This window comes from Setaria viridis, chromosome 1 (assembly GCF_005286985.2).
Source record: "Setaria viridis chromosome 1, Setaria_viridis_v4.0, whole genome shotgun sequence".
Lineage (NCBI taxonomy): Eukaryota > Viridiplantae > Streptophyta > Magnoliopsida > Poales > Poaceae > Setaria > Setaria viridis.
In genome coordinates this window covers 26,572,158-26,642,014 of record NC_048263.2, presented here as the reverse complement: position 1 = coordinate 26,642,014, position 69,857 = coordinate 26,572,158, and the positions used below count along the sequence as shown (strand labels likewise).

The 69,857-nt window shown below is 45.8% G+C and overlaps 8 protein-coding genes and 1 long non-coding RNA gene across 10 annotated transcripts; 5 read left to right on the top strand and 4 right to left on the bottom strand.

Annotated features, from left to right (window-relative positions):
• Positions 1-21,808: 21,808 nt before the first annotated feature.
• Positions 21,809-23,397, bottom strand: LOC117840249 (uncharacterized). The gene is made up of 6 exons (XM_072291388.1): positions 23,159-23,397; positions 22,872-22,959; positions 22,684-22,794; positions 22,506-22,596; positions 22,159-22,262; positions 21,809-21,856 (listed from the first exon to the last, which is right to left on the bottom strand). The coding sequence occupies exons 1-6, from the start codon at positions 23,203-23,205 to the stop codon at positions 21,809-21,811; spliced, it is 489 nt and encodes a 162-aa protein (XP_072147489.1). The 5' UTR covers positions 23,206-23,397.
• A 2,346-nt stretch (positions 23,398-25,743) lies between these two features.
• LOC117844960 (protein PHLOEM UNLOADING MODULATOR) lies at positions 25,744-29,635 on the top strand. Its single transcript, XM_034725824.2, has 4 exons — positions 25,744-26,333; positions 27,623-28,017; positions 28,124-28,317; positions 28,780-29,635. Exons 1-4 carry the CDS (start codon positions 25,798-25,800, stop codon positions 29,173-29,175), a joined length of 1,521 nt encoding a protein of 506 aa, XP_034581715.2. The 5' UTR covers positions 25,744-25,797; the 3' UTR covers positions 29,176-29,635.
• Positions 29,636-30,886: 1,251 nt separating this feature from the next.
• On the top strand, positions 30,887-31,698 carry LOC117857215 (abscisic stress-ripening protein 3). The gene is made up of 2 exons (XM_034739740.2): positions 30,887-31,133; positions 31,252-31,698. The coding sequence occupies exons 1-2, from the start codon at positions 30,966-30,968 to the stop codon at positions 31,405-31,407; spliced, it is 324 nt and encodes a 107-aa protein (XP_034595631.1). The 5' UTR covers positions 30,887-30,965; the 3' UTR covers positions 31,408-31,698.
• A 1,701-nt stretch (positions 31,699-33,399) lies between these two features.
• On the top strand, positions 33,400-35,183 carry LOC117857191 (uncharacterized). The gene is made up of 3 exons (XM_034739710.2): positions 33,400-34,003; positions 34,104-34,565; positions 34,919-35,183. The coding sequence occupies exons 1-3, from the start codon at positions 33,896-33,898 to the stop codon at positions 35,003-35,005; spliced, it is 657 nt and encodes a 218-aa protein (XP_034595601.1). The 5' UTR covers positions 33,400-33,895; the 3' UTR covers positions 35,006-35,183.
• Positions 35,184-38,092: 2,909 nt separating this feature from the next.
• LOC117857224 (uncharacterized) lies at positions 38,093-39,560 on the top strand. Its single transcript, XR_011898091.1, has 2 exons — positions 38,093-39,295; positions 39,386-39,560. It is a non-coding gene; the product is annotated as an uncharacterized lncRNA (long non-coding RNA).
• Positions 39,561-39,842: 282 nt separating this feature from the next.
• Positions 39,843-45,907, bottom strand: LOC117857205 (uncharacterized). Its single transcript, XM_034739729.2, has 3 exons — positions 45,497-45,907; positions 40,744-42,650; positions 39,843-40,351 (listed from the first exon to the last, which is right to left on the bottom strand). Exons 2-3 carry the CDS (start codon positions 40,939-40,941, stop codon positions 40,043-40,045), a joined length of 507 nt encoding a protein of 168 aa, XP_034595620.1. The 5' UTR covers positions 40,942-42,650; positions 45,497-45,907; the 3' UTR covers positions 39,843-40,042.
• LOC117857182 (uncharacterized) lies at positions 42,721-45,501 on the bottom strand. The gene is made up of 2 exons (XM_034739698.2): positions 43,787-45,501; positions 42,721-43,383 (listed from the first exon to the last, which is right to left on the bottom strand). The coding sequence occupies exon 1, from the start codon at positions 45,036-45,038 to the stop codon at positions 43,830-43,832; it is 1,209 nt and encodes a 402-aa protein (XP_034595589.1). The 5' UTR covers positions 45,039-45,501; the 3' UTR covers positions 42,721-43,383; positions 43,787-43,829.
• Positions 45,908-50,978: 5,071 nt separating the features above from the next.
• Positions 50,979-55,877, top strand: LOC117860302 (protein FAR1-RELATED SEQUENCE 5). 2 transcript variants are annotated; one of them, XM_072293323.1, is made up of 4 exons: positions 50,979-51,224; positions 51,723-54,496; positions 54,853-55,010; positions 55,135-55,877. In XM_072293323.1, the coding sequence occupies exons 1-2, from the start codon at positions 51,164-51,166 to the stop codon at positions 53,933-53,935; spliced, it is 2,274 nt and encodes a 757-aa protein (XP_072149424.1). In that variant the 5' UTR covers positions 50,979-51,163; the 3' UTR covers positions 53,936-54,496; positions 54,853-55,010; positions 55,135-55,877. The 2 variants fall into 2 exon arrangements, with proteins under 2 accessions (XP_072149424.1, XP_072149423.1); XM_072293322.1 differs by having other exon boundaries at positions 51,723-55,010.
• Positions 55,878-57,045: 1,168 nt separating this feature from the next.
• LOC117862385 (histone H3.2) lies at positions 57,046-57,811 on the bottom strand. Its single transcript, XM_034745881.2, has one exon. The coding sequence runs from the start codon at positions 57,703-57,705 to the stop codon at positions 57,295-57,297; it is 411 nt and encodes a 136-aa protein (XP_034601772.1). The 5' UTR covers positions 57,706-57,811; the 3' UTR covers positions 57,046-57,294.
• Positions 57,812-69,857: the final 12,046 nt, after the last annotated feature.

Genomic DNA, 69,857 nt, shown 5'->3' with positions numbered 1-69,857 from the left:
TTCGGATTGCATGGCACTCTGCCATTTTTCGGAGTCTGGGTCCATCATTGCTTCTGCATATGTCGCAGGCTCATCATTGTCCAACAATAATATTTCTCGCATTTCGCGGAGCCTTGCTGACCTTCGTGGTTGCGGCGGTGCTTCTCTTTCCATGGATATCTCAACTTGTTCTGCTACGTTAGCATCACTCATTGATTCTTGCCCGATTGGCTCATCTTGAACTTCTTCAAGATGCACTGTCTTTCCACTCTTTTCTCCTTTGAGAAACTCTTTCTCTAGGAAAACTCCGTTCCGAGCGACAAACACTTTGCCTTCTGATCGGTTGTAGAAATAATATCCCAAAGTTTCCTTTGGATATCCCACGAAAATGCACTTATCCGACTTGGGTGTGATCTTGTCCGACTGAAGTCGCTTGACAAACACTTCACATCCCCAAATCTTTAGAAAAGACAAACTAGGAACCTTTCCAGTCCATATCTCATATGGTGTCTTAACTACGGATTTAGATGGTACCCTATTAAGTGTGAAAGCTGTTGTTTCTAGAGCGTATCCCCAAAATGACAACGGTAGGTCCGACTGGCTCATCATTGATCGAACCATGTCTAACAAAGTTCAATTACGTCGCTCGAATACACCGTTTCTCTGAGGTGTTCCAGGCGGCGTAAGTTGTGGAACAATTCCGCAACTCTTAAGATGATTGCTAAACTCGTGGCTCAAATACTCGCCTCCACGATCAGATCGTAAGGCCTTAATTTTCTTGCCACGCTGATTTTCAACTTCATTCTAAAATTCCTTGAACTTTTCAAAGGTTTCAGACTTGTGCCTCATCAAGTAGACATAGCCATATCTACTAAAATAATCAGTGAAAGTTATGAAGTATTGCAATCCTCCTCTAGCCGTCGTGCTCATTGGTCCGCATACATCACTATGTACGAGTTCCAACAAGTCTACTGCTCTCTCAGGAAATCCTGTGAAAGGCGTCTTGGTCATCTTGCCTAGCAAGCAAGCCTCACATGTCTCGTATGATTCAAAATCAAACGAAGTTAGAAGTCCATCAGAATGGAGCTTCTTCATGCGCTTTTCACTTATATGACCCAAACAACAATGCCATAAGTAGGTAGGACTCAAATCATTAGGCCGAGGCCTTTTAGCACTTACATTACAGACAGGTGAACCATCAAGATTTAAAACAAATAATCCATTCACAATGGGTGCAAAAGCCATAAACATATTATTCTTAGAGGTCACACAACCATTGTTTTCACTCGCAAATGAATAACGATCCTTCATCAAGCATGAAGGAGACAAAATGTTTCGACTTAAACTAGGAACAAAATAATAATTATTCAACTCCATAATAAATCCTGACGGGAGGTGGAGTTGCATCGTCCCGACGGTCAACGCAGCAACTCTTGCATTATTGCCCACGCGGAAATCAACTTCTCCTCTTTCCACGCTTCTACTTCTTATCATTCCCTGCATCGAATTGCAAATATGAGCAACCGATCCGGTATCAAATACCCAAGAATTAATAATTGTATCAGCGAGAAATATGTTGTCTATAACATTAACAGCAAGCGTACCTGAGGTAGAAGTACTCTTACTTCCGCCATTCTTCAAGGAAGCTAGGTACTGCTTGCAGTTTCTCTTCCAGTGACCAAGTTCATGACAGTAAAAGCACTCTTTGTCTGGAGCAGGTCCAGGTCCAGCTTTAACCTTGGGCGGTGGGTTTGGCTTGGACGTTCCAGCCTTGCCCTTCTTCTTCCAAGAATTGCCCTTCTTCTTAAACCTAGGCTTGTTCTGTATAGCCATCACATGGCTGGTACTAGTGCTTTTCTTGATGTCAACCTCTGTTGTTTTAAGCATGCCACACAGCTCATTCAAACCCTTCTCCGTCCCATGCATATGGTAGTTCGAGATGAAGTTCCCATAGCTAGGCGGAAGAGACGAAAGAATGAAATCAGTGGCCAACTCTTGGCCCAGTGGGAAGCCTAGCTTCTCCAACCGTTGAGTGTAACCAACCATCTTGATTACGTGTGGTCCTACTGCTGTGCCTTCTGCTAGCTTGCTCTCAACAAAGGCCTTAGACACATTGAACCTTTCAGTCCTGGCCTGTGTTTGGAACATGTCTCTAAGCGCCACGATCATATCGTGCGCCTCATGGTTTGTTTCGAACTGCATTTGCAGCTCGGGTTCCATGCAAGCAAGCATAAGGCAGCTTACTTCGAGGTTAGCATCACATGCTTTCTTGTAAGCATTCTTAGCAGCAGCGGGTGCATCATCAGCAGGTTCTTCTTGTAGTGGGTTGTCTAGAACATCTTCCTTTTTCTCAGCCCTGAGAACAATTCTCAGGTTGCGGATCCAATCCGAGTAATTTGTTCCATTCAACTTGTCCTTCTCAAGGACCGAACGCAAAGCAAACGGTGTAGTGCTGCTAGGTGCCATTTAATCTATAACAAAGTAATGCAAAATACACTAAGACAAATGTATCCATGATAGAGCAAATTACATTAAACTATTTTAACAGAATCTACTCCCACTAAAATCAATATCCGTCTATTGAAACTTAGTGATTCAGGATCCACAACTAACAAGTCTACTAGTGAGCTTTAGCATCACCGCTAGCAAACGAGGTAGATCGGTAAGCAACTTTTGCTAATCATATCACATATGACTCCTATTGTTGGGTGACATCTCTATGTCTCGGCGCCCAACCTTTATACCCCAAGGTCCTTAACCGTTAAGATAACCTTGTTAAGCAAACCAACCCTTATGCGTGTAAGTGTCCGACACAAACCCGTCTAGTCAAGGAAAACTAGTGGCACCCTAATTTCATAGGCCCACCACTAATTGTACAAGACATGGGACGGTGCAAGTTTTAGTTGGGAGGGCATACTAACTTAAAATTTGCGAGGGATCGTTCTACTTCTAACATCACAGCATGCAGAAAGTAAAACATAAACAGAATAGCATTCACACAGCTTGTGACACAGTATGGCCCGTTTTCATATGGTGATCTCCATCTCCATAAAACCTGTTCACCATGGTGATCTCCATCTCCATGTTCCATGTGCGCCATCCTCCTGGTGATGAATCCTCCAAGAACTAGAGCATGCTATTACGCCTAATAGCTAGTAAAGAATCTAGTAATGAAGATTACATAGTTGCTTGGATCATAACAGATTGGTACGCAGACCATTAAATACAATAAAGTGACAACACATATGGCTCCAGCCGTGTTGCCGTACGCGTGACACGCATATCACGAATGAGTTACACACATGCATCACATACACAAGGGGGCCATACTGATCACAAGATACATACATACATCCTGCAAAACAGAGTTAGGCGTCCTAACGTTCCAAACTTCGGAGGCCCGAAACTCCATCTTCCAAGCCGAATTTGGGAAATCTAATCTCGCCGAAAACGGCAAAGCCATTGAAATTCATGTGTAACTTTTTCTGTAGATCAATTTTTGTATAAAAATCGCCCCGATCCGAGATCGTACCGAAAAGTTACGGCTGATTTACCAAAGCATACGCATACGGCAAAATCCCGACCCCGACAGTAGATCCCATCTACTATTGCACATCTAATGCGCCTGGCGTGTGACCCTGGATCTCGATTCGACCAATCATATTGATCTTCGCTCACTGCAACTGGATTTACGTGTATCACTTAACTCCGATGGCGGAAACCGACCGGTAGGAGTATGTCGTTACACTACCATTACAGCAAGGGAACGAGACCAGGACATAGATCAAACAGAAAACTCGCATATCTCCATATGCACACATCCCGAATCCAAAACTAAGCAGCTACGGCTCTTGATACCACTGTTGGGATACGAGGTAGGATACACTAGTGCAAATCAAAATTTCTACCGCGTATTACCAGGAAGAACTGCCGTATAAGGATCACGGGATTACCACTCGACGCACTACTGGTGCGGAAGATGTAGATATGCGTCGATGCAGTGAAGATGATCACGTAGTCGTACGTAGTCGATCAACGTAGTCGTACGTAGTCGATCACGTCCAGCAACTCCTCAGCAGCTCGTCCACGTGCAGCAAGATCGCCTCCGGTACCGCGGCTCGTCGTCGGCTCGTCGTGGCTCGTCGGTGACTCGTCGATGGCTCGTCCAAGTGCTGCAGGCGCAACACCTCCAAGGTATCCACACGTGCAGGGAGGAAGCGTCACAAGCCGGACTGCTAGATCCGTGAGTTGCAACAGGCGAGGGCGTGGGAGGCGCGGCAGGTGTGTTTCGCCAAAAAGGTGTGTACCCTAGGGCGCCCCCACCCCTCTATTTATAGAGGTTCCTGATGGGCCTTTGGATCCGAGGCCCATTAGTACTCCTAAACCTAATCCAACTCGGATCAGATCCGAATTGGGCTTCCAGCACCTTAAGTGTGTGACCCTATGGGTTCGGATACGTATAGTCATGGCCCGAGTACTCCTACTCGGCCCAATAGTCGGTAGCGGCCTCTAGCAAGACGTGCCAACTCCTATACGCACACGAAGATCATATCAGACGAACCATCACAACATAATATACATGCTATTCCCTTTGCCTCACGATATTTGGTCTAGCTTCAAGCCGACCGCTCTTTCTCGATCCTGTGATTTGGAATCCCTTTGTAGGTTAACTCTTAACCGTACGTAGTATGGCCATGCATTTTCGGATCCGATCACTCGAGGGGCCCAGAGATATCACTCTCAATCAGAGAGGGGCAAATCCCATCTTGACTGACCATGTCTCATACCATGCTTCTTGACAAACCCGAAAGCTACCTTTATAACTACCCTGTTACGGCGTAGCGTTTGATAGCCCCTAAGTAAGTCGATCCACATCTAGAATACATGCGACAGTCTCAGGTCTAAGGACAAAGCGTATATGTTGTTTAAAGAGAGAACTACTTCTCGTGTTGGGTCAGTCCTAGCACATGTCTCCACATGTGTCCACATTATTAGTTCAACATCTCCATGTCCATGACTTGTGAAACATAGTCATCAACTAATACATGTGCTAGTCTAATATTCATGTGTGTCCTCACATGAACTCCGACTAGGGACAACTTTAGAATAACCATACAAGTAAAGAGTTTCACATACAATTCACATAATTGCAAATCAATTCAAGTAGCCTTCAATGGATATTCAATGAACACAACATACAAATCATGGATACAAATGGAATATCATCATCTCTATGATTGCCTCTAGGGCATACCTCCAACAGTATGCGAATCAAGAGCCTCGCGGTTATTAGATCCAAGTGCTAGGGAGTAGAAACTGAGGAAATGGCCCAAGCACAGGCACTAGATCCATCCTCGGTCTGGGTAAAGTTCGTGATGATAGAGGAGCACATCTAGGCGCTCATCGACCGAGGTCTTCTGGGACCCAAGGCGTTGCTCAAATGGAAGGCAACCGCCGAGCAGGAGTTTCCCAGTGAGGACAAGACGGAGACGGTGGCCTTCACATCCTTCTTTGAGCGTGGATTTGGGATTCCTTGCGGGGACTTCTTCCATGGATTACTGAACTACTACAAGATTGAGTTGGTACACTTGAAGCCCAACTCCATTCTTGATATCGCAGTTTTTATCCACCTTTGCGCGGCATACTTGGGCATTCCCCCCATTACGATCTGTGGAAATATCTATATCAGTTGAAATCTGTGTTGACCAAGGGGAAGCCACGAGTGATTGGGGGATGTGGATTTTCACTGCGGCCGAAAAGAGGGCAGGAGTACTTCGACCTCGAGTTGAAGGAATCCAACAAGGGGTGGCACAAGGAATGGTTTACGATCACCAATCAGAAGCTCGAGCTCCCACCGCGTACTGGATACGCCCCGATTACTATGCCCGAGTGGTCGAACCAGCCGACCACGGAGGAGATAGTCCAGGTGAAGCAGCTCTTGGAGGAAATCATCAACCTAAAAAGGCATGGGCTCACAGCTGGGGTTGTGAGCATCAACTTCTATCGGAGGTTAATTCAGCCAATCAAGAACAAGGTCCATTTGGCATATGAGTACATAGTACCACTAGATCCAACCCGAGAGGTGCAGCGAAAGGTGACCAAAGAAGAAGTCGTCAACCGAATATGCAAGTTTTTTGGTGGTGTCATCAAGAACAAGTGTTGCCCCAAGGCGTATTCCCTCAAGAGACTAGCTAACGCGGTATGATCTTAACCACATGGATTTGGAGTTCCCATTTTGCTTTTGTGTTGTCTCTAACTAATCTTGTTGATTGACCAGAGTCACGAGTTTAAATTCTTTTGCCTAACGCCACTTCCAGAAGGGGCCGAGCAGCAATGACCCAAGGTCCGCTCAACCACCGAATCCGACCAGCCGCCTGCCACCCTTGATTGGGAGTCAGACTCCTACAGTGGGTCGGATGAGGATGTGCTAGATGAGGTTGGCTGGGCTGAGGACAACGCACCAATTGGACGCTGAACACGACAGGCCGTGAAGAAGCTTCCAGCCTCCAAATCTCAGAAGCCGAGCGACAAGAGGAAGACAGCGGCTAGTAAGAAAGAGAAGGGTGCCCCAAGCACAGCCTCCGCGGGAAGGTCAGCCAGCGAAGCGGACGATGAGTCGAACACGTCGAACCTAGCCACCAAGAAGAAGAAGACCAAGCTTCTTGAGACGACCGCGGCTGACGCGGAGCGGATCAAGGAGACGGTGAAGGCAAAAATCCGCAAGGGGCTGAGTGAAGACATGTTGTCGCTACCACCACCCTTGCATCCCAAGTTCTGGGTGAAGCAGAGCACCATGTAAGTGCAATTTGGTTATGTTATTTGTCTTGTGGTTCTTTTGCTGCCTATCTTGCTTAAGTTGCCTCTCGCACCGACAATACGGAAAGGCTGTGCTAGATGATGAATCTGGTACACAGCCTCCGGAGACCAGGGGGGATCAAGATGGTCGCGCTCGAGAAGAAGTTGTACCAAACCTAGTGCCGCAGCAAGGCGTCATCGGGGATATTACATCTTTGAGTGCGGTTGCTGCAGATGCCGTTGTGGTCAGCTCTGGCACCGAGCGGGTGTCTGGTGAGAGAGCCAGAGCCAAGTCTCACCTGGAAGAGTTGCCCAGGGATGATCCACTGCCGGAGACGTCCTCTGGGGATGAGGAGGAGGTGATCCTGATACTCTAGACTTTGCGAAGACTAACCTTGCTGGGGATGTGGCCGAGGACAAGAAAGATCTTGCCGAGCTGCGGTAGTCATCCTCCAGGATTTCTGAGTTGTTAAGTATGCCGATCAACCCGGAGAACCTATATCTTAAATCTTGTTTCTTTGCAGTGCTCTGATTTGTAGTGTAAACAGAATCTGACCGCGCGTGCTCATAAGAGGGGGGACATGATTCAACAGGTCAAAGAATATCGCCCTAAGGCGTAACAACTTGAGGCCAACCTCAAGAAGGCCAAAGAGGATGTCGCAGAGCAATTGAAGCAAAAAGACCTAGAGCAAGCTGAGCAGAAGCATATCCTTGCTGCACAGTTGAAAGGTACATTGTGCTGACCCGTCGACTCGGTTCTATCCTTGAAGCCTTGGTGCTGATGTGTGCTGGTTTGAATGAGCAGATACCAAAGCGAGGGAGCATAGGCTAAAGCGACACCTCAAAGAATGCAAAACTGCAAATGCTCATCTCCAGCAAGATCACGACGTGGTGGTTCTCCGTGAGTACGCTGTGTCGTAGGAGCTAGCTTACGAGGCTAGCTTGCGCAAAGATACCGACCGCTGCTTAGAAGCTGCAATGCAAAGTCTTCAGCATGACCAACTGGTGATTGCATTGCTGGAGATGGAGCTGGAAGATCTGCGCAATGCGGCCAGCTATGTGATGGACATGGTCCAACCAGAAACTGACCCGATCGCGCTGACGCCAATTCTCGATCGCCTTACGATTGCGCCTGGTCGGCTCAAAGAGCTGCTGAAGGACACCGCGATGGAGTGCGTCAAGAATGTCTTGGCACTGTTGAAGACACACTTCCCACGGATTTCTTTGGAGCGTGCTTGTGCAGGGGTCGCGTCGGACTTTGACGTAGAGAGGCTTCCGGAACTGGCCAAGGAGTTTAATAATGTAGCAGGAAACGTCATTAGGGAGTTGAACCTGTAACATAAAACTTGCGATCTATCAAACTGTATGATAAGACAAGTGATCTAATTGGTTTAACGTATATGGAAAGAAAGGGGTCCATCCCTTCCTTGGTGCATACGACAGAACAGCGTGTAGTTGAGGCCTATAGCCGCTAAGCGCCTAGCCTTGCCTGACCAGCATTCTACTGAGAATCGATCTCAAGCTTGTAGAAGGGGTAAATGCAAGGTTGTCTAGGTTTCACGAGCTAAAATGCCAACCACATGAGTTAGTCGTATTGCCTTGAGAGGGGGAGGAGTAGGATGAGAGACCCGGAGGTCGGCACCTGGGGGAAGCCCCCCGAGCTTGAAAGCGAGTGGTCTGTCGAACAGATCGGACAACCCCTGAGTGTTAGGAATAGCTCGGGCAAGGTGACTAGAAGGAAGTATGTACGCAAAGAACCTCGGAGGTTTTATTCATTCAAAAAATTACTTACCTTCAAAATGGTTCAGTCCATGCTGTTGTTGCTAAAATAATACAATTTCAGTTCACCTGATGCATATACCAATGTTAATGATTTTTTCAGGAGCAAGATAGAGTTTGAGTGGAGCGCACAAGTGATGGGACGGTCAATGTCAAGCCAACATTTGCTACAGTGCTAGACATAGCTTATTACATTTTGATGTGTTCAAACTAGCTAGTGTGAGTCGGATACCTTATGTGTTTCAGTTGTGCGTGTGTTATCAACTAAGTTTGACATTGGATGGTTTCCGTAAGGCTTTGTACGAACAAAGCATATTTTGGATTAAAAGGATGTCTAAATGCTTCTTTCATATATTGTTCGGCATGCAATTATTGTTTGAAGCAAACAAAACGTTGCAATATGGACTACCGACATAATAATTTGACGTTGCAATATATGATATAGCAACAAACAAACGGTGTGGCGAAAAACATCATACCAACAAAATAGTGAGCATGGCAATAGAGTCTCCAAACTGTAGCAACATAATAGTAAGCGTGGCAATAGAGGGTCCAGGTATAGCAACCTATATTGATCGTGGCAATAGAGAGGCAACCTCTAACAACCAAACATTTATTGTGGAAATAGAAGGTTGCACCTATAGCAACCATAATGTTTAGTGTGGCAATAGAGAGGCTACCTCTAGCAACCAAATATTTGCCGTGGCAATAGAGGGTTCCACCTGTAGCAACCACATAGATAGTGTGGCAATAGAGAGGCCAACTGTAGCAACCAAATATTTATCATGGCAATAGAGGGTTCCACCTACAGCAACCACAGAGATAGCGTGGCAATAGAGGGTCTATCTATTGCAATTCTATTGATGTGTGGCAATAAAGTCTATTGCAACACCCATTGTCGTTGCTAGTGCACCTATTGCCACTCTTTGGGTATGTGGCAACAGGTATTTCTGGCAACACCGGGTTGTTTATACTATTGCAACGCCATGATGGTTGTATATACTATAGCTTGCAACACCACATGGTGTTGCAACAACACTCCATTGTGTTGCAATAGGGGAAAACCTATCGCAACACCAAAATGGGTCGTGGTGCAAACTTTAGACCATGGTTACTGTGGCAACGCCTGCCAACGAAATTTTTGTGTTGCAATCTTATCTATTGCAACCATTTTTGGTATATTGCAATACTTTTAGGCCGTTGCATCAGGGGTAAAACCTTATAGTGACTCTTGCAGCCCAAACCTATATAAATCTGTGTCTTGTATCCTCGCTTTTACCTTCAAGTTCCATGTCCAACGATCCCCCACCAACCAATCTACTACCTCGGGACACCCCCTCGGTAGGTTGCCAGGTATAAAACACCGACATCTGGCATGCCAGGTAGGGGTGATTCTCGAGATCATCGGGCGAGCTTGAAGGACCTCATCATCAAAACCAAAAGTCGTTGTCACCTCCAGAAGTCATTGAGCGCGAGAGCAAGTCGGCGCGCGTCATCGGTATCACCGGGACTCATCGAATTCGAAAAGAAGTCTCCACGCGTTGTTCTAGATCAAGGCAAAGGCACGGGAACAAGGCAATTCGGGACTCGTCGATTCCGAATAAAAGTCCATCGTAGAATAGCAGCACTCCGCAACGAATCCATCCATCTCCAAAAGTTGCGGCACCGCACACTGCTGACGTCCAAATACAGGAAGCGGAATTGAGTGTCAGCACATACACCGAGACGGAATAGAGCATCCAGCTGCTGCCCCTGTTCGTATGAAACAAAATTCAACTTGGTTTGTGCTACACGCACACGGAAGACCACCACAAGATTCCAAGATCTTCGCGCCTAACGTACATAGAAGATGTACGCGAGCACTACTGCATCGATGTCTGGCCACATCGACTCGCCGACGACTACTTCGACTACTCATCTCAACTAAAAACTAGTCGAGAATAGGTCTCACACCATCGACAACTAGTCAGAATCGACTCCGACTAGTCGGCTTCGTCAACAACCGTCGTGGCTTAACGATGACCGCCACAACTTCGTCAACAATCGTCCACGAATCAAGCTAAGTCACTATTTTAATTATTTTATATAATTTTTCTAGCTTGTTTTCCACATGCAGGGCAACGCGCTGAGTACTTTTTGTGTACATCTCTCAACGGTAATTACCCTCTAGAGCTACATTTCGCCTATTATTCCTGGGGCATGTTAACCGACAGCCATGGGCTTGGTACACTAAATTACAGAGGCTATAGCCATGGGCTTGATACACCGAATTACGGAGCCTATAGCCACAGGCTTGGTACACCGAATTAGGAGGCTCTGCCACGAAGTTTGGTGCACTGAGTGCTAGAGGCTCACAGCGGCTACACCCTTGTGAGGCACAAATCCTATGCGCGGCAAACACGCACTCTCCTCACCAAAAGACAGAGAAGTCTCAAAGACTACAATATGCGCAATCATGCAGTCTTTTTGTCGCAATGCCGACTACTTATTTTAAATACTTCTCTTAGCAGTTGTTAATCTACTCGAGCAGAACATGCCTCAATTCGTGAAAGCCTTGGATCTTTTGTCATGCCTAAATGCTAGGATGCGAAACAAAGATCTCCACAGCAGCAGTGCCAATACGCGTACACGAGACAAAGATCTCACATGCAGTAGCAATGGCTAAACAGAGAATGAGAGCCTAAATGTAATAGGCTAACTACTCGGGAAAAATATGGCCGAAACAAGAGCATAACACAACATTTACATTCATCACTGAATAAATTTCGGTAGTATCCTCATAATGTATGCATCTCTTTTTCTAGGTCAAGCTTTCGCGACGACTCTCCAAGACGCTCAACGTACCTCCAGTGGCTTAGCTAGCTTCCAAGCTTTGGGGCTAAGCGCCAAATAACTACTCAACGTGGCTTCTACGGCTCACCTGGCTCATAAGCTCGAGGGCTGGGCACCGCAAAACTACTCAAATGATGACTTGTATGACACCGCAAAACTACTCTCGAGACCATCAAATTGATTATTTAATCATTCCAAGGCTCGAGGGCTGATAAACTACACCCAACAGTTGATTTTTTCAAGATAAAGAAAAAGGATTCAAGATTCTGTTGACCCTCAGCCTAATTCTTCGATTCAACCTAAGGCTCGGGGGCTACTCCATATGGAGTGTGACTTTCGCCGCCCTTCATATCACAATCCTAAGATGATGATTACAAAATCAAGACTATCAAGGGCTTGAGCACACCATAGCCTCATGGTAGCTTTGAGGAACTTTGAAGATTCAGCCAGACAAAGTACTTGAGGAGCACTAAACTACTGGCGAGGATCTAAAAAGTACTCGAAGACTGCTACATTCAGCTATGAAACGCTCGAAAGCTTTTCGGGGATAGATCCCTAGTACTCGCAAGGAAGGAAGAAGACAGATTCCTACTAGGATTCACCTGTAATCCTACTAGCACTCATACATTCTAACTGACTAGTAATCCCACCCGCTGGAGTATACAAAGGAGGGCAGGGGTCCCTAGATCGGTAGGCGAAGACCTCCTAGAACCACAACAGAGGACCAAATACGCAACACAAACAACACCCAAGCACAACGCGCAATATACAACACCCCAAATAGGACGTAGGGTATTACGCTACTCTTATGGCTCGAACCTGTATAAAAATTGTGTCTTGTATCCTCGCTTTTACCTTCAAGTTTCAGGTCCGACAATCCCCCACCAACCAATCTACTACCTCGGGATACTCTCGGTAGGTTGCCGGGTATAAAACACTGACACCGGCATCATGCCATCTCCCCCATGCGAGCTTGTCTCTATGTCATCATGGTTATAACAACAGCCCTCCTCTCATATTTATGAGGAAGCTCGGGTTATAGAGTATGACACGAACTCTATCCTATACTACTAAATACAACTCAAGTCCCCTCGTAACCGGACTCGCACAAATATTCGACACAATATCTAACAAACTCCACCTTAGCGAATATTCCACCATTTTGAAGCCGTTATGCATGAACTTCCATGTACACCGAACTTGAGTTGTCACCTTTGACACTCTATGAAGAGCTGCCCGAAGAAACACTGCTATCCCTGCAATTCTCAATTCCGTGACTCCACCTGTAATTGTGCACACTTCTCCTCTATCACCACAATCTCTATCAAGCAAAATTAGATTTATCTCCAACCAAACAACAACTGAATCTAACACCATGCTCAAGCTGACTGCACACATGATACTAAGAACCTCTCAATCACTAGAGTCACATATCAGAATTGCCACATTAGCATTGTTCTTCCATTACCAGCTGCCATGCTACGCCTGACGTCTCACATCGTAGCCTCCTGCAGCCATGACCAACTAGATTACCCCAGTTGCAAGTACAGACACCACAGTCTATAGTTCCTTCTAGTTCAGCCCTTAAAGCTTCTTCGCACCTTTCAATCCATGCTTCAGAAACCCGGATGTACATCTTGAATCAATTTGCACCTTTGCTGATTTGGAAGCACGCAAACTCCTCCCATGCAAACCTACATCCTGAGCTCGCGCCGCGTGTCGCCACACCATAGAGAACAACAACCCATCAGTCGCCACACTCTTATGTTTTCATCGCTAATCATATCATCGCCTCTGGCCGCGGTATGACCAGCTTGTCGACGCTAGTATCTCCACCATGCACCACAGTATGTTCATCCTCCAAGTGAATTGTCCGCCAGCCATCATGAACTGTCCGTCATGTGCCCCGTGAACTGTTTGGCTCGATCTATCCATTAGAGGTAGACCCCAGTAAGCTACTCCACACCTCGATCATGTCAACTTGCTACCTGACTCCGTCATTCCTGAGCACCCACTAAACTGCCATTGAACTCCAATCGGTTGCCTTGCGCGCCACAAGTGAACACACTATAGATAGCCTCCACTCGTTGCCAATGAGCCCGCAACACCGGCCTAAGATCGGGTCCGCTGAACGCCACCTCTCCTCCTTCACCTGTTGCAATTCTCCATCAGCTTTCATGACGTTTTGTCGCACTCTATAGCTCCGCTGTGAATACAACCCTGCTACACTATGCACAACACATCTTGTCGCCATAAGCCGATCCGACCGAGGTGGCTTGCGGATCCCCAGACTGTCTCTCACAGTCTATCTGGGTTCCTCCCTGAACCCATACGTCATCATCGAGTCAACTTGTGTGATCCTTGCTTCATGCCTGCAAAAGCACCACCCGCTCGCGAGTCGCATGCCCACACACCAGCAGCTGCAGCTGATTCCAGGAACACCGCCCGTGTTGCCATGTTCCTCTCCTTGATCGATTTGCATCGCTGCCCAATAGTCCGTGTCTGATTCACCTGCACACTACAAAATCCACGCTACACGTAGCGTACCTGGTCGAGATCAAAAGGAAAAAACAAAGAAAAATAAACAATGTTTCCCTTTCCTAGTAGAAAGATTCTTGTTTTTCTTTCTCCTGTTCGGCCAATTTTTTTTTAATAGCAGCATGCGTAGATCGGACACTTCCCCCACACGTAACCGAGCAGGTAACTACCTCGCCAACGCCGCACGTGGCCTCCTGTTCAGGCACGTCCACACCGACTCCACGCTGCAGCTCCGGCAACCAACCATTGCGCCTGCTGCTGAATGTTGCCCTCGAGTCCCTGCATTGTACGCCGTCCACGCTAACACCCTGGCTTCCACGACGAATCGCCGTGCCTGCCTTCGAGGCATGCGCATGCGTGACATGCAGCCGACTCCTCGCAATACATCCGTACCGTATGTCTTCGATGACGACAACGACTAGCTTAGTCACCGCCGATAATACCATCGACCTGTTGTAACCACGGGTCCTGCCACTGCCATACCTTGCATCGTATCCCCGCACCAACCGTACGTTGCGACGCCTTATAGATGCATAACTCTCGAGACTTTTATAGATGCATAACTCTCGAGACTTCAGGTAATCTTCCACGTAGTCTCTAAATCCAATCTAACCATAGCTCTTGATATCAATTGTTAGAAAATTAACCCTCGCAGCGACGAGCCACCCGCTAATCTCCACCAACGAAAACGTAAATTGGATCTATGAAACGAACTTGCACGATCACAGATGACAACGCAGACACGATCTTTGTTGACGAGATTCAGGCAAAGCCTACATCCCCGGAGCATGATTATGAACACTCCTCCCCAATACCGCAACACCGGTCGCTCCGGGGTCCCGGCATCATGCCGCCCCCCCCCCCCCCCCCCCCCCGAGCTTGTCGTTATGATTACAATAGCAGCCCTCCTCTCATATTTATAAAGAGGCTCGGATTATAGAGTATGACACGAACTCTACACTATACTACTAAATACAACTCAAAACACCTTATAACTGGACTCGTACAAATATTCGTCACAATGTCTAACAGATTCTATCACACCACTAGGTTGCGACAACCCAATTGTGATTCGCTGCTGATGGCTCGCCGTACACGGAATCAAATTCAAGCGCTGTGACCTGGGAACCGAGAGCGATGATGCGCATATTCCTGATTCCTCCCAAGCCTATAGAAATAGAAGAACAATTTTCCCTATACACCCTACGTATGATGCATCAACAGCTTGTCATGCTCTAGATATATAGCAACTACAGGTTACATGTACATCCCCTCATTCTGGTCTCACGTGTATCTGATCACTTCTCTCACCTATCCAAGGCTATGGCGAGCTACTATTTGTCCTCCAGTTGGCTTTCAGAGGACGGTGTGGTTGTTATTTCTCAGTACAATACCATCAAGTGGTGTTGTCCAGATAAATGCTCTTGCTAGTTACGTTTTTTTGCTTAAAAAGGAGTAAGCTTACAAGAAATTTGCCAAATTAAAGAACATCCATTTCCCGTAGCCACGACGGTACCACTAACACAAATCCATGACACACTACTACAAAAAAAGATTCGTCTTGGTGTTCAAAAGGTTTCGTCCTGGCGGTCGCTTGCATTCCGTGACATACCACTACAGAAATGATAATTCATTGTTTCTGCTTTCTGATAAGTTGGTATACTGCTGATGCTGTTCTGCTTTCTGAAAGAGCATGGTGTAGCGATTGATGCTCTTTTGTTATACAGGTTATCATTTACCACGGATTAAAAAAAAGAATGGGTTTAAAGCTCAGTCAAGTGAAAGTATAAAAAATTGACCTAAACTACAAGGGAAAAAAGAAAGCAGCCATCAATACCTAGCACCAAAGCTTCTATGGCAGTAAGGATTTTTTTTCCCCATAACAGGACGATCCTGAATTTCATTACTTGGAAAAGCAATGAAAATACAATTTTAAACCATCTCAGCCAGATTTAATGTTTTACCTATGATCATATTATATAGACCAGAACAACAAACCAACACACAGGGTTGGAACTCATTGTCTAGAAGACACCCGAGTAGACTAACTAAGAGAACATCGGCGCAACAAAACACTACATCTAGCAGAGGCTTCCTTACACCAGGCATCCAAAGGAGAATCTACGATGTGGGTTATTGCGTAGAACACAAAACACCATCTGAGATATATGCTTTTGGCTAGATGTCTCCAATGTCATCTAAGCGTGCTGAGCACATGCACAGTCTGTACAAGTGTAGGCTGCGGCCGTGGTGGCAATCATAAAGTCTTCGCGATCACAAGAGCCCTCGATGGAAGCACCAAGATAACTCCATATGCTTTTTTAGATGAAAGAAGTTTTATTAAAAATAAAGTTCTGGCCTCTCTAACAAGCCGATACAGGCAGCCTATATAAAAGAGAGAGAAGAAAGAAATGGTAGAAGAATGAGACTTAGTATGCTCTAAGCAACACAAAATCTCACACTCAGTATATAAGATGTCGCCTAGAGGTGAAGGGTGAATAGACAAATCCTGCAATCAATTGCCAATTGTCAGAACTAAACTGGTCAAGCCGGTTTCCAAAACAGGCAGGCCGGTTTTAGGGAGATTAACCCAAACAGTAACTAAAACACTGCTAACAGAGCAAAACCAGTCAGGCGTGTTTCCAAAACCTGTCAGGCCGGCAGTGACACATGAAATCAGTGTTCAAGCCCCTCTAAGAGTTCTAGCACAAACTAAACTTGGATATATGCTTTGTAGATGATTCCAAGGAGGTTCAAGTAGTTCCTTCACACAACACAACCACATACACCAAAATAGATCGAAGCGGAAGAAGGAATAATTGCTAGAAATGAACAATTGAGGCAAACCAAATCAGAGACATGAGGAGTTGTTTTCCCTTCACCGCCATGAACCTATGTCTCTGTTGAGTAAGCTCTTAGGATATGATTCTCTTTCAACTCCTTCCTTGAGCCTGGGTCTCTTTCAGCCACTTTCTCCATTACACTGATGATGTTTTCCTTTGTGGAGGTAAGATTGCAGCCTGCACAAACTCGCCACCTGCCACCAGATGTGTCTCCAATCAATCGACATGGTCTTCATCACACTACTGCGCATGGGGCCACAACCACTTCTAGATCTAGGCACCTACTTGCCCCTGCATCTCACCACACGCCAGTGCCATTAGGCACCCGTGCTGAACGCAAGCCCCACCTCACCCAACACGGACATGAACCGAAACCAGGGATGAGAAGAGGGAGAGATACGAGATAGCAGGAGGAGGAGGGGGAGAGAAGGAGATGGTCACCACCACCACCACCGCCATTGCTCGGCGACAGCAATGGCCAGCAAGGCTGACGGCTGGTGGATGCTTTGGGTGGTTGGGAGAATCCTAGTTGCATTGCTTTGCTTATCACTTGTCATGCAGAACCCTAACTGATCCATCCCATTTGTTCTCTGTGATATGCATGCCCTTCATCTCTGTAATGCTAGCACCACGGATGTAGAATCCGTCCTTGAGGGAATGGCCAAGGCCAAGATCTGGCAGAGGTTGGCTGGGAGATAGATTTCACCGAGCGCGACTCCGTGAGGGTGAGTTAGTGAGTTCAGTGGTGGGGTCGAGCCACGGATGAGCAGGGGTGTGGGCCGGCACGGGTGATTGGAGGTGACAGGCAAGCAAATATAATTGTACTCATTGCCTGGAGCATTTGGAGCCGATATAATTTAATTGTTATAAGCATTTGGATAACGAGGAATGATTATATCTTCAATAGTAAAATTCTCACCTTAACTATAGCAAGATTTCAAATTTAAGCATGAGTTCCTCTCCTTATGCATAGGGCAAACAAGAGTTACTTTCCTCTTATAGAATAATGCATACTCCCTTTGTCCAAAAGACAATACAATTCTAGTTTTTATCCAAAGTCAAACTTTTTAAAGTTTGATCAAGTTTATAGAGAAGATTATCAATATTTATGACACAAAATAAGTACCGACAAGCATGGAATATATTTTTACAGTATGTCTATTTGGTGCTATATATGAATGTTGATACTGTTCTCTATAAATTTGGTCAAACTTAAGATAATTTGACTTATGACAAAACTAGAGTTGCATTCTTTTTAGAATGAAGAGAATACACAATATTGGCTGGTGTCAGAAGTTTCCATTTTATTTTCTATATCTTTAGTAGTTCTTTATAACCCTTCTTTTATTTTAAAATATATTAACTAGTAGGGGCCAGCCCCCTCCTTTTGCTCCAGAAAAAAAACATCCAACCACTTGCATTATTAGAAGTTAATTAGGATACCATATGAAAACAAAATTCTTTCAAGCACTAGATAAACCTGACGAGATTACCTACACCACTATCTCACCTTGTATCGTGCGATCAGTAGCATCATGTGCAATCTCTGGTGGATGCACTCGGAATGCGGTTGATTTCCACCTTTTCCAAAAAGGTAGGGACAACCTAGTTGCGATGGATTGCTGATCGCTCGTTGTGCATAGCTACGATGTACAATGATATGGTCTGGAAAGCGAGAGCGGTGATGCACAGATTCCTTATTCCTCCCAAGCCTATAGAATAAAGTCAACCCACATGTATGAAGCATCCTCAGTTTGTCATGCTCCAGATAGTAGCTACAGCTTCTATGGTGTCTCATGATCTCATCCTTCCCTTCATCATATTTATGGCACCCTTTGTCCTCCACTTGACTTTAAGAGGAGAGGTGCAGTAGTTGTTGCTTCTCTTGATAATGCCATCAACTGGGTGTTGTCCGTATCAATACTCTTGCTCGTTATTTTTTTTTATAAATCTCTTGTCGATGAAATGAGCACCCTACGGTCAGGAACCAGTAAGCGTGATCTTAACATGTAACAATCACAGGATGTGCTCTTGCAGTCAAACTTGAAATTAAGCACAGAAGTTAAAAAAAGAAACACGACCCACTTGCCGGTGGTGATCAACAAATCCAGTAGCACATCAAACGTTTTTTATTTTTATTTTCGCACGAGTGACTTTAATTCCATATTTGCAAAATCCTGGCTTGTCTTTCTTTGCTAGTTATCACTACACGATCGAGAGAGAGTGACGACAGAGGATGAAGTTTAGCATCATGCATGCACCCATGGCTCGCACAAGACCTGAACAATGGTAGTACGTAGCTAACAAGTCCAATAGAATCTGATAGAGCGGAACCAAGTCACGGTAGCAGTAAGCATAACACATGATATTTTTATTGGCAGCCAATGGCCATACTCGTGATGGCAATGGTGCGATACCTAGCGTCAGGTGCAGCCTTTGGGCTTTGGTGGGTGCACCCAGAATAAGGGTGATTACCTCACCCGACATTACAAGAGCGCGACAACCTAGTCGCGATGCGCTGCTGGTGGCTGGCCGTGCACAGAGACGTTGCTCGGAGCCGTGGCCTGAAAACAGAGGATTGGGATGCACAGATTCCTGATTCCTCCCAAGCCTATAGAAATAGAAGAACAATGTTTTCTCTACACCACCATGTATGATGCATCAACAGCTTGTCACACTCTAGATATACAGCAGCTACAGCTTACATGGCCACGTCTATCCGACCATTTCTCTCACCTATCCAAGGCTTTATTAACTAAGAGAACGGTGGTGGTTGTTTCTCCCTACAATACCATCAATGGTTTTGTCCATATTAATAGTCTAGCTAATTTTTTCTTAAAAAAGTAAGCTTGCTTTTTCCAAATTAATGAACATCCATTTCTGTAGAGAGGGCGGTAAATTACGGAAGCATCATCTACACCATGATGATCTGCTACGCCAATACACGAGCGATTCTAACGTGTGACAGTCACAGGATTAGCCACTCACCCACTCAGTATCAACTGGGGATAAAAATTCGGTGGCATGCCATGAGAAATTTTGAAAGACTTTCCAATTTAGTCAGTTGTTTCTTATCCTGATAAGTTGGCTGATGTTGTTATGCTTTTGAAAGATCCTGTTGAAGTGATCGATAGATGCTTCTTTGCTGTACAGATTACCAGTTACCACAGGTTAAAAAAAATTAAGCATGAAGGTTTTAAGCACAATCAAGTAAAAGAAAATAAAATGTTGACGTATAGCTAGAGGGGTAAAAAGAATGTGGCCGATATACACTAGAAGATTAGATGTAGTAATTTATAAAATTATTTCTCATCATAAGCTAAATGGAGAATTATGAGGTTCTTCTAAAATTTCCATGCTTCATAGTTCTCTATGTAACTTACGCTAGGCAATAATTTTATACATTAATGAATCTAGTATGAGGAATATTAGTTATTTTACTATAATTTTTTAAAGTGTTTTATTACCATAAAAATTCAGACAAGTTTTAAAAGTAGCCTAATCTCATGAATTTTTAGTTTCAAAACTATAAAGGTACACGTGAGTTTTTTTATGAAAAAAGGTTCATCTTCATTTGTTTTATCACTGCAAAAAGATTCATCATTTTTTGAGGTGATTTGGATATCATTTCGCCTGAGTGAACTGATAAAAGTGACGGGAATGTCAAATAAAGAATGTCAAAAAAGAATGAAAGTTAGAACTTGATTATATTAGGGAGGGAAAAATTTTCAGGACCAAGGAAGAAATTGAGTTATCTTGTAATGTCAAATAAGAAATTGCACTAAGGGTTTGAGAGAACACAGCCAAATCATGTTGAGAATATACTTCTGCCTCAACATCTCCAATAACATCTAAGCCAAACACATGCACGATTTGTATTACTATGGGCTGCCGACATGGTGGCATTGGTAAAGTCTTCGCCGTCATATGCAGTCCTCGGTGGATGCATCCAGAGTACGGGTGGGTGATCCCGCAACACGAGGAGAACCCTGGTTGCAATGCACTGCTTATTGCTCGTCGTGCACAGCCCCGAACTACTGTGTTGCTGTGAGGAACACGAGCAACATGATCCAGAGATCCCTGATTCCTCTCATTAATTCCTATAAGGCTATAAAACAACCGACCACCAAGCAAACAAAGAAAGCAGTATTGTATCCTACACCAACTATGCTGGGATCCACAGCTTATCATGTTCTATAGATAGCAGCTACAGCTTGCATTGGCGTCTCTCTTCCTGCCTCTCATGTGGACATGCAGACCAGATATTAGTAATCATCCAAGGCTATATATCCCTACCCTCGGTCCTTCACTAGGCTTTAACAAGGCGGTTGTTGTTGTTGTTGTTGTTACCCTGTACGACACCGTTACGTTTAAAGTGATGGTCCATATTACTCGCCATTTACTTTAGAGGAGGAATATGTTTCTAGAAAATTTTCAAACTAAAGACACTTCCATGCAAAGGGGTGGGGATGAATATGTAACTAACAAATGGGCTGTAGGCTGCAGCCCACGAGATAATTATAAATACCCTGATCTTAAGGTTGCATTATTGATAAAAACGAGCACCACAGCGGACACACACCAAGAACAATTTCCACATGACACAACTGAGTTTCACTTTCGATTAAGCTGCCGTCACGTGAATTGTTTGACGTGCAGTTGATTTTGATCAGCTCAGGGCATCAGCTTCTCCCGTGTTCCGCAAGAAAGCTATCTCGCCTACCCCCGCTCGGCTACGTGCACGCGGGCACAACATTCGCCAGATTCACAATTTTCTACCTGGCCTGCTCATGATAAATCTACCACATTACTACTACAAGGTCACTTCGGCAGAGTGCATATTTATCAAGAAGGCACGACCCTGGTTTGTGTAATTGGGTCAGATAGTGTTCCAATCAACAGATCGTGTTGATTCTCCAAAGTCTCAGCAATATAAAAGTTCCATGTCGATTTTCATCAGTCAGGCTAAGATAATCAAATGATCTAAACTACGACCGATCAGCACCAAGCAGACAATCGAGAGGTTGTCGTGGTTGCTAAATTCACACAAGCATCCTTCGTCTTCCATCCGTGTCTTCATCTTGTTCCAGCTGTTCCATACAGGAAAAGAATGAGTCAACAAACCAGAAATTATGGAAAACACAAAACCAGCTTCAAATTTTCTACAGCAGTTTAGTCCTGTGAACCCCAATGCATGCGTCTGCACAAGTTTCAGCGATGAAATCATTCACAGAACTTTTTATTTGTGTGTGGTACCATGGAGGTGTGACGAAATAGCTATGGGATTTTGTTTTGCATTTTGGTCTTCGAGAAGTGGAAGGTAATTATTGTGGAAACTGAAAATGACCTGGCATAGAGTCAGAATATTCAGACTGAATTTATACGTTTTTACCTCACTCGTAACCTTCCTAGACCTCTTCCCTATCTTTGATCTCTTTTGTTTCTTTGCTGCTTGCTCATCTAAAAGATCATCATCAGCATCTGTATAACCTGCAACTATTTTCAAAAACATTTAAATCATATTAAAAGTGGCATTTTTCCCTTCTTGTGCCAAGTAAACCTCACATCTGGTAACATATTTAAGCAGGCCTAGGCAAGGTTTAGAATCAAGAATTCGAGTGACATGCGGTTTCTTCATGGAAACTACTGGACCAAGAACATAGGAGAAGAATCTTTGCAAGGCACAACTCCCACAATGGTTACATGATAAATCAATAGAAAGATGGGAGCTTATTATACCATCTTCACCATTATGAAGGCCTTCAAAGTTTTCGATGTCCTCCATTTCCATTTGGATCTCATCAGGCTCAATGTACTCCATCTCATATTCCTGCATTGACAAGTGAACTCAAGTATATTGGAATGCATGTGAACAGCGAGAAAACAAAAAAATGAGCTTGTGACTATGAATGCTTACTTCTTCATCTTCTGGCACAAAAACAACATTTTTTCCATCATGTTCAACAATGTTGTCGAAGGGGTAATATATGCCTTTCTTCCGACGTTCCAGTAATTCACTTTGAATACACTGCAAGCTAGGAGGTTCATGTGTTAGAACGTGTCAATGGATAATCGGGACCTGATAAAGAATGTCAGGAAAATGACATTATCTATTTTTGCAGCCAGTTCAGCTTTGCTCGCTTTCATGTTACCAATCTGAGTTTTCTTCCTGGGTACGGTCATTAACTTCTCCCTAAAAGAGTGGGAAAATATGATTAGCAGTATTTCCATGTGCCAGAGAATAAAGTAATCAATAAGTTTTTTCTACAACAATGTACTGCTGTATCATTCATAGCCCTTTTTCTTATCACATTCAGAAGCAAAATAATAATGATGATGATGATGATGATAGAAACTATCATAGTATGGAAATCAGTAGCAGAAGTACCCACCTCACTTTCAGTTGAAGTTTTCTCATTCTTATTCGATACTGAGTCATTTTTGTCAGGCGCTGCTTGATTTTATGCACAAGTAACTGTGGCCAAAATTCCTAAAGGAAGGAATAAAGGCATGCTATCAGGGCTTGAGAAAATTTACACTTGGAAGTTTTCAATACAAAGTACAACATAAAGAGATACACACAAGATGCTTGTTGATAACTTCTATTGCTTTCTCATAGTTCCTTGGCAATTTAACCCTCTCCCACAATTTATTTGGCACATGAGCTCTTTCCGCAGTTTTCATGTACAAGTAAAAAATTCCTGCATAGCCCGTAAAGGGAAAACAGAATATATAACAATATCACAAAAATATTCAGATGATAACTATGCATAGCTTACAATTGAAAAGATCAAGAGCTTAACTAGAACTGATAGGCAAGTTAACAGGACACCCTTGGACAAAAAGATGCCTCAACTCCAATGTTTCTATTACTAACTCGTCCTTGTGGGCTAATTTGACCCATAAAGAAACACAACTTAAAGGGCTGTTAGGATGATACAATACTCTTCCATTCTCCTTAGTCCTAAAATGACCGATAAATGAGCCTCAATATCACCTTCTACATCATCAATAGGATATATATAGCACAGCCACAACAATCAGATAATCCTCAGAACCGAACTAACCAATTCTTACATGATAAAGATAGATCGTTAGAACTGCTCGGTAACTATTAATTTTTTGTCAACAGTGATTGTTCATTTATATTGTAGGTTATACAACTTTTTTTTCGTAAATAACACAAACAGTATAAGAATTATCATTGTCAAGTCGCTCGATTAATCAAAAAATCATTCCCTGCACACTGATCAGATGCACCGATTCAATTATATTGGCTAGTCAACTAATAATCAACTAATTTTTAATTAATGAAATATATATACCAGAACATGCTCTACAAGATGTTAATATCTTGAATTAGATTTACAGTAGGCGATAGGCTGACCTGAGCCAGCTAGTCGATTTGATCAACTAGCACTATAACAACTATTTGTTGCCCAAGAGACTAGATTCAATTTTGCGATTTGAAAACATTGGTTCTACACTTCTAATGATACACTCAAGCATCAATCTATTGGAGTAACCTGGTCCATTAGTTGCCGATCATTTGGTGCGTCGGCTGCAACCAAAACGTCTTAGTTAACTTTGGTGTTATAGAATTCTAACTTGGTTCATTAACAATCTGTTGGCCGTAGCTGATTAGATTATGTCCAAATTGGGGAGCAGTTGCTTTGGGGACTACACGCCGAAGCTAGACGGTAAAGACTATGTTCCTTGGTATTATGCTCAGTCAATTGTTGCACAAGCTACAATTGGGCACTATAATTAACTTTGGTTAAATAATCATCACATCTAAGAACTAAATTTCACTCGTGACATCGTGACACTGTCAGACGTGATAGGAAAATAAAGTAGTATATATCCCCAAACAACACATACTATGCACTAATAACAAATGACCATAGGTTATGAGGTCCATAACACACGGCCATTAACTAAGGCTTACCATCACTTTATGAATCACCAAACACACAAACAATTCAGATAACTTCATACCGATAGGAGGCGACATCGAACCATGGAAAGGCGATCGATCACTCACCATCGTGATCTTGGATGGTGGCGTAGCGGCTGTTGGCGAGGGGGCAGGAGCTCCGGTTGCAGATGCCCGTCACGTTGTAGGGATTCCTGCAGAAGATGCCCGTCTCGATCCTGCGAGAAACGCCGCAGCCGCTCCATCATCAGAAAAGAAGAAGGGGAAAAAGCAAAATTATAAACACGAGAAGATACGACGGCCGCCGTCGTACTTGGCCATGAAGCTGCAGTGGCCGTGGCGGATGCAGTGCCACACCACATCGTCGCTCATCTTCGACGACGGCGCTGACGCTGGGGGCTGGGTATTCTCCTGCTAGTAATGCTTGATTGATTGCCTAGGGTTTTTGGACGGCGGCGAGGTTTTGGTGTCCGGTGATGGGTTGGCCAGGGCCCAGGGGGAAGGGGCACCGCGGCGAGTACGTGCATGGATGGGTTTTTCTGAGGGTGTGGGCCGGGCTGGAAGTTTTGGGCTTCGAGATAAGCCTGGGGTTTCTGTTTTAAGGTTGGGAGGAGACTACATAGTGCATACTAGAGGGATTTTGCTGTTTTTGTCAATTTTTCAACCAATAGAATCCTGACACGTATCACACTGTTTATGGAAGGGAAAATTCAATGGTCATCATTGTTCATTACAGCATTTGCTGACACCTGGACTCTGATTCATTTGCTTCAGCATTCCGTGAGCTAAGAACTTCTGATAAAACTTCTGACCAAGATCAAAAGATCAAAGTGGATGCCTTAGCCTCAATTGAGTTTCAGGTACCACAAACTTTCTGATGAGATTATTTTTTTTTTCTGAAATGAGATTTTGATGAAATTCTGACTAAGAACAAAGTGGATATCTTAACCTCTATTGATTTTAAAGTACCACAAACTTTCTGATGAGTTTTTTATTTTTCTTTTCTGAAATTAGATTTTGATGAAACTCAGAAGAGCGAAGAATTATTGTTGTACGCAATGTAGGAACCGTGGCATATGCTAGGAAGATGTAAATATGTATTTGCTTAAGAATGTTTGGATCTCTGAATGGCATCTTACAGTGGACAACGGAGATGCTGTTGAGATATTAGTCACAGCTATATTTGTACAATCGCTATTTACAGCAAACAATTCTGAATTTTCCGATGAGCATGGCAAGCCCAAGAGAGGCTGTCCCCCCCAATTCCCGGCCATGCCGAAGCCAAAGGGGAAGGCGAAGAGGCCCGTGCCGCCGCTGCCGCGGCGGGGGGCAGGAGGTCGCTGGCGACCCGTCGCGGCGGGCGGCGGGCTGGGGCTGGCGGCCGCGGCTTACGTGGGCGTGGACTATCTGCGGCACCTATCCCCGTCGTGGCATGGGCGGCTGCGCCCGGCGCTCTGGGCGGCCCTGGCGCTCGCCACCGCCGCGCGCGCGCCTTTCTACCGCCGGTGGGACGCTGAGCTCCGCGCCGCGCCGCGGTTCCTCGCCGCCTTGGTGTTCATGCTCGCGGCATTACTCTGCGAGGCCATCTCCGTCCGCTTCATCAACACCGTGCTCGGCCTCCAATGGCATAGGTTAGCTCCTCCTCGTGATTGAGGCATTGCGAAACCGACCAAATGTTGAAACGTTTTTGGATTCTCCTACACAAACGTGTGATTAGTACATCCACGGTGGCATTTAGAGGTTTGGTTGGGTTACTCTTACTATTTTTAGCACCCGTCACACATACTAATTAGGAGTATTAAACGTAGACTATTTACAAAACTCATTACATAACATAAGTGGAGGCTAAACGGCGAGACGAATCTATTAAACCTAATTAGTCCATGATTTGACAATGTGTTGCTACAGTAAATATTTGCTAATGATGGATTAATTAGGCTTAATAGAGTCATCTCGTCATTTAGCCTCCATGTGTGTAATGAGTTTTGTAAATAATCTACGTTTAATACTCTAATTAGTATCTAAATATTCGATGTGACACATGCTAAAAATAAGCAAAGGAACCAAACGCAGTTTGGTGTTTGACTGCAATTTGCAGTGCGCACTAGGTATATTGAATTATGGTTATTTATAATCAAAATTTAGTAGAAGTATGGCTTAGTAAATAGCAATGTGGAAATTTGGCATTTTGGGCGTTGATTGTCATGACAGTGAAATTCACTGCCCTATACATGGATAAGCTCTGATTTTTTTTTCACATCAACACCTGATGTGGCCAGCTCCTTCCTAGTTCCTTCTACTCTCTGGCATTTCAGAATTGGAAAAATTATTGCTGTTACCAAACTATTTCACTTAATGGTCGAGTGGTGACGGGATCAGGCTGTACTTCCTGTTTCTAGCTTGTCTTTAGCAGTTGCCTACTTGTCTTCACTTTGGCTACAGTTTAGTATGCAGCTTAATGCAGCAATAGTTTCTGAAATTAGGCATCGCTGCATCAGCCTTTTTGCGTATATGAAACCATCTGTCCATGGTCAGGCTTTCTGGTTGAACATCAACTTATCCCATTCCAATTGCAGACAAGAACTAAAGAAATTGTGGTGTCATCATCTAGTGACCCTGCATAGAGTGTTATTCTGGTTGAAAATTGAATGATTTCTTTAGTTAGCATGATATCTTAAGCCTGCAAGTCTGCAACATATTCTAAGACACATGTTCTTTTTTAAAAACCTTTGGCTATTAGTAGCTTTATTTTTCCTCCCCAACCTACACTTTGTAGATATTTCAGTTCGATTCATTTCAGTGCAATCAGTATTCTGCACTTCTGAAGCATAAGAACTCTTCACTATCACTCTCATTAAATAAATAAAACTATTTCACTATCAAAGAAGCTACACTAAGACAGGTCCACTGTTATCAACAGATCTACTGCTCCTCTTCCTGACACTGGCCAGTGGATTCTTCTAGCATTGAATGAGAAGCTTCCTCAAAGTGTGGTTTATCTACTCAGAGCTCGCATCATCGCTCTTCATCATTACTTGATGTTGTTTATCATGTTGGGGTTTTCGGCATTGTTTGACTGCATCAAAGGTCCTGGACTTGGAATAGGCTCAAGATATATGTTCACTATGGCAGTTGGGCGTTTGCTCCGGACCATAACATTTCTTGCTACAATTCTTCCGTCTGCGCGACCTTGGTGTGCTGAAGCTCGATATCAAATACCTGACTATCCACATCCTTGGGCACAGAAATATTATGCTCCATATGCTTCTGATCGGTACATGATCTGGAGGGTTATGAAAGAGGGCATGCCATATGGTCAGTACATTCAGCTTATTACCCTTACTGTTAGCTGTTTATAGGTATATAGCTGCTTTGATAGACCAGTATGAGCTCATTTGCTTTTCATCCTTCCTGATTAAAGCTACTCCTCAAGACTACCCTAATGAGTATAAACCTGAGTGGGGACTGATGAGCTTCTTAGTAAACATTTTGAGGCCAAGCACTGGAGAGGGGCCCTCATGGTATCATTTGCTGAAGAAATCAAGTGGTGGTTGTAGTGATCTTCTGTATAGTGGACATATGCTTGTTGCTGTCCTAACTGCTATGGCATGGATGGTATGCGATGTTTTCATCTTCCCAACTGACCAGATTGTTTGTGCCATGTGTTTACCTTCCTTTCCTGCACTCCTGCTGCAACTGAAATAGATTTTAACTGGCCAGAATCATCCTATTTTAGGATATGTTGTGCACAGGAAAAAAAAAGATAGACTTGTACATCCTATATATAAAGTTGTATTTACTTCCTTGCAATTGTATCATAATGTGTTCTGTACTGTCCTAGATACTCTGTGATAATTACTGGTCTATCAACCCATTTCATTGCTACCTCAAAAACAAATCAATACATTGGTATATATGGTATGTATAACTAATGCTAAGTTGCGAACTTTGCAATGAAGACTTAAAAATAGCTTCCCTCTTTTTAATTTGTCTTGCTGAATCTATGTGTTCATATGTCACCTTGAACAAATATCATTTTAACACCTTAGTGCCTTATCATTCTACGCTACCTCACAGGAAGCATATGGGGGATGGAGCTCTGTTGTGATATGGTTCCTCGTCGTCCACAGCGCTCAGAGGGAGATACGGGAGCGTCATCATTACAGCGCTGACTGCATCGTAGCAATCTACGTTGGAATGCTCCTGTGGAGGATGACTGGGTTCCTCTGGTCTGCAAGGGAAACCAATCGATCTAGAAGGATTGCCAAGCTTGATGAGGTTCATAACAGACTATTCCACTCTGCAAAGGATTCAGACATCATTGAAATAAGGAGCCTGCTAAGTGAGGTTGAGTCGGCTGGTCAAGAAAAGAAGGGCTTCTCACAGCGCATCATCTTCTCCTTCGCTGCAGCTACGATTGTTTTCATCCTCTTGTTTGTTCTTCTGGCATTCACACTAACCAATGACGGATGATTTCTTGATGTCCCACCAATTTTGGCATTCCCATTCTTTTTAGGAGGAGCTTATTTTAGTCAGCTTAGTGAGTTAAAAATTATGGGTTTTCGGTTCAAAGGGTTTTTTTTATATACTTGGTTTTCGGTTCAAAGGTTGTTTAGGGTACTAAGGAAGGAGGGCATAAGACATGCCAAGCCGAGGGGCTGGCAACAATTGTAAAGGATTTTAGTGCAATAATCTAAGCAGAACTTGTTTTGACAGGGGCAGCTACATACATAAAACATATTGTCAGCTGAATTGTATAGATTAACTTTTCATGAGAAATATTGTAAGCTGAGATGTACATGCATGATGCATACGCAGCTCTTATTTTCAAAAGCATTCTATCAGTTGACTATATATGATAACTTTCACATAATTTAACTTGTGCGCACATCGGTGGCTGCTACCTAGAAATGGTCTGCAATTATAGTGCCCTCCAATTGCCACACCTTCTCTACCAGGCTAGTCTCAGTGGAGGTTTCATCAAAAATTTTATAACTATTAAATAACATGTCATATCAGCAATTTTACTGACGTGGCAAGGTCATTATGAGGAGAGAGGAGAGGGAGTTTCATCATATGTGATGAAATCCAGCAGACATAGTTACCAAGTTATCAACTTTGGTAACTATACTATGAAACTGTGCACTAAGACTAATCTAAATAGACCGGCAGTTAACTTGTCCGCTTCGCTTAAAAAAAAAGTGCTCTCGAATTGCGGTAGAGGGAGTTGCAGACTGTCTGTATCTATATAGCATCAGTTGTACATTTTCAAAGTCTAGTTTCTGTTCCTTAGAATTATTTGCGCGGACTGGATCTGAGGAAGTTTTTATACAGACCAAGTTCTCGATGTGTTCAGGGTTCACATTCAGAGCACCGGAACCTTATGCAGTATGAATTGAAATTGGCGGTCCTCTTGTTGCCAATTCTCTGGTAGAAATGTTAACAACACCCAAAATAAAAATAAAAAATCGGAATCAGATAAGGTGATTTGCATCCTTAGCTCCGAAGAAAACTGGCGAAATGGCCATTTGATGTGTACCTTTCCCTTTGGCTCCATTCGGCCGTGCGCGTTGGACTGACAATAACCAAGTCATGACCTCGTGGGTTCACAATGACAGGACAGATTAAGACTTCAATTCATAGCGCGTTCCCGTTTTTTCCAACCGGCCATAGAAAGCATAGCAAGTACTCCCTCCGGTCATTCCAACTTTTTTAGAAAGTCAAAATATCTCAAGTTTAATCAAATTTATACAATAATAAAATACTAACATTCGTGATACCAAATAAGTACCATTAGTTTGTTCATTAAACATATTTTCATAGTATATATCTATTCGGCGTCATAAATTTTTGTAATTCTTTCTATAATTTTGATCAAACATAAAATGATTTGACCTCTTAAAAAAATTAGAATGACTTACAATTTGGAATAGAGGAAGTAGCACCAAATACTTTCGACCTCTCTTTTCCTCTCTTATCCACCTGCTTTAAGGTACTTTTCAGCGTTTGGCTATTGAAAATATCGATGCGATGTGCGCAGCACCATTAGGACGCGTAATTTGTTTTTGGTCAATATAAGAAACGCAAGTGGAGAGATGGTGGTATTTGACTGGCTAGTGGGGGTGGTGTTATTGGAAGAGCAGACGGAGGGTTCGTTTCGTCCTATAAATACCGGTGGTTTCCCGATTCATATCCATCGCCACAACCAAAGACACCATCGAAAGGTCTTACAGCTGTCATCACTAGTTTCTCGACGACCGGCCATGGCTGAGGAGAAGAAGCACCACCACCTGTTCCACCGACACAGCAAGGACGACGGCGAGGAGGAGGCGAGCGCCGGCGAGGTGGACTACGAGAAGAAGGAGAAGCACCACAAGCACCTGGAGCAGCTCGGCGGGCTCGGCGCCATCGCCGCCGGCGCCTACGCCATTGTACGCTAAGCACGCACGCATATTCATTGATTCTCGTCGTTGCTCTTACTGTGTGCTGACCACGCACGCGTGTTTTATGTGTATATGGCGCTGAACGCGACTCCAAAAAATGATGCAGCACGAGAAGCACAAGGCGAAGAAGGACCCCGAGAACGCGCACGGGCACCGGGTGAAGGAGGAGGCGGCGGCGGTGGCGGCGCTGGGCGCTGCCGGCTTCGCGTTCCACGAGCACCACCAGAAGAAGGACGCCAAGAAGCACGCCGCTGACAACTGACCGATGATGATGATGATGATGAGCTATAAATAAATTCATATAGGCGCCTGCTTGCCTGCTTCGCCATTGCTTGTTCTGCTTTTCGCGATTGTGAGATTGGTTCGTCGTCGTCCTTTTTGTTCCTTGTACGCGCCAGAGCCATGGACGACGTTCTGGCACTGGTTTCCTGCGTGCCAGATCGCCTTGGGCTCGACCGATCCGTATTCCTAAAATAACTGTGTCTGTTTCCTCTGCACAGATGTGTAATATATGTATTACTAAAATACATGTCTAGTTCTTACTTATTTGGTACATCGTTGATTTGCTAGCTGCCGCTAGCTACTTCCCTCCGTCTTAAATTGTAGATTATTTTTTTATTTTTAGATTTATAACTTTTACTATCTATCCGGATATAAATGTATATGAATCTATCCAGCTATAAATATATGTGAATCTAAAAATAACAAAATAACCTACAATTTGAAATGAAGTGAGTACTCACACAATCGGGCTACGAACGCCTTACGTTTTAACCCTTTTCCTCGTACCGCGCGTGCTGCAAATCAAACGTGGAGCAAGCGTTTCTCTGCCTCGGTGGCGCGGGCGCCGGCGGAGTCGCCGTAGGACATCGCATCGGCCGTCGCGGTGACTGGTGATCTCCGGCCTGCGAGGGGGCCAGAGGCCCAGGCCCGGCTTCCCTGACTTCTTCGCCGGGTTGAGCAATTGGGGGCCCAAAGCTCCTTTGCCTTGGTGTGTGAGACCGACCGACCATGGGAAGCATGGCCCAAGGAATCGCACGTCGCACTCGCGGGCTATCTAATGGCGCCGGCGGGCGGGGGCTGACCGATATCAGAGCAGGGCGGATTCCCTGACTTCGCCGGGTTGAGCAATTGGGGGGCCCAAAGTTCCTTTGCCTTGGCGCCAGCGGGGGCTGACCGATAGCAGCAGCAGAGTAGGGTCTCTTTCGCCTTTGCATCGCGTAGTCACCGGCGAACCGCAGCGCATATCTCGGTTACCGTGGCACTAGGAATCCACGGAAGAACGACGAGTCAGTGACGACGACGACTCTGGTAGGGGCAACCAGAATGTGATACGAAGAAAGCAACAGTAGAGTACGCACGCAACCGGTTGCTTCTTGCTACTGCACCATCCTTCCGTTATAATGATGATGGCAGGGCAGCTTCAGCATGTAAAACATCCACATGATGACACCATGATTGAGTCCTTCCGAGCGCCTTTGTCCGTACGCGTTTGGACCTGCCCCTGCTGGCCTGGCCCGTCGAGCTTCTGCTCCCGGCCGCATCTCCCCGCCGTGAGATTCGCGTGTGCGCAGGTGACGGTGCAGTTGGTGTGTCTGGGTCACTGACGTGTGAGTCCGGGCACACTAACTGCAGAGGATGAGAGGATCGTCTCCGGTGACGGGCAATCCGGCCGCGCGGTGAAGCTGGGCTGCTGGTGCAGAGCTGACGAGACGTGTATTTGAACTCCGCATGTTTTTTTTTTCCTTTTTCTGGAAAGAAATGAACTTGCAGCTTGAACAGGGCTGTGGGTTCAGTATACATTTTTCCCAGGACACCGAGAGAGATTCTCTTTCTCTCGGCTGTTGATGAAGAGCTCGTCGGTGGTAGGGGGCCCCGCCATGGCACTATGGCCTATGAAAGGACGGAGGAGGGTGGCAATGGCAAGGAGGGTAGAGCCGTAGAGGGGGAACCAAAGCGAGTGCGTGCGCCCCCGTGCCAGCCATTGATGTCGCAATTATCGGGCCCAAAAAGGCGCCCTCCTCGTCCTCGGAACCCACGCGCGCTCCCTCCCTCCCCCATCGGAATCCCATCCGGATCCGAAACACGGAGCAAAAGGCCTTGGCCTTCAAACAAAAGCCGCGACCGGAACCGGGAACCCCACGCTGCAGTCTGCACAGCTCTGCACTGCCCTGCCCAGTGCGGCAGTGCCGACCACCTTCTCTTTGTCCGCGTCTGACCTGAGCTGAGGCCGCGGGTGATTAACCGCCCAAAAGGCCCGGGTGATTAGCTGCAAATCCACATGAAGATCTGGCCGCCGATTAACATAACCCTTTGCCCCATCATCATGGTGCCCGAAAAGTGGCAAAGCCTGCTGCCCCCGCTTTGTTGTTATCCTGTGCCAGGCTTTGCTTTCTCCTCGCCTAGCTCTTGACCTCTTGTGATGCTCTGTGCTCTCACTCTCGAGTCTCGACGGTGGTGGCTCCCGTCGGGCTTTGGGCTTTGGCTTTTTACCTAGCCCCTGCAGTCCCTGCACTGCACTGCGCACAGGTCACCAAACTCGCCAGTCGCCACCGCACTGCGCTAGCTGCTCCCCACCACCGTGTGCCTCCCCTTCCCTTTCCTTCTTCAACGACGCCCTCAAAGGCTTCCCACTCGCTGCCCACTGCTAGCCACCAACCGAAGAGCACCGGCACCGGCATCGCAAGAGGAGTAGACAGTAGAGTAGTGGGAGGACACGAGAGCTCATCAGGACCGGAGGGGAAGAGGAGATGGGTGCAACGGCGACGACGACGCCGTGCAACGTCCTGGGGCGTTCCCGCCCGTTCCTCGCGCTGTTGCTCTGCTTCCAGCTCCTGCACACATCGCAGGCCTTCGAGGTACGTAAAGCACCAGACGCCGCCCATTGTTCGGTCGGTGAAGTCGCATGCAGGAGTAAGCTGCTAACTGTCGGTGCCTGAACAATGTAACGTGATTCAGCTGCGCGGCGGCCACAAGGAGGAAAAGGTCCCGCTGGCCGTCATCGTCCCGGACCCCTCGCCGGAGCTGTCCGGCAGCAACCTGCCCCCGGCGCCGCTCGCCGCGCCGCCGCCGGTGTTCGGCGGCGGCGGGGACGACATGAGGCCCAGGCTGCCGACGGAGCGCTGGCGCCGGGGCAGGGGCGAGGTCAGGCGTAGCGCCGCGCACCCCCCGGCGGCCGCCGCGGCTTCCTCCCACGACGCGCGCGCCCCAAGGACGGCGCCATCGGCGAGCCCTGGCCCCGCGCGCGCCGGCGCACCGGCCCGAGCCCCCATCGCCGGGGCCGAGGCGCCCGCGCCGGCGCCGGACTCCGGGAGCGGCGGCTCGGCGTTCATCAAGAGCAGCCCGGCCGTGCCGGTCCCGCGCGGCGTCACGGACACCGCCACCATCCTGCCCATGCCGGCACCCGGCGAGAAGCGGCAGGTAGGTACTAGTGCCCTAGTGCCACTCCGACGCCGCCGCCCATGCATGGTTACATCATCTTTATCCAAAAATAAAATCATGGTTCCATGATTCATCGCGCACGCTTTTACCTACCTAGTCTTTTCTCTGCTGATTCTCACATCCTTGGCTTTAGGAGTGCTTCTTTTTGCTAAAAACTTTTAAAAGATGTATTGGAGGAGAAAAAAAAAAATGCACCACAGCCCACTTCTCACGTGCCATTTTGGATCATTGCGTTCTCTCCTCCTCAATTATCATGTGCCATTTGGTCCTTTATTTGCATTTTGATTCTCTCGTCATGTATCTGACTTGTTCCATCATTTTTCTTGTTGCAGGAAGTGGGAGCAGCCACTTCGGTTCGAGCCGGATTGGTGCCGCTGCTGCTTGGGCTCATCGTCATGATGGCGTCTTTTGGGCTTTAAGCTCTGGTAGATCCGTAGATGCATGCATGCGGCTTGAACTTTAAAGTAGTCCTACCTAGCACTGCAGTAGAGATAAAGCTTCTTCCTTTCTTCTCTCTCGTTCTTGCTTTCTGCGGCGGCTAAATCCTCTGTAAACAAAGCTCGTCTTCCTTTTTATCTGCCACGCACGTTATTGTCATCCTTTTACGTTCACTGACTGATGTGCACCAAAGCGAAAAAGCACTGCGTGGTAGGAGTATATTCGTATATGCAGTGACACTGACTCAAAACGTAGAGGGTTAGTGCCAAAAAGGAAGGGGGAAAAAAAAAGGAAGACTGTGATACGGTTCCTCGGTCCATCATTGTTGTCCAGCGATTGATCAGTGACGTCTTTGGATGCTAACCTTTTTTCCCCCCAACGTTCAGCACCCACCAATGTCACCGCCCATGGCCCACACGTCTTCGAAGCAGTCCTTCTCAAGCAAATGCATGCCACGCCACGGGCAAGATGAAGGTGGGAGAGAACTCTAGTCTTCCGTGTCCCCGAGTCAGACCCAACCAAGACACCACCATCACCATGTAATTTCTACACATGTCATATCATATAGACATTAGCAATAAATAGTTTGTTCAAAATAAAGTATTAACCAATCTCCTCTTTTCTCTCTCCTTTCCTCTTCAATCTCCCTTCCCTATTTCTTGGATTATTTGTGGACATGATTTATCGCATGAGAAATTATTTCCTTCTCTCCCTTCGTTAACTCACATGCCACGTCACTCTTTTACTTACATAACCTGTTATTTTTAGTGCTATAGAAACAATCCTAGTCACCGAGTTGGGACTGCCCTAACCCCTCACCCTCGTTAGGAGATAGAGGAGACCAGGTCGACGTAGACAAAGAAACGGGGACTTTTGCCGGGCGAAATTATACGACGACCTCAGTGCACGTGACAAGCTGCACGGTCACACGGAGCGCACCGCTAAATTAATCAGCCCGCGTGAGACTCATGGGCTCCATCACTCAGCCCCAAGGCAACCATTAAGCTAATGATTGGTAGGGTGCATTACCCTCTGTCCAGGCTTGTATAGTGCAGACCACCATGGAAGCCTGCATAGCCAGTGAGCCAGGCTTAAGCTATGCAAAAAGGCTAGTCCGGCCTGCATAGCTGGAAACGAAAACCAGTCCCGTTTCCGCTTATGCAGCCTAGCTAGTGCCCCGCGGAGTCGAGTTTGTCGTTCCACACCTTCGGCGTGCTACTCTGCCTCACCTACCTCCTCACGCCATGCTCGAGAAGGGGATGTGCAGGGGAGGGAACAAAGAGGCGGCGCTACTGAGGCATGCCAAGTTCGGCGCCCCCGACGAGGGGAGGTGCTGGAGTCCAGCAATGCGGCGGTCCTGCGGCACACGGCGGCCAGAGACAAGGCGGCGGCTCGGGCTCTCCTTCTCTTCCGCAAGCTGCTGGAGGATCGCAGCACGTGGTGCGTGAAGGCGCGGCGCTTTTGCTCGTCGATTTCGCCGCCGTTGGCTCTGCCCACTCTGTCGAGGTGCTCGTCCTCCTCCCCCATCGAGGCTTCAGCCACCGCAGACCATAGGAAATAGCTGTGGCTGACCTTGATTGTTTCTCCGTTCACCAAATCCAGCACTTCAGTACACAAATCAAGCCTCCACAGCACCAAATCTAGCTCCCAAGAGTCCAAATTGAGCTCCTACCCTCGAATCGAAGCTAGACAATGTCTAAATTGAGTTCATCACGAACATGAGAGGAGGCGGAGGAGCATTAGGATAACACATGGATGGTTCTGGTGCGTGGCCTCGGAGTAGTTGTGGCCTAGGAGCAGCATGCGGAGCATTCGGATAGCGCTACACCCTCCGTATTGAAGCTGGCCGGTGATGGAGTAATTAATCTTCTTCTCCTTGATTATATATGCAATTTTTCTTTCTTGGGAGAAGACCGAACCTACACTCCTCTCCTATGGTGAGAGATGGAGTTAAACTCACCCTACCAAAGATAAGGTGACTATATCCAAGCAAAGTAGGCAAACGAACACGATCAAACCAATGCAGGCCTAGCGGCAAACCAATCACGAGCCAAAATGACTCTATAAGAGCAACTCCAACAGAGTTGCCATCCAACTCCCCGAACTAAAATTGTAGTAACTGAACATTAAAATCACTTACTATCTCAATTATTATCCTATCCGGCTAGCCAAATTGACCCTCCCGCTGGCCAAACTTGGCAAGCCAATCCCGCTGGCCAAACTGGCTTGCCAAGTGTGGGCCCCACGCGCCTGCCATCCCGCGATGGTGGCGCGGGCGCGGGAAGCCTGAGAAGAGGGAGAGGCGGCGGCGGGCGTGGGTGCAGAGGCTGGATGACGGCGACGATGGTGGCGCGGGCGCGGGGGAGCCGGAGAAGACGCGCCGCCAAGGGAGCCGGAGAAGAGGGATGGTGACAGGCGCTGGGAGGGAGAGGGAGCCGGAGAAGAAGGGAAGAAATGAATGGATGAGGAAAAGATAGAGAATGAGAAGAAAACAGAGGGAAGAAATAATGGAAAGAAAAGAAAAGGAAATGAAATAGGGAGTGGAGGCAACTGGCTGTTGGAATTTGGAGAGTGAGAAATGGATAGTCTGTTGAAACGAGCAACTTAACATGAAGAGGAATCTTTTTGCCAATTGAAATAGAGAATCGAAAATGGATAGTCCATTGGAAATGCACTAAGCCAGGCTTGAGCTGGCTATGGGCTACTCTTAGCCAGGCTCCAATCACAGCCTAATTGATCAGATCAGGCATGCTCGTGTCAATTAATTTATGCACAAGAAGCCCATGAAAAGCGGCAAGCGGCCCATGTTCACTGTGCCCGCGGGCCGCCGCGGCGGCCTCCTCTCTAACCGAACTCGGAAGGAACCGAACCGAACCGAACCCACCCCCACCAACCACTCGCGTGCGTCGCCTCGCCTCGCCCTGGCCTCCCCGGCTCTCCGACGACATCCCTGTTCCTCCTCCGTCGCCGGCAACGCCCCTCCCGCCCCGGTCTACGAATCCCCCCCCCCCCCCCGCCCCCCGACCCCCCCCGGTGGGCTCGCTTGTCAGGTAAGATCGCTTTCCACCATCCTCCCAACCCTGATGCTATTTTAACGATGTGGGCAAGCTTCGGTCTCAAGGCATTTTGTCTAACGATCTAATACTGTTTCTCATCGCTTGTCTAATTAATGTTAGTGGTAGTAGAAATCGAGGCGAATGCCGCATGCCGAAATTTTTTATTTGTGCTCTCACTCCATTCTTGCATTTGAGCAAGATGGCCCGAGTTGGAACAGGCGTGCTATGAATTAAAGAAAGGGAGAAAGAAAAGGTGTTACTACCCTGAAGCCTGGCAGTTATCAACTTCACAAAGAGATTTGTATGCCCACATGTGCTGGAGCCGGCATTTCTAACAGCTTTATTAATATAATCGATAATGATTTCCTGGCTTCCATAGCAACGTTCAATGTCCTTTTCGTCGACTTCTCAAGTCCAATTTGGCTTGTTTCTGACTTGGGATAGCTGTTCATACAGTGAGTTTGTCATAATGCCATTTTAGGATTTTATTACCCCATGTTCTAATTAGAGCACTGTTGTCTTTGTGGTTGTTTTGTGCCGCAACATCATCGAAAAGGGAAGCAAACAGTTCAACATGAAGGCCCTAATTCTTGTTGGAGGACATGGAAATTGACTTCTGCCTTTGACATACATATTATCATGAAGCCACTAGTGGGTTTTGCTAACAAACCCATGTATGTGGGCATCTTAGTTCATTATATAAGAGGGCCATAATTCATATTAGTAGATTATGCACATAATTAGGTTCATCGGTTTTTTAAGAGTTCCTTCTTATTTCTTTCACTCAATGATCGGTACTATGTAAAATCACCAAAACCAAAACCAAAATCATGGACCCAAACTTTGCATTTGATAAAATCAGCATTTTCTTCATACGCAGGGCATCATTGATGCCATTCCCATAGCATCTGTATTTTGTGTAAACAAGTCATAACAGAAAGTGGACTTTTAGCAAGTTCTTCTGAATTTTATTCTTTCTAATTTATGTCCAAGCTCATGATGTTGATGCTGAACCAACCAACTATGCTAATCATTGCGCAGATGACTTGTACATCCAATTATGCATTGTGTGCTCCAAACAAGTTATTCTTTCAACTGATGTGCAAAAGGATGCTTTGAATTCAAATTGTTTTTCTTTTCAAATATGAGCAGATTGAAGCTTTGAAGCATGTTGGTGTGACAGAAATTGTTCCAACCATCAATTACCATCCAGAGGTAAACAGCATGAGGGATTAGTATGGCAATTGGTCATTTTGTACTCTGGTTTTCATGCTGTAAATGATGCCGCCTCTTTATTTTCTTCAGGATATGCACAACTTACTGAAGGATTCTGAGGAGGATCTTGCGTGAAAATCTTAGTCACAGTCACAATAGACAGAGCCCCTAGCTTAGGGACTGCTGATCATAAGCTTGTGGATGGATCTGGTGAACCCTTTTTCGTCCTAAACTGTGATAACATAAGTGAATACCCTTTTGCTGAGCTCGTAAGATTTCAGAAGACCCATAGTGGTGAGACTAGAATTATGGTCACGAAGGTAAATAAAGGTTCTTGCGGTCTCCATTGTGGCGTAACCATTTTTCGTAGCAACTGACTTTTCCAAGACGGCCAGGATCGGTGAGGGGTGCCTGATCTGATCGGCCCCGACGTGGCCATCGGAGCAGGGTGCGTGGTGGAGGACGGGGGTTGCAATCTGCGAGTATATTCGCTCCGATTGCAAATGGAAGTTGTTTAAGACATTTATAGCACAAGAACAACTTGATATACTCCTAGAAAAATCTGTTTAAACAGCAACATAATCCAGCGATGCACACCCTGGTCCACAACAACTGTCCTCCCAAGTCCCAGTGCTCCAGATAAGCTTGCAAGCACAGGCTCTCAATCTCACGCCACGCCATTAAACCGAACTACCCCACCCAAAAAAACAGAGAAAGAATTGCAAGACAATGTCCTTTCTTTTTTCTTCAGGCGGAGGCATCATCAGCAACCTTGCTTCCCTCGGCACTTGGGGCAGCAGCATCAGCAGCAGGAGGAGGAACAACAACTTGGACCGAGTCAGGATCGACGCGCTTCTCTTCTTCGTCCTCCGCCTGCACGTCGCCATGCGGATCGTCCTTCAGCTCGCCGGCCGCGTCGTCCTGCTGCTCGGTTGCGGCTGAGGCCTGGACTGGTGCTTGTGCTACCGTCGTTGCTCCGGCGTCGTCGCCCTCTGGTTCCACAGCCACAACCTTCCCTGCCTCCTGATCAGCCTCTCCATCGCTAGTCGCTGCATCCTGAGACAGCAAGTGCAGCGATTGGTTACTGTGTTAATCCTTTGCTGCTTAGCTGTTTTATTTTTCCATTGTCATTTCAAAGAAGCATAGATAGCTGAAGCTTGGCAGCACTCAAGCACTGAGACCCTCTTTGGCACGGCTTATTTCAGCTTTGGCTTCATCTATTTCACGCAAATCGAGACACTGTAGCGTGAAGCTGTTTTGTAAGCTGGGACTAAAATGAACTAGAAGTCAGATGAAGCTAGTTTTTTTTGGCTTCACCGGCTTTGGCTTCACCGGTGAAGCCGCTTTGGGATGAGCCATGCCAAGGGGGGCCTGAAGCAGTAAAGGAGGGATGAGCCGTGCCAAGGGGGGCCTGAAGCAGTAAAGGAAACAAAGCTGCTGCAGCTCACCTGTTTGAGCAGGTCGCTGAGGGACCTCCGGCGGCTGGCGTCAGCCGGGTCGGCCTCGGCGGCCGCCGGGACCACCCCGTCGGCCTTCGCCTTCTCCTCGCCTGCCACCACCACCGGCACCGCCGCGGCGTCCTCCACAACCAGCGGCGCCTCTCCCTTGACCTTGAGGTCACCTGGCTTCGTGGCGCACGCTCCCATTGCCAGCACCACCAGCAGGAGTGTGAGAGAGATATGAAGGAGACGAGGTCCGGGCCGGCTTAATCAACCTATCTAATCTAGTGGAGCATGCCCAGTGGACAGTGGTCAATGGAGAGAGCAATGCGTGCGTTTGTATATGTAGCGAGAGGGAGAACGCGGGCAATGTGGCTTTGCCGCCGGCCTCGGCATCATCAGCGCTGAGAAACTGCAAAAGCGTGCGAGTCTTTAAGAGACTTTTAGGCCCCAAAGGGTCAGGGGTCCCTCCGGCAAGCGTCCTGGGGCGCAGGACCCGGCCGGCCGGGCAGCTCGCGTTTCTATTGCTGTACTCCAACACAGCCAGCCAGCATGCTTCCCCGTTGCAAATAAGAAATACTAGCAGTATCATAATCATATTGCAGGTAGCAGGTTGCATAATAAGTGAAACAAAATGCTACCGGAGCAGGAGAGTGCTGCATCTCTCAGCCATCTGCAGGACAGCACCCAGAATTTCCTTACTCGACACCACCACACCAGGGAGCAGCCTTTGCAATCTCTGAATTTTTACGGACAAATGACTCTCTGTATTTCTGGATTCCATATGCAAATGCAGAAGAGCATTCGTGCCCCGAGGGCCCTCTTCTGGCATGATCACGCACAAGTGGTTTCCTTTCCTGTTAGTATACTCCGGACGCAATTATGGTCCCTTGTATCCGGATCAGAAAACATCCAGTCTGTCTGAGATGTATTTCCCACCATGATTGCTGTTTCCAAACGTGTTTTCTTCAGAAAACATGCAGTTCAATGAAAATGGTAGGGAAATACACCTGCAGTTCGTTTCAGACATTTGACAGCACTGCTTTCAGAGACATTCATCCAGCAACAGCAAGAACTGGAAAACCAGTCCGTAACCGCACCATCTCCACTGCATACCGTTTCAGAGAAACATCAGGTTCTCAGGTCAAAGCCTCAGCCTCAAAGGCAGTTGGACCGCAAAGGCAGCAAGTGCAGAGCCTTCAACCCTTTTCAGCAAAACCAGGCACTCTTGTCTGCCACATCAGGAAGCAGTAGGAATGTAGGATCAGGTTATTACACGCAAAAGGCAGCACCAGCACCAACAAACAAAATATATCACAATATCAAGGACACTGCATAGAAATCGTCCAACTGCCAAAGCAAATGCATAACCCGCAGAGTTTTCAATTATACTAGCTCATAGCTGGTACAATACAAACTGTGCAGTACAATCGTCCTGCATAAGACAGCAAACGCTCCTGAAGTTATAGTCCGCAAAGACTAGTGACAATACAATACAATCGTGCATGGTACCAACTTAAACATCAGTGAAAAATGGCTTCTCAAACTGTGCAGTACCTTAGATCTAGCCAACCTGGAAACCATGACGATATCAAACTCTTCAGTGATATCAATGTTGATTGTTGAGTAGTATTGGCCAGGACAGACCTTGGACAAACTCTTCAGAGAACAACAATAGTAGCAAGCCAAAGAAGATATACACTTGTTATTGAGATCAATATAGCCACGCACAAACACACGACCAATCGATATGATTAACAAAGTAATGCTATAACATTACATATCCTATTCAGGTGTCAACTGTATATACAATTGCCCTGAAGTGAAAGCAGCAAAAGGACCTCAAAGGAAGCAATCACAACCTCTTCATCCATTTCCGTTCAAAACTGGCCACTCTGTCCAGGAACTACTGTCGCCTAATGACATGCAAAGTAGATATTACATGCATCAACATACCATCAGAATATAAACAGAAGTACGAACAGATTAAAAATCTTTAGAATATATAACAGGAGTTGTAGGCTTGTGGCCCACCAATTGTCCAACCAAACAGATGCAGAACATGCTTTTAAATGGTAGCTTGTAGAGATGAATAGCTGCTAGTACACTAGTATTAGTCATGTATATTAGTCCTGAGATGGCCGATACAGCATACAATACACGAACCTAGCTGAGCTTTCCTAAACATCAGTGAAAAAAACACACCATTGCTGAAACTTAACAGTGAGCTATCTGCGGGGGATATACCCCCCGGGTACCAAGGAAGGTAGAAGATAGAGTCCGAATTGGGACTCCTATTAACTCCTATTGTAATCAATTAGGTCTCTTGTTGTAACCGACTAGGACTTTCCATGTAACCCTACCCTCCGGAGTATACAAGGAGGGGCAGGGTCCCTAGATCGGCAGAACCACATCAGGACTTAGAGCCTAGAACACCAAAATACTTGAGCGCAGGGCGCAATACAATCCACACCAACAGGACGTAGGGTATTACGCTAATCTGGTGGCCCGAACATGTATAAATCTTGTGTCTTTGTGTCCCTGCGTTACCATCTTGCTCCTGGTCTGGCGATCCCACAAATAATCTACCACCGTGGGTAGCCCCGTGGTGGACTGCCGGTATATTCCCCCGACACTATCCTTAATAACCTGGAAAACATGGTGAAGATACAAAATCTGGTTGACATTGATATAACAATGACATGCATAAAACACATTGAGATGATGATTCAACGACATATCCTGATATCCCAGAGATGCGGTATGAACCAGGACAGATCCTCGAATTGCAGAGATCAGAGATGCCATAATAATGCCACAGCAAACGGAACAGAAAATACACAGCTCAAGCAACGCATAACACACCCAATTGCAGTGAGATGGATAACATAAGCAATGATAAAACCAAGTACCATATTCAGATGTCAAACTGTACTTAATTTAAGACTAACACTGGAAGAGTCATTAACTTAACCGATATGCAGTTAGCTAAGATGAAAATTTATGTAATATATCCTAATATGTAAGCTACTGCACTAAACAAAAGGATTACCAGCAACTCTAGAGTTTCTAGTTCTACCATTTCCACCATGTCATCACCAAATCCTCTTTGGTTTGATGCCCATCTCAATTTCCTTAAGCTCCAGCTCCAGCTCCAGCCGCTCATTTTCCAGCTGCATCCTTTCATTCTCCAGCTTCATCTTCTCCAGTTCCCTGTCCTTCTCCTTGCTGGATCTCAGCCACTTCAAACGGCTCTGCTCGAGTTTCAGCATCCCCTCTTTAATCTTCAGACGTTCTCTCTCAATTTGAGTTGCATTCATACCACTTAGATTCTTCTCAGCAGCAGAACCACCAGCACCCTCAGCAAACATTTTATTCATGTCAATGGCAGCAACTTCTGACAGATGAGACCCACAGTGTCCCCCCTCATGGTCATGCTTCAGCTTCTTGTTGCCATGAACTCTGTGGTGAAGATGATCTTCAGCACTGGCCTCCAGATCATCATTGAACCCGTCATCATCGTCATCGTCATCAGAAAGGAACATCTGATCATCCTCATCATCATATCCAAACGAGCACTTCTTTCCCTGTTCATCCGGACTCCTAAGCGCCACACGCAGCGACCTCTGAAGGGCCGGATCATCAAGCAGGCAGTGCCGGTTATGGTTGTGGTAGGAGCACATCTCCTCGTAGTGCAGGTGCTTTGAGTTCAGGTGTTTCTTGGCCTCCTCCTTGAGCTTTGCAGATAGGCTCACCTGTTCGAGGAGTGCCGGTTTCTCGACGATCTGACAAGCCGTGCCCCGGCCAAGGATCTCAGTGAGCCTCTTGTACCTCTTGTTGAGGTCGTTGAACTTGTCCTCGCACTGCTGCGGTGACACGGGGAACCCCCTCTCGGTCATGGCCGAGGAGACGAGCCTCCACTTGCCCTTCCTCTTGAGCATGGCGTGCTTCTTCCTCCCGCTGCTGGTGCCGTGGTCGGCGTCGATGTCGTCGTCGATGTAGGAGACGGCCGAAACGAGCAGCTTCACCATGTCGCTGGTCCACTTGACCCGGTGCCACTGGGAGGCCGGGGCCGCCGCCGCCTTGCCGCGGCCGTGGTGGCCGTCGGCGGCGGCCTCCTCGTCGCTCAGGGAGGCCTTCACCGCATTCCCGGGCTCCTGCATCTGGTTCGCGGCGGGGGCAGCGAACGCGCCCTGGTGAACCTGAACCGCCGCCTGGGGCTGGGCGGCGAAGTGGAACGGCTGCCCCAGATCGAAGGGGGCTCCGCCGGGGATCAGCGCTCGCGGCGGCAGATTCCCCTCCATCTCCGACGAGAAAAACACCCGCTCCGGCCTGAGCGCGGAGCTCTTCGATTCCGACACCAAGGACCAGGAAGGGCCTTTGGGATATTCGGCAGAAAGGCCTGCGCCGGCTCCAGAACCTCACCAAACTCGTGAGAAGATGGACGCCAGCCGGCCGAAAAGCCGCCGCTTTTTCTTGGGCGGTGGAGGGTTTCGTGCGGGATTTGTGGGGCGGGCAGGCGGAAACAGCCAAAGCTTGCAGCCGTTTCTTGGAAGGGGCTGCAAAGCGCGGGCTGCTGCTGCTGCTGCTGCAATCTGTGGCACGGCAATTATGGCGACGGAATCAAGAAAGGGGAATCCTAGGCACAAAGATTAAGCCTGAAACCGGATCGGCGCACGAGAAATCAATCCCCCATCCTCGAACACGAAATCCTCGAGACCAAGGAAGGAGACGACGAGCTAGGATGGGGGAAGAACCATACCGAGGCGAGTCGCAGCAGCGGCAGAGAATGCAAACTCGAGGCCGGGGAGGAAGAGGCAAATCGGGTGAGGAATCGCAGCAGCTAATCTGGGCGGAAACAAAAGGGGGGCCTCATGTGCATCAAGCAAGGGGTCAGCTTTCCAGGATTTCTTTCGCCGCCATCTTCCTCCTCTCTTGGCTCGGTTGGTGGCGACTGGCAGCAGAGCAGACACGGGCAGGAAGGCAGGAGAAACAGACGAGGCTAATTAGCGGCTTAGCGCAGGAGGGTGACGATGGAGGCTGATAAAAGAAGAGGAGGCGCTTAATTAAAAAAACGCTAGAGCCTAGACGCTTCCAAGATCGCTTGCGAAGAAGGGAGTAAACAACGAGACGAAACAGGCAAGTTGGGGAGCTGGGGGAGGGGGATCCTTCGGTGCGGAGCATTTGGCCTCGACGGGGAGTGTGTGCGGCACGCACCCAAGCACACGTCCGCAGCGCTTTTGCGGCGGGTCCCGCTTGAAGGTGAGAGAGGTGTGCTTGGAAAGTGGCTGGTGTGGGCCAAACGAAGACGCTCGTCGCTTGCCAAGCTCTCGCCTGCTCGCTGTGGCGGCAAGGCCATGTTTACTCTTTACTGTACTTCCAAAACTGAGGCGGTGACTAATCTCTGCGATCAGTAAGTCTTCGGTTTGTCATTTGTCACTAATTGCAATCAATTCACTTTGCAAATATTGCCATTCCTCAACTTGGAGATGCATTGGTAATGGTTCGATTCAAAGCTCTTGCCTCTTTGCGTGTTCAAATCAATTAGTAAGTCGGTTCGCCAAAAGAAAAGGAATGGACCAGCAAGTCTTTTTCCTTTTAACTTGAAAGATCCATTCTGTTGTCTTCTTTTTTTAGAATTTCTATGTAATATTGACATCGTTCAGCAATAGTAAGAGCTACGAACATGTCATTACAAGTAACCGGCTAACCGCTTATTACCTGGTTTATGTCACCCATGTTCATTTGTGTCACAATTTGAAGAGGAATTATGCACAAAAAAAAACTACTTTTGCAAGTCAAAAGTATGTATAGGCTAAAGAGTCTACGGTGTGAATTTTTCTCTTCACAAAAAATAGTGTATTCTTTTTTATATATTTGTCATAGTGCCCTTCAAAGCCGGCCCTAGCGGTGACGGCGACAATGAGGCAAATGATTGTATTCTCTCCGTTCCAAATTATAGGTCGTTTTAGGTTTTCTAAATTCATAGATATTATTATACATTTAGATATAGTGTGTGTTTAGATGCATAATAATATTTACGAACCTAAAAAGTTAAAATAACCTACAATTTAGAATGAATGAAGTATTAGAGAGTTTATTATCATGGGATTCATAGAACCTTGCTACTGCTTTTATTCACTGGATTAGGATGCGATGGGGTCGTTTTCGGCCACTGACGTCACGGGATTAGCAGTAGAGCGATGGTTACCAACCTGCCTGCTCCCCACCTTTTCTGAACCTACGAGTAGGCTGTTATATAAATATAGTCGGAAAAAAAAATAGTTCCGCCTCCGTTGTGAATTCTTGAGGCATGACGCAGATGATTGAAGCATCCCTACTTTGTCAAATGTCAGCGTGCAACGAACTGACAGCCAGGCAAGCACAAGTTGAAGAATACGGAGTGTGTTAAAAAAAAATTAAATTCGGGATTATATTCCTTCTGTTGAGGATGATATGTTTAATTAGGCTAGTCTAATTCACGTTCATTATTCTGTTGCGTAATTTGCAAATCACATGCTAAGAGAAAACATTAAGCCTGAGCGTTGATCAGCGCCGCGCCACAGCATAACGGTACCCAATCAAGAAAATATGTAGGTCTCTCGAATGTGTTGAGAGGAGTGGGAAATTGTAAATGTTTTGAATCCATTGCGTAGACACAACACATGCAATAATTAAGATACATCTTCAGCTTGATATCTGATACTAGAAAATTGTATAAATGCTTTGAATCCATTGTCGTAGGTACAAGACATGCAAATAAGATAGTATGTGGCATTTATCAAGACTAAGAGCCTGCTTGGTTGGATACCAACTTTTGCCAACCCAATATAGCTAAAATCAAGGTCTATCAAGATTAGGGCAAGAAAATTTTGTATTCATTTGGTTTAGTGCCAAAATATGGCAACCAATATTTTCCTTCATGTGAGCTTCAAGAACTTTCTAACGTCTTGCCATGATTTTGGCTACAAATGTTGGTGCAACTTTTTTTATGAACCAAGTGATGGTCAAAATTTTTAGGCATGTCCTAATTTTGGTAGGGCAAACTTTGGCACCCAACCAAGCAGGCTCAAAAATTATAAGTGCTTTGGATCTATTGTCATAGTACAACACAAGCAACAACTAAGATACATTATAGGCTAGATATCAAAATTAGAAACTTATAGATGATTTGGATCCATTGTCATAGATACCATAATACAAAAATCAAGATACATCTTGGAGTTGATATCCAATACTAGGAAAACATGTAAATGATTTAAAGTCATTGGCATAGGTATAAGATATAGCTTGGGCCTGATATCCAAAATTAGAAAATAATAAACATTTTGAATCCATTATCATAGGAGAACACATGCAACAATTAAAATCAAGCTAAGGCTAGATATCCAAGATTAGAAAATTACGAATTATCTAGACTATTGGCATAGGTTTGCACACTCAACAATTAAGATATAGCTTGGACCAATATCAAGACTAAAAAATTGCGTAAATCCTTTGAGGTCCGTCGACATACGTACAATTGTTGTGCGACAATTAAGATATAACTTAGGCTTGATATCCAAATTAGAAAATTGTGTAGATGCTTTGGGTCCTTGTCATAGACAGTACGACATATGCAACAATTAAGATACAGTATTTCGCAAAAAAAAAAGTTATATTTTGAGCTCGATATTTGATACTAGACAATTTTGTGAATGCTTTAAATGACACTAGGATACTATGCAATATATGGCTATCATACTTGTATTTACCTAAAATGACAATGTAAAGTGTTATTGTACAGCACAATGGGAGTAGCCTAGTCATATAAACTTCAAAGGGTTTTCCAGCCAGTCATACCATTGGGAGAAAAAGACTTCCTTTGTTCCGAACAGGGCACCAAAAGGGGGATATTTAGGGTGTGTTTGGATGAAGGACAAGTGGGACGGGACAGGATCATCCTCTTTTTTAGGATGAGATGATCCCACTTGGTGTTTGGTTGGAGGGATGGAGGCGTCCTAGTTTCGTTGTTTGGTTGGAGGGACGAGGACAGATGAAATAATAGTGTTTGTATTCCGTTAGCCGCCGAGGCCACTGTCATCCTTAGATGATCCCTCTTTACTCTCTATCTTTTTTCTGTTCAACCATGGCCGGCCTCCTCCCGAGCTCCTGCTCGCCCTCGCCTAGCTGCGCCGCCGGCCACCGCCTCCTGGCCCCGAGCCGCGCCGTGCCATATGTAAGGATGACAAATAATTCAATATCCCGCTAAAAAACTTTGTTGGCAGGGCTCTGAGCCGATGAATTCTTCCTTGCAACAGACCTTCAGGCTACAGGAAGTAGGAGGAGAAAAGACGGGCACGACGGCATCAATTTTCAGTCCATCTTCCATACGAAGACCTAATAACCTCTTTGCCATCAGAAAGAAAAATATATAATACTCGTATATGAGCTCGTGCGTTCAGAGGAATCACCTAACAGTGAAATGTAAAGAGCGGTAACAGACTTTTTGGTTGGAATATGGCCCGTCTACTTGAAACAAAAGCTTCCTCACTCGATTTTTGAGCCATCCAATTATCATCCGACGGCTCAAATGTATCTTCTACCTCCTATCAGCTTCAACTAGCTGCTGTATTTTTTCCTTACCCGCCACCCCCTTATGCCCCCACCCGGCGAGACCCTAGCCCGCCCACGGCGGCCGCCTTCCTACTCCTCCCGCCGCCACCTCAGCTCCCACCACCGCCATCACGGATGTCGTTCCCCCACCCCAGCACCGCCCAACCGGCCTCCCGATCGGCCGCGCCACTGCCAACGCGCCTCACCACCCTCCGCGCTCGCTACCTCTGCCGGGCCCACCTTCCCCCTAGAGTTGCCGGTGAGCTCTCACCTTAGAAACCCCTAACTCGAATCTCTAACTCGGAACCTCTAATTTTGTTAGAATTTAGTCGGAGTTGGAGAAGAAACGCAACATCACGTGCACAAATCAGGGGGTGTTTGGATACACCCCACTAAAGTTTAGCACCTGTCACATCGGATATTTGGATACTAATTAGGAATATTAAACATAGGCTAATTACAAAAATAATTGCACAGATGTAGTCTAATTTGCGAGATGAATATTTTAAGCCTAATTAATCCATCATTAGCACATGGTTCTGCAATTAGTTTTATAATTAGCTTATATTTAGTCCTCCTAATAGCATCCGAACATCTGATGTGATACTGCTAAAGTTTAGCATCTAGTATCCAAACATCCCTCACTCGAGTGAGTGTAGCTTTCACCTTGGAAAAACATGCGATCAATTTAATTGCTGTGAACGAGTACTGGAACGATCGACGACCGGAGGTAGTGGCAACTGATGCAACCCGATTCGTTTTTGCCAACCGCCGCAACCGGCGGCTCAGACAGAGCTAACAGTGTTCCGCGCCTCGGGTTTCTTTTTCGTCGATTACGGGCGCAAAGTTAGGCGTGATCGCGAGCCAAAAAAACAAACACGCGGTCGAGGAGCATTTGGACATCTGACGACGACGACAAAGGGAATTCTGTGCATCGTCTTGAGAAATGAGAATCCTGGGCGTGATTCTCTAGCCATTTTTTTAAAAAAAAGCCTTTTCTGCTTGAAAGTGATGGAATGGTCATCTCTGCCTATTGCATACTCGCCGTTGCAAGTGGCAAAGTGGTTGGGTATATTTTCACCTCTCCCTCCCGTAACTGACTTTTTTCTTTTGAAATTTATTCGTAACTGACTTGAGCAATGTCATTGCGAGACGATTCGATCGTGTTCGCGTCGACACTAGGAAGAGGTAGCTATTGAAATTCGAATCGAATGCTCGAGCAGTGTGCAGATCTCGTGTTTGCAATCTAGCAGGAGTCCTTTCTTCAGATGAGGATCCCACGCAGTGGCTGCAACTCAAGCAATCGGCTGCTGTGAGGGACTGAGGGGACACTGTTCTGCATCATAGATACTGTGCGACGCTATTCATCTGGTTATTGTACAGAACTGTTGAACACTGTAGCACAAATCTGAATCGTTCACCGGAGAAATGGATGACCAGGATTGCATGCAGCAGCAGTGCTTAAACTTGCAGTGGATCGTGCCACTGCACCGGATCTCCGCCTCCTTTTCCGGAGAAAATGCATTTAGCCGTTGAACTTGAAGATGGGGATAACGGGCCGCAGATTATGGGCCTGGCCCAGGAAAACGGACCAGCTGGCCTTTTCGGCCCACTTCACGTCTCGCCCACAGATCACTTCTCTCTCGCCGGCGAAGCGAAGGAATCCAACCCAACCTCGCCGCCGGGGGGACCGGTAAGCCCGGGCGCGCAGCGACCGGACACCGGAGAGCGGCCTGCCCTACACCGCACCACGGTTCTAGGACTTCTCCATTCCCAGCGTCCTCGCGCCCCCTCGCTGCCTCGCCGCCCGACCGCTCGCCCGCAGACTCCGGCGATGGGCTCGACCTCGAGGGAACCCCCGCCGGATCCTCCTGCTCCGCCACCGGCCCGAGCAGGTCTCTCTTTTATGACCCTTTCTACTGACTTGTCGATGGCTCCATCGCTAGAATAGTTCCTAAACTTACGAATCCTATTCTTGTAGCTATGTGGGTTCCGTTTCGGGATTCGCCTAGAAATGGAGTAAATTCGCTAGTCAGTGTGCGCAAGCACACCCTAATTCCATATTGCCTAGCCAATAATGCTTCCTACCTGTCTAACTCCTGATTTTAAATGTGCTGGGCAAGTAGTCCAGCTGTTCTGTCCTGCACTAGGGCTAAACTCAGTAATTTGCTTCAACTTACCACAGCAGCTGTGCTGTAAAATTAAGTTCTTCAAGGAGTTAGGGACACGGACAAAGTAAGACTATTCCTTATTCGACACCTGAAAAACTAATGTTATCCATTCATTCCCTGTCGATCAGGCTCCTAAATTTTTAATGTTAGTTTCTTGTGAGTTGTGGGTTTATCACCAAATTAGAGACTGAAATTCAACTTTTTACCATGGAAACACTTTAGGGGACACAGAAGCTCGTCGGAGCATTGCAAGTCTCCAAGAGGCAGCTGGGGATTATACGCCAAGGTTGGGTCGAGAATTTGACTCTGAACTCGAGGCATATGAGTTCTACCTTAATTATGCATGGAAGGTGGGGTTTACTGTCCGAAGGGAATATGCTAATAAAAGCAGGAAAAATGGAGAGATAAGCTCCAGCAAGTATGTTTGTTCAAGGGAAGGATTTAAGTCCATGGATAAAAGAACCAACCGTTCCAAGACTCCGCAGCCCGATACAAGAACAGGATGTAAGGCATGTCTGACTGTGAGGCACAACAATGATAGCACAAAGTATGAAGTATATGGTTTTGAGCCAAAGCACAACCATCCTTTGGTTGTTCCATCCTGTGCTAATCCCTTACAGAGGAAGTTAGTTGATATTCAATCAGCACAAGCCAACAATTCCAGTAATGTGACTAGTGCATGTGAGCCTGAAAGCAGAAATTCTGTTATAGGGGACAATGCCGTTACTTCCAGAGAATGGCAACGCCCTCTAAGAATTAGGAGGCAAAGGGAAATCGAGTATGGAGAAGCTGCTGCACTTTTGAACTACCTCCAAGACCAATCTCGAGCTGACCCTTTATTTTATCATGCTGTACAGCTGGACACTGAAGACAAAGTTGCGAACATTTTCTGGGCAGATGTGAAGATGATCACTGATTTTAGTCAATTTGGTGACGTTGTTTCCTTTGATATTGTATCCAGGGACAGCATGGATCTCCGGCCCTTTGCTTCGTTTGTTGGGTTTAACAATTATGGGGAGACCGTTTTGCTAGGAATGGCACTTATGTATGATGGGACTGTAGAATCATTCCATTGGCTGTTTGACACGTTCTTGAATGCAATGTCTGGATGTGCACCTAGGACTATTTTTTACCGTCAAGATGCATATGTAGGGATGGCCATCTCAATGGTAATGCCTGACACATGCCATGCTCTATGTACATGGCACCTGAAGCAGACTGCAAAAAGTAACATAAATTACCTTATTAAAAGGGACTGTGATTTCATGAAGGAATTCAAGGCATGCATCAATTATTATGAGGAAGAGAGGGAGCTTTTTACTTCTTGGGAAGTTATGATCAATAAGTATAGCCTTCATGGCAATGTGTGGTTGCAAAAGGTATTTGAAGAAAAAGAAAAATGGGCTGGGCCATACATGAAGTGGACATTTTCAGCTGGTATGAAGAACACACAATTGAATGAACGTCTGCATTCTGATGTAGGGGATTATTTGAGAACAGATGTAGATATTACTCTGTTCATGAAGCACCTTCAGAAAGTGGTGGATGACAGACGGTATACAGAATTGGAGATCGAATTCAGTTCCAAGCTAAAGTTGCCAGACTTTAAGATTAGAGCTCCTATTCTGATACAAGCTTCTGAGGCCTATACCGATATGATATTTCAGCTTTTCCAAGAAGAATACGAAGAGTTCCAGTCAGCATACATTGTGAGTCATGATGAAAGTGGCCCCTGCCGTGAGTATATTGTTGCCATTCTTGATAAAGAAAGGAAGCATAAAGTCTATGGAAATCCTTCCGAGCAGACTGTTTTATGTTCATGTAGGAAGTTTGAGACTCTTGGTTTCCTGTGCAGCCATGCTTTGAAAATTTTAGATACAATGGATATAAAGTACCTGCCTCATAGGTATATCTTGAAGAGGTGGACCAAATATGCGAGGTGTTTGACATCACAAGTTGATGATCGAAAAGTTCAGGAAGATACTACATTAGAATTTTCTAATCGCTACCAATACTTGTGCCCTGTATTTGCTAGACTTGTTGCTAGGGCATCAGTATGTGAGGAATCATACAGAGCTCTAGAGCAATGTTCAGTAGAAATGAGTAAGAAAGTTGAAGGAATTATTTGGAAACAAACCAGCATAGATGCATCAGCCTGTGAGCCTGATACTGTGGACATCCAGATATCCTTGTCTGTTAGTGCCACCGACAATGAGTCAGAACATGCAATGAATTATTCAAGCAATAAAAGAGCAAAGAAAACCAAAAAGAAAGGTCATAAAGATAAAAGTCAAACAAGAAGTTGCATCAAAAAAGGGTTGCAGAATAAGAAAACACTGCAGCTAGAACAACCTGCGGTGCAATTTTTCATGTTGGATACTCCTACCCAAACTGTACAGGATTCATTAAGGCCCCGTTTGGATCATTGGAATTGAATTCCATCATAATAATCATAATTTAGACACAAATTAATTAAGCTAATATAATTGTATGTGGAATATAGTTGTATATTATAGTTGGTGATATGGGAGAGATACTTATATGCTGCACTTCTACTATAGAGAAGCGAGTCTAAGAGCGTGCTATAAGAATTGAATTCCATTCTAATAACCATAATCTATAGAATCAATTTCCATCTCCCACCCCATGAATTTAAGATAGGCTTATATATAAACTTTGGAAAGTTGTGGAATGCCACATTCCAATATAAATTAGCCTACTCCATTAAATAGATTCCAATTCCTTCATACCAAACGGGGCCTAAGGGTAATTTCAGCATTGTCCTTTATTATAGTGGTGGATTTGCATTATATGTCTCTTGTAGTTGAGCATTGTGCTAGAATTTATGATGAAAAATATCCATGTGTAAACCCTCATTAATGGCACGAATATGCTATTTATTAAATCTTCCTTTCCGTTAAACCCTGCAGCAAATCCTTGGATTTCCTTTCGGGGTAGTGCTTCTATGCTTCACCTTTGTGATGGGAGCTAAGTAGGTAGAATCAAAACCTTGACTTGTGCTTTATATTTGCATAGTTATCTAGGAGTGAAGCATAGTATGGAACTCTTCAGATTGTTGTACTTGATATGTCATATGAACTTCCCTGGAAGCATAGAAAATCTGTAGCACTCAGGGACAACGAGAGGAGCGGGTGGCCGTTAAGATGCTATAAAAATAAAATGCTTTAATCTTTCTTAGCTTATGTACTCACCGTGAGATGTTAGGGCCCTCTAAAACACTCGGGTGAGATTTATTAGCTTTTCCATTTGTATATTCGTGTGTTTTGAGAAAACTATGCTCATTTCATTTCAAATATATTGTAAGGCTGATTCTTCCTTTTTTTTTGTACAGGAAGGCCTTTCAAGTCCAGTTCCAATGGGCCAATTGCACTATTAGAAAATGCAGCCAGGCTTAAGCCCTAGCTTCACACAGTCATAGCCTTTCAGGAACTAGGTCTTGATCCATATTGTGCTTCTGATCCATCAAGTTACAGCCAACATAATCAGCAGGTATATGAGTACAGTTGTTTATTTCCGTGCCTTTTTCTGTTTGAGTCAACTATGCTTAATGCATCAGTTAAGAGGAGATAAAATTACTTGCTGGTTTCGTCTGTTTGTTTTCCATATTTTTCAGGGGTTGTAGTTGCAGTAAATAACAGTTATGATGCAATGGACCAACCACCTCGTCAGGATAATGTCTACTATCTATCAATCAGTGACTGGAAGCACTCAGCATTTGCCTTCCTGAGTTTCCACAAGCCACGCAGCATGCAGAAATGAAGTCTAATATCTGGCTGGTTTCTGAAATTCAGACTGATTCTGTGCATCAATCAGCAATTGGCACCTTAAATTCAGATGTAATCTGATTAGCTATTTCAGACTAATTCACATGGGTGCATCCACATCGTACGCGAGGCATGGAGGAGCATTCATCTTTGTGACTAAGGGGGTGCTTGGTTGTTGGCCACAGCTCGTCACAGCTACAGTACCCACGCCACAGCACAGCCAACAGCATTTGCGCCCGCTGGCTGTGGCGCCTTGAAAGCCCGCCACAGGCTGTGGCGCGGGCGTGCGTGGCGTGGCCAATGGAGGCCAGGAACCAAGCAGCCCCTAACTGTGATCGCTCTGTACAGCTATTAGAAGTAGCAGTCGAGCAGAATCTGTAGTGGTAGACGACAGTCTGTGCATAACCTTTTAAAACCAGATTTTGTTTTCTAGGATAGATTAGCATAGTCTTAGGCTCTTAGCTGCTACTATTATGGATGGCACAGGCCTAACTGTACAAATCTTTCACATTACCTTGTTTTGATCTTACCTTTTGATGAGGAGATTCATGTTCTATACTTGCGAATTCTGCCAGCTTTGTATTTGTGCACATGTCAATTTACAATTCTTTTGCGCAGGACTATAAATCAATCAGGTATATGTCCAGAAACACTTGAAATGATGGTTTCTTCAGGTCATTAACTCGTTGGTTGCTAGAATGGCCATTTGATTTGTTGAGAATGGTGCAGCTGAATTGTAACGTGAGCAAAATCCTGTCTCATGAATCCGAAACGTACAGCACAGAATTCATCCAGCAGTCATCAAGCACGGCACAAGTACCACATGAAAATGGTAGCACCTCAAAAAAACAATTTAAGATGGTGACTGACTACGAATCTGGGAACCGTAAGGTGTTTGAATCTTTAGTCCGGACTAAAATTTATATCACATCGAATATTCGGAGGCTAATTAGGAGGACTAAACATGAGCTAATTATAAAACTAATTACACAGATGGAAGCTAATTCGCGAGACGAATCTATTAAGCCTAATTAATCCATCATTAGCACATATTTACTGTAGCATCACATTGTCAAATTATGGACTAGTTAGGCTTAATAGATTCGTCTCGCAAATTAACCTCCATCGGTGCAATTGGTTTTGTAATTAGTCTATATTTAATACTTCTAATTAGTATCTAAACATTCGATGTAACAGGAATTTTAGAAGCTCCTAAAGAACCAAACACCCCCTAAAACAAAAATCTAACCAAAACTTCACAACACACTTCCAAGAAAACACTTACGCCTCCTCCAATAGTTAACTCTTATATTTTAATAGGAGAGAGAAGAGCTACCTAGATAGTCTTATACACACACTTCAAAATTACGTGAGGATGACCTATGGGATCATTCATGTTATAAACTATGTGCTAAATACTGATCATCAGAAAAGGATTGTCTCTTAGAGTGCTCTTGCTTAGAGCTAGGTACTAGGAAGAGGCCTTAGAACTGCTGAACTAACAGTCAGCACTGAACATGCTGATGAGACCAAAACAAATTTCAGATAGGATTTTTGAAAAAAAATCAGTCAGCTATAAGTTCTAGAAATCCTAAAATGGTCTTCCAGTTATTAGTTGCCTGAAATTTAACATAAGCAAAATGATGCTTACAGAATCCATAACATACAGCACAAATTCACAATGGAATTGCCCTGATACTGCATTTCGCCATGGTAACTACAGCACAGAAGCTCGGAGGCCAGAATGACAAGATTGAAGATTTGAGAAGCACATTTCATTTCCATTAAGATAACATATCAAATTACAGCAGCAGCAGCATCAGTGCAAGATAAACAAGAAGATTACCAAGCGACCGAAAACAGCTCCCAGCACTACTGACACAACCATATCGATACTAATAACAAGCGACCAGGAGGAACCCAAGAGAAACACAGATCCTACAAGTACAAGCAGACACCAAAAGGAAGGAAGCAACAGCGGCGTCGACCATGGGGGCAGATCGCGTCGCTCAGGCCCTCTCGCCCCTGATGCGGCGCGCGAGCTGGATGTCCTTGGGCATGATGGTGACGCGCTTGGCGTGGATGGCGCAGAGGTTGGTGTCCTCGAAGAGCCCGACGAGGTAGGCCTCGGCGGCCTCCTGCAGCGCGGCGACGGCGGAGGACTGGAAGCGGAGGTCGGTCTTGAAGTCCTGCGCGATCTCCCGGACGAGGCGCTGGAAGGGGAGCTTGCGGATGAGCAGCTCCGTGCTCTTCTGGTACTTGCGGATCTCCCGGAGCGCGACGGTGCCGGGGCGGAAGCGGTGGGGCTTCTTCACGCCGCCGGTGGCCGGGGCCGACTTGCGCGCCGCCTTGGTCGCCAGCTGCTTCCTCGGGGCCTTGCCGCCCGTCGACTTGCGCGCCGTCTGCTTCGTGCGGGCCATCGCGGGCTTTTGGTGGGTGGCGGAGGACGGCGAGCCGGCGGCGAGGGGAGAAGAGGGCGGGGGATTTGGGGGAGGATTTGATTTGCTGGGAGATTTGGGAGGGAGGTGAGGCGATAGGGTGGGGCGGGTATTTGTAGGTGGGGAGCGGGGGAGGAAGCGGGAGCCGGAAATTTTTCGGGGGATGAGCGCGTGGAGGGAGAGGCGTCGGATGGGAATGGACGGCGCGGATGATGCGGATACGGGGTGGCGATCCGCGTGATGAGTGGTGGTGGGTTCCTATTGGCTGGCGTTGGTCGTGGAGGATCCCCCGGCCCACAAGTCGGTGAGTGAAGGTGGTTTTTGGTTTGTTTCGAGGCCGCGCCAGCTTTGGCGGCTTTGGTTTGGTTTGGGCACTTTGGCGGTGAAAACGAAACGGCGAGGAGCCGGGGGCGAAGTAAAAAATTGAGAAAATTCCTCATTTGATACTTGGAAAAATAAGTCATTTCTTTCTTACCTCTCAAATTTCCTTCGTTCCCTATTTGATACTTACTTCAACTTTCGTTTCCTATATGACACTATAGTTAAATTCATGACCTAACGGTATTAAGTGGCTGTTAGGAAGACATTTTTGCTCCTAGACGCATGTTGGCGCCATACATGCATGCAGGGGTGGCTGGGCGCTGGCACCATACATCAGGGGGTGCATGCATGTAGGCTGGGCGCTGGCGCCATGCATGCAAGGGGTGCATGCGCATGCATGCAGAGGTGCGGATCTCTGGTGTTTTTTCTTTCCTCAATTTACATCTCTCTTTTTTGGGCGCAGGTTTTTTTATCTCAAATTTTTGCTGGTGGCTGGTTTGCAACATTTATACAACATTTTTTGCATGATTCGTAACATTTTTTTTCATGATTTGTAACACATGTATACAATATTTTTTCAACATTTACAAAACATGATGATGACACATGATATAGAAAGTTCACGGACTGACACCATATTAATTCAAATTCAGGAGTTCAAATTTACATGCAAGTTCACAGGAGTTCACATTCACACGCAAGTTCGCAGGAGTTCAAATTCGCATCCAAGATCATAGGAGTTCAAATTCACATCAAATTCACAGATACATGAGGATCACAGGTTTAGCCTTCTTTTGCTTCTTGTGCCCATTGCAGGGCTGTCAAGTGGCAGCATAGGAGTTGGAGTTTTCTTTTTAGTAGTCTTCATTTTCCTTTTGCTCTTTGCCTTGACTGGAGCAGCAGTAGGCAGAGGTTCATTTGAATCTGAAATTGACCTATGTATGCTAGAACTAGACTTTTACATATAACAGTAGCAACAAAATAGCAATAGTAGTATGACCAATTTTTAAAAATATGTGTATTGCCTTTTTGATGCTCCAGAACTAGATTTGCCCGTATTTGCCATTTTCTTGGATGTAATCTCCTCGCTTTTTGATGCTCCAATACTTGAAACGAGTTGGTTATCCTTACTGTTCGTATTTGAATCCAAATTTTGGCTAACATGACAAAAGTAAAGTGACAAAATAGTGAGCTAACATGGCAGGTTGTTTTGGAAAAAGTGACAAAATCATGAGCTTACCTTGGTGGAAAAGACATAGAAGTAGCTGGTGCTTCATTGTCCAAAGGCACAATAAATGACTCAGCTATTTTGGTTTTCTTTGCCTTCTTCTTAGGTGGTCCTCTGCATGATAAAGAAGGAAGTAGTTAGAATCTATATTTTGACAAAAGGAAAATGCAATGAAAAATAAAGTACTTAGTATGTATAGTACCTCGCAGCCATCATAGCAGCAATGTCCTCTGGATTACCTTTCTTGCAGTTGTGCCAATGATGCCCATAGCCTGTACAAATAGGGCACTAGTGTTGTCCTTTTTTCCTCTTATTCTCACTACAGCCTTTGTACCTCTCAGTTTTTGGCCTACCAGCAGTTGCTTTCAATAGAGGTGGATGCATGAAAAATCCATGTGTTGATTTAGGCCACTGGCGTTTGTCAGTCATAGCAGGGATTAAGTGTTGATATGCTGCCCTAAACTTATCAATAGAGTAATACATGTCTACATACTTCTCTAGAGGAGCATTGTGAAGCGATGTGATAAATGCTACTGCATGTTTGCAAGGAATTCCAGAAACTTGCCACTGTCTACATGAACATGTCTTATCTTGCAAGTTGACAACAAACCTAAAGCCAGTACCCCTCAATGTTGTAACTTCAGCAACTTCTTCTGAGCATTCAAGCACCTCCAAGTTTAATTCTCTACTCATTTCATTCAGCTTCTTAATTATGTAGGGTAGAATCAAGCCATCTGCTATTTTTCTACTTTGGTTCCACTTGATCATAAGCATTTGCCTTAATTTATCCATTAAGTCATCCAAGTTCAAGGACTTGTGGTGCTTAATCCAATTGTTGAAACACTCAGCCAAGTTGTTGGTTACATAATCAACCTTGAAAGTGGTTGAGAACTGACTCCTTGTCCATAGCCTAGTGTGCCACTTTCTAAGATAATTAGTAGCACTTGGCTTTGCTGCCTCCATTACAGCCCAATGTTTCTCAAACAAATATGGGTTCCATGAGTATGCTGTCGTCCAAAGGTGGTCATCAAAAACCTTGCCATGAAACTTTTTCTTAAAATTGGACACCAAGTGAAACATGCATTCCCTATGTTCTGTCTCTAGGAACACATCACCTACCCCTGACATCACTGCTTGACCAGCATCAGTGCATATGGTTAAACTCCTTGGTGATCCTATGGCCTCTCTAACTCTCTCCATGAACCATTTCCAATTATCATTTGTTTCAGAATCAAATACTCCAAAGCAAACTGGAAATAACCAATTGTAACCATCAATAGCTGAAGCACTAGCTAACTGCCCCTTAAACTTGCCTGTTAGGAAAGTGCTATCTATTGCTAAGTATGGCCTACAACCACTTATGAACCCATCAATGCATGGTTTCAAGGCAAAGAAAAAACTTTTAAATCTGATCTTCCCATTTATTGTGTGATGATCTATCACTACTAGGCTACCACGGCAAATGCTCTCAACTTGTGCCATAAACCTATATAAATTGTCAAAACTGTTATCCCAATCACCATAAATCTGCCTCAATGCTAGCTCTTTACCCTTCCACACCCTCTTGTAGTGAACACTCACCTTGTAGTGTTCTTTTAGCTTCTTTTTCAACACCATTGCAGTTAGTGATCCATCTTCAATGAGCCAGTCCTTAACTTTAGCACATACCCAATCCTTGGTGGCATTCTTGACCTTCTTCTTCCTCCTTGTACTAGAGCACTGATGAGCATAAGGGTTCTTCTTCACCTACAAAATATTAACATTACTATTTAGCTACCCCAACATAATAGAATAAATATTTAGGAAAAAAAATGAAATTATTTATACTGAAAATTACCACAACAGTGCACATATCATCTGTTGTAGAAGCATGTAGTCTCCATGGGCACTTATCTTCCTCCCACCTTGAACAATAGGCCCTAAACCTATATGGTGCACTCTTCTCTGTGTTATACTCAAATTCATGTCTGATTGCATGCTGAGATAATGCAATCTTAAACTCTGCCATACTAGGATATGTTGAGCCAACTACCATAGCAGGGTCTTCTTTATTATATTCCCTGTTTGGAATATGTTCTGCCTCATGTCCTACCAACTCTTGGTCATCCTCTAATTCAGTACCTGATTCAATCTCCAATTCATCTTCATCCTCATCCTTTTCCTCATCCTCACTCTCATCCTTGTTTATTGCTTATCATTTCATCGCAAAACAACACCATCAATCCTTTACTTGGACAACACATCTCAATTTGTCACTTGTTCCACTAAAAGTTGCACAAGGTATACTAGCAGTTCGTGCAATCTACCTGAAGCCTCCGCGCCCCACCTCCCTGGAGCCTCCGCGCCCCGCCGGGGGGAGCTCCCTGGAGCCTCCGCGCCCTCTAAATCCAGCGCGCCCCACCGGGGGGGCCTCCCCGAAGCCAGCGCGCCCCGCCCAGGGGCTCCTGTAGCATCCTCTGCGCCCCACCGGGGGGCTCCTGCCGCATCCGTCGAAGCCACCCCGCCCCGCCGGGGTGATCTCGCCGGAGCCGCCCCGCCCCGCCAGGGAGCTCCCACCGCATCCGCCGGAGTCGCCCCACCCCGCTAGGGGGATACCGCCGCATCCGCCGGAGCCACCCCGCCTCGCTAGGGGGATCTCGCCGAAACCGACCCGTCCCGCCGAAGCCGTCCCGCCCCGCCCAGAGGATCCCGCCGGAACCGCCCCGCCCCACTGGGGGGATCCCACCATAGCCATCTCCCCCGGCCCCGGGGGGGGGGGGGGGGAGGGGGGCTCGCCGCAACCATCAACGCAGCCCGAGGGAGGCGCCGGCCGCCACCTCAATCTAGGAGAGTGAGAGACGCATAGGAAAGACCTGGGAGAGAGACACACGGGAGACTCTCCTGAGCGTGTTGCGTGCGCTGCCTTGGGGTAATTTGGATCCAAACGTTATTATCTGATAGCGGGGCCCACAATTACTAACGGGATAAGTAACAGAACAGATGGTAGTGTCAAATAGGGTACGGAAGTTGAAGTGAGTGTCAAATAGGGAATGAAGAAAATTTCAGGGCCAAGAATGGAATGACTCATTTTTCCAGTGTCAAATAAGGAATTTGCTCTAAAAAATACGCAGGCGGAAAGAAGTACTGCTACGTGGGCGGCTTGCGGAAATGGAAAAACGTTTTGTGTTTCGGCGCTGAATTATGATTTCGATTTCGAAAATATTGCTAATGGCGCGCGTAGCTTGTGGGATTACTGCGTAATGCTCCTGCCTCCAGATTTATGCAAAGTGGTGGGGTTTTTTTTTTAAGCATGACACAAATTTTGATCTTGACTTGCTGGGAAGCCTTGATTTGGACTGTGCTATAGTAGATCCTCTTTCCCCTTTCTTTTTCTCCTAACACATCGGGTCCACCTGCCAATGAGTAAGAGGTCCTTTCTTCTTCCCCCTCTCTCCCTTCTATCTCCCTTTAACTCCTACACCAGCGCTTGACGAGGCAGAGCTGCGAGGCGACCGCCGGCGGCACAGCCGCGCATAGCCTTATTGACGCTCATTATTGACACACTTTTACCCCTGTTTATCTTCAATAATGACATGAATTTGATAACTAAATTATTGATCATACCTAATGAGCCGGTCATTTTCACATGTGTATCATATTTTAAAGGATATTCTGTTTTTGCAGAAAATTGACCTAAAGGTACATTTTTTGATAAAGCCTGAAACAAGCAACGAAGTAAACGAAGACGAAGGCTAGCGGGCCTAGGAAGATGACTTAAGGACCTCCTCTCGAGCTTGTTTCTAGCAAGCAGTCCTCCAAGATGACTTAAGGGCTAAGTTTATGAAGATATGGCAATGATCAGTTCGGGATCAAAGAGGATCAAGCGGAGATTTGGAAAGTTATCAAAGATCAATCTCATCATGAAGCTATCGTCATGCTAGACCCACATGCAAGTGAAAAGAAGATTCTAGAATACCTGAGATGACTTGGGAATGAAGCAGGACACGAGGGGCCAAAGGAAAGGCCCAGACCGATCGGCCTGGACCCACCTAGGCTGATTATCCCAGGGGTTTCTTTTGCCCCCTTGCCTTCCAATTTTTGCCACATGCTCTCCAGACTATAAATACTCCAAAAATCCACCGAGCCCCATATCCAAAATGACATACTCGAAGTGAAGCAGCAGAGAAGCAGAAGGAGCTTGAGGGACACCTTTTTGGAGAACCGAGGGACATGCAGTTATCTAGGGATTAACATAGCTAAGCCTTGGTCGACGTGATCACCCTGCGAGGAAGATCCATGCCGGAGTTTTGGAGCTAGGAGTAATAAAGATCAAGGTAGGGTCCCGGTGGTGATCTTATGATGTACAATCATTCATGGTGAAGTAATAGATGTGTTCATATTCTTAGCGATCTAAGTATCTCCTTCTATAGTTTTATGCTTTTTCGGGTTTGCTTGCTTTTTGTTGACGGTTGTTAAGTACCAAATATGACCATCAATATACTCAAGAATAAAGGAGGATTGACATTTCTTACATGCATATTTGGTTTCGAATAATGTAGTTCCACTTGTCCTTAGAGAATATTTGGTTGCAGGTGAAATAGCATAAAAGGATGGAAAAAGCACACTCTATGGATCCAAGAAACACGTTTCTAACCAATGGGAGGTTGCCACGTGTGCATCCCATGGATTGAAGGGCCCACAAACTATCACAATCTGCTCAATCCACCGGAGAACACACACAACCTCCATTGGGACCCACCAATGTATGCCTTATGAAATTCAACCGGAGAACACAAACTACCCTTGCTATCATAGTATAGGCGTATATGCGCTTATGTATGCCTTGAGATCATGCTTCAGTACATACTCTATGTGCATATATACCTTGTATAACTTAGTTGATCTATGCTACGATATTGGTTCAATGACCATTTCTATGGCGGCTTCAGCCCTTGTCACAATAGCTCGGGTTAGCTGGAGTGTTGTTAACAATGCAAGCATGGTGCTTGGATTGCTTAGCTTCATTGGATATGAGTTTGCCCCACGGGCCGTAGAGGTAGGTCGCAGGTGGTGACAGCCTTGTTGGTCCTTTGTAATCCTCCACGTTCAGGTATGCTGTAAGAGTTTGTAAATTAGCAGTAACTTTATTAGGTGGAACTAGTATTGGTACTGCCTCCCCGTGTGTGCCTGGGTGCATAGGCCTGAGTTCTATACAATATGTATGTATGTTATGCTTGTATGATCTGTGCAGTATATAGGAAGTACATATGAACCTAGAGCTAACTCTTACTCCTTCTCCCTAACTTAGTTATATTGAGATGATTCCTGTGTGCGCCATACTACATATCTATCTATCTATCTTACCCCTGCCTTGAGTATTGTCTCTATCCATCTATGGTATACTCATATGCATAGTAAACTCTTTTGACCTACCCGCCTTCCTTTAGGAAATACGATACCCTTGGGAATACTCTTGGGTGAAATGCTACAATGGTATTGCGGATTTATTCATGATCGCTAAATATAGCAACAAGCATTTCTTGTGCCATTGTCGGGGAAGGCATTGGTTAAAAGTTTTTATTTTGTATATGTTTATATTCATAGTTGGTAGATCTTTACTCAAGCAGGCTAACCTTGATATGTCTTCTCTATCTTTGATGTGAAGACAGGTAGTGTATGACTGGTTTTGACTTACCGACAAATTTCACTGAGAATCTGGAGTCACTTGTGAGAAGGGTACGATCTCTTGTCGTTTCTACTCAGATTACTCTCTCGGCAGTCGACCTAGGTTCCTTTGCACCATCTACATCAAACACTATGGCCTAGAAGACTCTTTGTGAGTACTTCGCTCCCTCAGCCTCTCAGGTGCTGAAAGGTCCTGAGGTGGACACGGGGAACGCAAGCTTCGAGATCAAGATAGGTCTCATTACCATGGAGCAGATTAGCCCATTCTATGGGAAAGCCAACGAGGACGCTAGCGCCCATCTGCAGCAGTTCCTTGAGATCTACAACACCTTCACCATTAGAGGGGTGATTGAAGATGCTATTCATCTCCGACCGTTCCCAATTTCTCTTCTCAGGAGAGCGAAGCAATGGTTCTATGCGAGCCGTTCGGATATTAATACATGGGATAAATGCTCTGTGGCATTCCTCGCGAAGTTCTTCCCATTAGGCAAAACCAATACCCTTCGTGGGAGGATTTCAAGTTTCCAGCAAGCAGGTACAAAATCAATTCCCGAGGTGTGGGAAAGGCTTCAGGAGTACATCCTGGCCTGTCCTAACCACGGGATGGATAAATGGCTCATTATTCAGAATTTCTACAACGGGTTGACTCCGACAGCCCGAGGCCATATTGATGCTGCTGCTAGAGGAGCCTTCTTTTCGCTTACCATTGATGCTGCTACAACATTGATCGAGAAGATGGTCTCGAATCAAGGGTGGAGCGATGAACAACTCCAACCCCGATAGAGAGGTACGCATACTGTCAAGGAAGCGGACATGCTTACTGCTAAGATGGACCTCCTTATGAAAATATTGGATGTCTACACCAAAGAGAAAGCTACCATGTCCAACACCATTCAAGCTATGGATTCTCACATGACATGTGAGGTTTGTGAAAATACTGGACACTCAAAGAATAATTGCCCTGAGACTCAGGAGGATGTGTTGTACATGAACGGCAACAACAACGGATATCATCCACAAGGAGGCCAAGGGTGGAATCAACAACGCCCTTACCAAGGAGGTAATAACGATAATTTTTCAATCCAAACCAACCCTCCTTCAGAGATCTTGTTTTTGAGCTAGCTAAGATCACTAAAAAGTTAGCTGCCAACGAGAAAACCTTGGATAGCCTCCACATAAAATTTGATGGTCTTTCTTCTTCTTTCAAAAAACCAATCGAGTTTTAATATAATGCTAGAAACTTAGTTAGCTCAGTTGTTCACTGTTGCTGCTTCTGCTAAGATCGAGAAGATTCCAAGGCAACCCGAGTCTTCTCATGAAAATGTTAGTACAATAACCGCTAGATGGGGTAAGCCATCTCGGAGGCCATTTGTTGCTAACCATGCAGGAAAAGCCCATACACCAAGGAAAGAATCATGGGATGAACTAGTAGCTACAAGCAAAGAAGATCTGGGATACCCGATGATCAGTTATTTGATATGTGACTGTTACATTGAGCAGGCCCTTTGTGACCTTGGAGCAAGCGTTAGCATTATGCCCAAGGTAATGTTTGAAAGGTTGAACTATCCTACTCTTTCCGCTACCTTGATAAGGTTGCAGCTAGCCGACTCGATGATCTGATACCCCGAGCGATAGTAGAGAATCTTCCGGTGAAAATTCGAGGTTTCTACATCTCCATGGATTTCGTGGTCCTCTATATGGAAGGTGATTTGGGAATGCCGCTCATTCTTGGGCGACCATTCCTGAATGACGCCAAGGCAAGGATCCATGTTGGAGCTGGAGAAATCCGCTTCCGTATTGGGAGGAAGAACAATGCTGCCTGATCCATCAAGACGATGAGTGGCACGGGGAATGGATGGAGCCACAACCCCAATCCAAGAAGCCACTGACCGCACCGACAAAATCAAAGAAGACCAAGAAGGTGTGCGGAAGGTGGAACGAGCGTCTTCATGCACTTCTCCAGGATGGGACGTCGAGTAGTAAAACACGACGGATAAGAATCCCGCTTGTTGGAATCAAAATGGTGAGCCATTTGCTGAAAGGTAAAATTGGTAGTTATCTCATATTTCCCTTTCAAAATTTTGATTTTCCCATCATTTGATTTTTCTGAATGCACATTTGATTTTCCAACCCACATTTGCATGCTGAAATTTTTCTGGCCATTTTTCCCTTTTCGTAAAAAATTCTGAAAAGAATTTTTGAGCCAATATCTCTTTGAAAAATCTTTTGAGCATTTATGGAGCGAACTTTGGCTGAGGCACCTAGGCATGACGTCATGTAGCTGTTGGGAGCCTTTGACCCAAGGGGGCAGCTGGTGGAGCCTACCAGGGGTTGGCCGACCCCTGGGTTCGGCCGAACCAGGCGCAACAGCTCCTGGGTCTCACCTGCGCCAGCGACTAGTAGCCATTGAGCACGGTCGGGATCTGACTGTTTGTCCCCATTGCTCTATAAATAGAGGCCGAGTGGGGTGAGCTTCACCCATTCAACACATTTCATTCACTCTCTCCCTCTCTACTCTTTGCTCTTGAGTTTTCTTGGAAGTTTTGCTCAAAGTTGAATGCAAGCAATCTCTGTGTCTTGATTTCTTTGCTGCAAGATTGGCCAAGCATTGGAGGAGCAACTTCGGGTAAGAATTTCATTTAATTATGCTAACCCGTTCCAAGTTGCTCTTGTGTTTTTTTTTGTCTGTGGTGGCAAGCATGAAGCGGGTTGCCGGTGCATTCAGGAGGATGATGGGTTCAAGCTTGTCCCGTTCGTGAGCTAACACGAGCTCTCCGCACTCCTCCAAACCAACATTGAGGCCGACCTCGATGGACTATGAAGAAGAGCAAGAAGAGCAAGCTGAACCGCAAGCTGAAGCTATGGGGGTGGACGCAAGTGATGCCCCCTACCTCGACCTGCAAGGCGATCGAGAAAAGCAAGCCTACGCCATCCTCAAGGACCGGGCCTTCGGTCACACCAAGGCCTATGAACCGGAACTTCTGGAAAAGATTGGTATGGATATCGACTTTGCCTCTGTTTGGTCTGCTATTGGGTTGGATGAGTTTTTGCTGGTTGAGGAGCTTGGTTCTCGGCCCCTCACCATCCAGTTTCTTTGCGCTCTTCGAGAGGTGATGGATGGTGTTTCTTTCTGACTCTTTGGGATGAAATACCATTTTACTTGGAAAGAACTTAGCCGCCCCCTTGGTTTTACTCCTTGTTGCGCTATTTCTCTTCACAAAGCTTGCCGCGGTTTTTCTCAACATGGTTTTTGGGGAGAAATCTCCAATTAGATTGTCCATGGCAAATTTGCACCTCGGTGCAATGAGATTCAGAATCCGACTCTTCAATTGATGCACAAGTGGTTGGCCATCACTCTCTTTCCAAGAGAGGATGTTAGGCCTGTGCGCAACGATGAGTTGATAATTTTATATGCCATGGTCATGAAGATCAAGCTCTCCCCCGTCAAGGCAATGGTTCGGCAATGGCTTGGGAATTTTAGGATGACAGGTTATATTGAGTGCACTTCTTTGCTCACTCGCGTCGCATCGAGGATCGGGACTCTAGATGGGAATGCCATTCCTTTCATTGAGACGCCTCATCCTCACATCGGCAAAGTGTATTTGGTTTATGGCCACACACTCAAGAAGGGCCCGGATGATTCTTTGGTTTTTTTCTTTCTCGGCTATACAAATGAGATCCCATTACGTAACCTGGAGCTTCGTTTGTATAATTGCTGGTCGCTGACTATGCCTCTTGAGCCACAAGAGGAAGCTCGTAGGAGCAATATTTTTGGTGCCAGGATGACTAGGAGTATGTCGAGGAGTGCAGCCATGTAGCAGCCACTACCACCACAGCCACAGCCATAGCCTCCCGTACCTACAGTGCCGGTAGGATGGGCTCAGACTGGGTACATTCCTGGGGTTACACCTGGCAATATATAGGAAGTACATATGAACCTAGAGATAACTGTTAGTCCTTCTCCCTAGCTTAGTTATCTTGAGATGATTCCTGTGTGTATCACACTACATATCTATCTTACCCCTACCTTGAGTATTGTCTGTATCCATCTATGGTATACTCATATGCATGGTAAACTCTTTTGACCTACCCACATTCCTTTGGGAAATATGATACCCTTGGGAATACGCTTGGGTGAAATGCTGCAATGGTATACGCTTGCGAATTTATTCATGATCATTAAATATACCAACACTTTTCAATTTATAAATAGATGATGGATTACTTAGGGTGTTCTTGTGATCGTGGTGACCAGATTTGCATGCTTGATCTACCGATGAGTATAACATGTTCTTTTCATCGTGCCCTTAACCTGCTTGCGCTAATAGAGGTGATCGTAATAGGATCTTTCTTGTGTAAGGTGGGGGGTTTCGGGAGCCGGATAGGAGGTGTAGATTTAAAGATGCTTTTTACTAGGATCATATCTGTGTTACTTTGCTATCCATGCTTAGAATTACAATATATGCATAGTTTAGGTTGCTCTAGATTAATAGCATATGCTCTATCTGTTATCTGTTTGTTCATGCTTAGCAGATTGGATATGAATCACTCATCAACACTAAGTTCGTACTAACATTGCTAGTTGAAATAGATTTTTGTGCTATAAATTCAACGTATTGATAAACCTTGGGAGAGTACTATGAGGGAAGAGATACAACTGATCTGTGCGCTTGCGGTTCACAAATTGGCATGCTAACTACCGTCAACAAGCCGGCTGGCTCGGGCGGTGACCTTCAGCGGCACAACCATGCATGGTCCCGGACGCTGGACCGTGACATGCGGCGGCCTTCAGTGGCGCTGTTGGGAAAGGCCGCGATGGGTGATGGCCTTTGGCCGGTGGCAGGTCGGGCAGGGGTGGGCGGCGTCCTCCAGTGGCGCGCCCATGTGGCGTCGGGATGACGGCATGCGGCAGAGGGTGGTT

Coding starts and splice junctions, on each gene's coding strand:
- LOC117844960 (XM_034725824.2), top strand. CDS start 25,798: ATGTATTTGCTTAAGAATGTTTGGATCTCTGAATGGCATCTTACAGTG. Junction 26,334..27,622: donor CTCGGCCTCCAATGGCATAG/GTTAGCTCCTCC, acceptor TGTTATCAACAG/ATCTACTGCTCCTCTTCCTG. Junction 28,018..28,123: donor GAAAGAGGGCATGCCATATG/GTCAGTACATTC, acceptor TCCTGATTAAAG/CTACTCCTCAAGACTACCCT.
- LOC117862385 (XM_034745881.2), bottom strand. CDS start 57,705: ATGGCCCGCACGAAGCAGACGGCGCGCAAGTCGACGGGCGGCAAGGCC.
- LOC117840249 (XM_072291388.1), bottom strand. CDS start 23,205: ATGACTCAGTATCGAATAAGAATGAGAAAACTTCAACTGAAAGTGAG. Junction 22,960..23,158: donor AAACTTCAACTGAAAGTGAG/GTGGGTACTTCT, acceptor CCACTCTTTTAG/GGAGAAGTTAATGACCGTAC. Junction 22,263..22,505: donor CCTTCATAATGGTGAAGATG/GTATAATAAGCT, acceptor TTTTGAAAATAG/TTGCAGGTTATACAGATGCT.
- LOC117857191 (XM_034739710.2), top strand. CDS start 33,896: ATGGGTGCAACGGCGACGACGACGCCGTGCAACGTCCTGGGGCGTTCC. Junction 34,004..34,103: donor ACACATCGCAGGCCTTCGAG/GTACGTAAAGCA, acceptor AACGTGATTCAG/CTGCGCGGCGGCCACAAGGA. Junction 34,566..34,918: donor CACCCGGCGAGAAGCGGCAG/GTAGGTACTAGT, acceptor TTCTTGTTGCAG/GAAGTGGGAGCAGCCACTTC.
- LOC117857205 (XM_034739729.2), bottom strand. CDS start 40,941: ATGGGAGCGTGCGCCACGAAGCCAGGTGACCTCAAGGTCAAGGGAGAG. Junction 40,352..40,743: donor TCAGCGACCTGCTCAAACAG/GTGAGCTGCAGC, acceptor TTGCTGTCTCAG/GATGCAGCGACTAGCGATGG.
- LOC117857182 (XM_034739698.2), bottom strand. CDS start 45,038: ATGGAGGGGAATCTGCCGCCGCGAGCGCTGATCCCCGGCGGAGCCCCC.
- LOC117860302 (XM_072293323.1), top strand. CDS start 51,164: ATGGGCTCGACCTCGAGGGAACCCCCGCCGGATCCTCCTGCTCCGCCA. Junction 51,225..51,722: donor TCCGCCACCGGCCCGAGCAG/GTCTCTCTTTTA, acceptor GAAACACTTTAG/GGGACACAGAAGCTCGTCGG.
- LOC117857215 (XM_034739740.2), top strand. CDS start 30,966: ATGGCTGAGGAGAAGAAGCACCACCACCTGTTCCACCGACACAGCAAG. Junction 31,134..31,251: donor CCGCCGGCGCCTACGCCATT/GTACGCTAAGCA, acceptor AAAATGATGCAG/CACGAGAAGCACAAGGCGAA.